Genomic DNA, 72,089 nt, shown 5'->3' on the forward strand with positions numbered 1-72,089 from the left:
CTTGGTTCTTTACTGCATTGTCCTCTTAGTTTTGACTCATATTTGTATGACCATTCTTTTGTGTTTGTCCTGTTTTTGTCCCTGTGTTTTCAACAGTGGCACGAAGGGTACATCAACCAATTATCAGCTACCATCTAGGTTAGGATCGGCACATAGGTAGGAGCTGCTGGGTGGCTCTAGCCTTAGAGCTCACTTTTGGTGTTTGTCCATTCCTTTTTCATCTTATTGTCCCAAACAGCAGTTTTACGCACACATTTTCCATTTTTCTTTGTCTGCTTTGCTGTGTAGACTGGGACAAATTCTGCACCTTCACCAAGTCTCCACCAGAAAACCCTTTGTCACCGTAATAAAATCCAATTCCCTTCACCCTGTATATGCATTGCTCCTCTTATTCTGGTGTAGTAATTTTTTCTCTAGGGGTCCTTCGTCGTAGGATCATCCACAAGAGAAATTACACTTTCTTTTTGTCTAGAGGCCCAAGAAAAGGACAATGGTGAGGGACCCAATCAGCATCAGAGCAGGAGTGGTGTGGTATTGGTAAAGTTAATATTGCGTTTTATGATGCTTGGCTCGTACTCCAGAGAGAACAAATACAAAAACACTCAATCTTTCTAAAAATATTCTCAACTATAACCTAAGAATTCTGTAACCCAAAATACAATCTGGAACATGTGATACACTGGTGTCTTCTTATGAGGTGGCAAAGCTATTGGGCCCCCGTAAACCCCCAAGGCTGTGGTGACGTGCTATAGATCTTCCTCGGAAGGGCCTCCAAACTTTCCACAGTTTCGTTTCTTATTTCCATTGAATTATTCTTCGGCTCCATGTAATAATTTTGCAAATTTTTTGGCAACTATCGGAACAACCATGCAGCATCCATAAAATTCTATGATCCCACAATTGTTATTCTATTGAATCTGGCACAAAAGGAGATGAAGAACAGGAATTAATCAAGAGAAAGCAATTTCAGGAAATTGAGAACAGTAAAAAAAAGTTGCAGATTTTTGACTGGGCTCCTCGTCATTCGGAAACAAGTTCCTTTTTTAATTTAGTTTTGCAACTGAACGGATGATTCATGTGACTGGATTATTAAATACGCTTTGCTTTTGTGCTCATTGACAGACTTGGAGGATGCTGAGAAAATTCTGGGAATATTCTTCTTGGCAACGCTGTAATTGATCTAATATTCTGAGCGTAAGGATTAAACCAAGGCAGAGTCAAATGACCTACAGGAGAACCGGCCAAGACCTAAAACCTGCTGGATCTATCTCTGGACCCATCAAGTATAGATAAAATATTATGTGAGAATGAATTTACTGATAGGAAGAACAAAAGAAGATAATACAGGACATCCAGTCATTGGAGGTTCCCCTCCAAATATCTACTTATTTGGGCTCTCCCAGTCTATGGCACGGGATCAATGGACTATAGTAAATAGGAACTTGGTGGAGATGATGAACAACCACCCATTGTGTCATCATCCTGCTCGCCTCCACACCCATCCAGCAATACTAGTCATGTATTATTTGGCCTTTACCATTGGCAACATTATAAGAAACATTACAATTTTTTGAGGAATTGGTAAAAATTGCAGCAAGCAATAGGAGGGTGGGATGGATTATATCATGAGGCCTCCTTTCTTGAGACTTGGGTCGGTGGAGGGTTTATAATGTCAATCTTGGGAGAGAATCTTAAGGGGTTTGCAACTGGGCATTCACATTCAATCTAATTCATCTCCCATACACATGCATTACAACATTTGGATATTATTTTAGAAAAATTTACCTGTGTGAAGAGAATTTACCATAAATGCACCATATGGTCCCTTAGAAATGAAGGACAGGTGTCCTTGGATATGACCACCCGTGCTGAAGTGATTGCACAAAGCAACAACTACTTTTCTCATATGACGTGACCCAGAGTTACTGTATATGTACTACGAATGCCCTGTGGTAATGAGCATTGAATCCAGGTAGTCCGGTGCCTCAATACCACATCTCTGGCTAACGCTTCCAAATGCATGGGTGGTTGTATCCAAGGACTGTTATCTTGGGGGGCATGAGAGTAGGGTCATGAGTGGGGCATGAAAGTAGTGGCATGAGTGGGGCTTAAGAGTAGGGGCATGAGTGAGACATAAGAGTAGGAGCATGCGAGTAGGGGCATGAGAGCATGGGCATGTGAGTAGGGGCATGAGAGCAGAGGCATGAGTGGGACATAATCGTAGGGGCATGAGTGGGACATAAGAGTAGGGGCATGAGTGGGACATAATAGTAGGGGCATGAGTGGGACATAAGAGTAGGGGCATGAGTGGGACATAAGAGTAGGGGCATGAGTGGGACATAAGAGTAGGGGCATGAGTGGGACATAAGAGTAGGGGCATGAGTGGGACATAAGAGTAGGGGCATGAGTGAGACATAAGAGTAGGGGCATGAGTGGGACATAAGAGTAGGGGCATGAGTGGGACATAAGAGTAGGGGTATGAGTGAGACATAAGAGTAGGGGCATGAGTGGGACATAAGAGTAGGGGCATGAGTGAGACATAAGAGTAGGGGCATGAGTGGGACATAAGAGTAGGGGCATGAGTGGGACATAAGAGTAGGGGCATGAGTGAGACATAAGAGTAGGGGCATGAGTGGGACATAAGAGTAGGGGCATGAGTGGGACATAAGAGTAGGGGCATGAGTGGGACATAAGTGTAGGGGCATGAGTGGGACATAAGAGTAGGGGCATGAGTGGGACATAAGTGTAGGGGCATGAGTGGGACATAAGTGTAGGGGCATGAGTGGGACATAAGAGTAGGGGCATGAGTGGGACATAAGTGTAGGGGCATAAGTGGGACATATGAGTAGGGGCATGAGTGGGACATAAGTGTAGGGGCATGAGTGGGACATAAGAGTAGGGGCATGAGTGGGACATAAGTGTAGGGGCATGAGTGGGACATAAGTGTAGGGGCATGAGTGGGACATAAGAGTAGGGGCATGAGTGGGACATAAGTGTAGGGGCATAAGTGGGACATATGAGTAGGGGCATGAGTGGGACATAAGAGTAGGGGAATGAGTGGGACATAAGAGTAGGGACATGAGTCGGACATAGGAGTAGGGGCATGAGTGCGGCATAAGAGCCAGGAGAGCCAAGAGGCACTCCGATAACATAGGCTAAAAGATGAGTGATCTCCAAAAGCCTTGACAAGATGACACATCTGAATATCCTTCAAGAACTAGAACCTCAAGTGGATCTCATTCTAGAATAATTTTGACAAATCTGTTGCTGAATTATATACAAAAATATCCACGATGGGGAATAAAATTTTTTGCCCATTATATAAAAATGGGGGTTGTTGAAATTGGTAAAATGAGCCACCGGTGAAATCACCAGTATCCTCACTGTCTGGGAATTATAGAGGAGGCCATATAGAGCTGAGTGATAACAAACACGTAAGTGGATGGCGGGGAGCCGCGGCCGCTGACAGGCCTGGCGCTGTGAATATGAGCCTCCTGTGTGCAGGACTCTGTCTACCACGTCTGATGGTTATATTAACATTAAGAGGCCCATTTACATCCTGGGAAAAATAGACTGAATAATCTCTTTGTGTTATTAACTTTCAGAGTTTGTAGTCATCAGTGTAGGAGGGAGATTACCAAGATTTATATACAGGAGCTCACAATCTTCTAATAGACCTCCATTGTGTAGCCGCCTTTATATAGAAGTGCATTAAAGGGTTTCCCACGTTTATCACAGAATTGGTGGTCTCTGCTTACAGGGACCCTCAGAGCTGGGACCCCCATGATCATTAGAACAGCACTCTGCACCCTGTTACTCCTCACGACTTGAGAGTGACAGTCGGGAAAGTCCTGTGCTGCTGCATTCAAAGACTTTGGGACTGAATGAGAAAGTTGAGTAGTTCTGCAATTACTCTACATAAAGCTATAAACCACAAATGGAAAATAGTAGACCACAAGAGATTGTACAAAGAAAAAAAAAATATGTTATAAGTTATTCAGTAAGAAACTTTTTGGACCAAGACAAATGACCAAAAACACTTACCATAAGGCTACATTCACACGACGTAGAATTTAGGAATTTTTTTTCCAGTGGCTAGCACGTGGCCTCATTCATTTCTACAGGCTCATGCACATGGTCATACATTCCACGCCCCAATGTATGAGATGACTGTCCAAGACCCGAAGGACAGATCGGGTCCTAATTCTGCCGTGGTGGCATCTGGGGCAGTTATTTTCAATTGTCATCGACGTGTGAGCAGAGCTCAACCACGGAAGATACACACAGGGGACATGTTTGCATCCCGTTGTGTGCAGGTAGTCGAATAGTTTCCAACCTTTGGGCAAGGGTTAGTTCACTGACTCAACCCAGGAGTTTCGTCATACAGATACTAGAATCATTCGCTGAAAGAAGGTAAGTACTCCAGGGGGTTTTCTGAGCTTTCCCTTTTCTTCACAATCAGATCAGGCCCCTGATGAGTATAGTACTAGTACTACTCTTTTGATGCCCTCCCTCCACTTCTACCATTTCCTCTGCCCTCTATGCTCCAGTTTCTGCCCAAAGGGTTTGTTCCTGACCTTCTGCCATTTTAGATGGATCTTCTTATGCTTCTCTCTGATCACTGGGCTGTGACCTTGGCTCTTTTTATCTGGGTGTGAACCTGATCCACCTAATCTTACCCCGTAACCATAACCGTACCCTGTATATTGGATTCCATAAATGTTGCCTGTCTTCCCCTTGGATTGTCCATTTACCACTTCTCACCAAAAACCTTTGGTATCAAATAACTATGTCTCTAAAGCCACCAGGGTCAGCTGTTACATAATGGAGACTATTTCATGAGGTAGCTACCCGATGGGTTTCCTGCAACAAAGTACAGATTAATGTAATGGAGTTGAATGGTGAATAGTAAGCATGGAAGTATGCAAAGGACATAGGGAAGAGTATCAAAATAGAAACTGGATCAGTACCAGAGTACACCTGACTAGAAGATACTAGGAAAGATAAACTTAATTTGTCACACTATTAGGCCTCCTGCACATGACTGTGTGTAGTCCGTGGAAAACGGGGCATCTGCCGGCTCGGACCAGTAAACTGTAACCGTTAATACAGTTCTGGTGCCACGGTCTTGCCGGCAGTCAATAACTTCTTGCATTTGATATCATCCAAGGACCTCCGTCCTCTGCACAATGTGCAGTCCATGGGGCCGGACCAGCACATGGCCCATTTTCTACGGACTGCGTGCAGGAGTCCTCAGAGTGTGTAGCCTAACTTTACATCTCTTATGAGTTGCCTTAGTTCTACCCCTGAAAATTCTGCCCCAAATTTTGTGCCACAAATAAGCAATGGCAACTATGTTAACAACACAACTATTACAAAACAAAAAGGTGTTAAAAAAGGTCTAAAAATTGTCTAAAACAATTGATTAATGTGAATCGAGTCATGTAGAGCGAGTTTTTGGCTACATGTTTTACCATTATTATAGCGCATTTCGATTAACCTTTCTCCTATATTGTATTGTTTCTGCAAACTTTACAAAGACTAGACTATTCCTGTTACTTAGCAAATTTTCGAAGACACTTTCAGTATTAACCCTTCAGAGACTGTGCATCGCATTGACATTCTTACATATCAATGGAAGGATCCCAAATATCACAATTCTATTGTTTTTCTAACCCTAGTGGGGGGTTGTCTGCATAAAACACCATAAATAGAGAATTTAAAAATCTGGCACAAAATTCCTAATTTATATTGTGTCTCTTTGTGGGTTGTTACACAATAATTGGCAGCTCCGGCTTGGATATTATATTGTAAACATACATTTTCGCATTTGATTGTAATTATCATCGTCACATGCTGCAGAGGAAGTGAAACAATTGCTGCGATGTTAGAATTCACTTCCTATTTTGATGGTGAATCAGACACTTCCAGTATTTTCACCCTGACAATCCACTGCTGAGCATTTCCTTCTGAACTCTATGACGGATGATATTTGTGACACTTACGATCTGGTACGTCTTATTGTATGATCTCTATAGCAACAAAAATAACCCAGAAATTTTAGTAATAGAAACATCAAAAACGCAACACAGACAAAAAATGCAAGAATTAGCAATAACATTAACGTACTATTATGTCGTGATGTCAGTTAAGGGTGATGCCACACGTCGCGTTTTAAGCATGTGTTTTCAGTCCGTTTAAAAACGCATCCGTTTTTGACCGTTTTTCCCAATAATCTTAATAGAGAAACAGGTTGTGCGCAGCCAAACGCATGGTAAACGGTCAAAACCAGTCAAAAAATGGATTTAATAAATGCATCGTTTTTGGGCGGACTGAAAACGCATGCTTAAAAACAGGCCAAAAAATGTGACCAAGGGTTATGCCACACGTCCTGTTTTCAGTCCGTTAAAAAAAGCACGAGTCTTGAGAACGCATGCGTTTTTAAAACGTACCCGTTTTTGACCGTTTACCGTGCGTTTTGCTGCTTAGAACCTGATTAGCAATTAAGATAAACAGGTTCTAAGCAGCCAAACACATGATAAATGGTCAAAAAACTGATGAGTTTTAAAAACGGACTGAAAAAGCATACGTTAAAATGGACTGAAAACGGAGCGTGTGGCATTTTGAATGCGTTTTTGGCCCGTTTTTAAGCAGTCCGTCAAAAAACGCATGAGCTTTTGACCAGTTTTTCCTCCTTTCCCCCTGCGCTCCAGCGGTCATATCACCGCATCTCGTCTCCAGTTCTACTTATACCTTGCAATCCGTGCCTGACGAAGGTCTGATTTTACAAGACCGAAACGTTGCAAAATAATAATTTTTGTTGGATTGCTATACTGTCTATTCTGGATTAAATACATTCTCCTCAATTTTTGACCTATAAGGAGTGCCAAGTTATCTTATCTCTGTATATATGGCGTAGTTACCTACTTGTGCACCCATATACTCCAAAACATCGAGTGACGTGTATTTTTTCCCAATATTGGCTGGGTATTTTAGCATGACTATGACCCAAAACACAGAGCTAGGGCAACTAAGGAGTGGATCTGTTAGGCCCCTTCTCCACTGGCGTTTTTCACGCGCGAGTTCTGCGCGTGCATTTGACGCTCAGAACTCGCATTGCACTCTGTCCCATTGTATTCAATGGGTCTTTCTCCATTTGCGTGGTTTTCAACGCGCGTGCTTGCGTTCGTTTGCACGCGCGTCAAAATCGCAGCATGCTCTATTTTTGCGATTCACGCGCATTTTTCACGCCCCATTCAAGTCTATGGGGACGTATCAAAAACGCATTGCACTCGCAAACATTGCAAGTGCAATGCGAGTGCAATGCGTTTTAAACGTAAGGGTTGCTAGGTGACCAGTATAACAGTATTTCCCCTGCTCGCGAACGATCAAATAATTAAAAAAACACAATGAAGAACAGTGAAGAATAGAATAAAAACTGTGAACACAGGATCATTTAAGATAAAAACACAGTGCAGAACACAGTGCAGAATAGATTACACATGTTCGGCACATCTGCTTACTTGTCGGGAGATACACGCGGAACGGTGCAAACAAAATAGCATGTGAAGAACAATATATATGTGTGAAGAAGACATTGCAGATGTATGGAAAGTCTTGGGGTTCAGGCGTCTGGGGCCACATGACCAAGCTAAGTACCAGAACCAAGCTAAGTACAGGAACACAGCAACTGAACCATGCTCTGTTTATAAATACAGCACCAGAATTGAGCTCAACACAGAAATACAACTCAAAAACTGAGATCGGTATAAAAATGTAGCACCGGGACCGTATTCTGTATGTAAATACAACACCAGAACCAAGCTTTGTATGTAAATACAGAACCAGAGCCAGGCTATACAGAAATAAAGTAGCAGAACCTAGTCTAGTACATACACAATTTCCAAAATGAGTTTATAGTGCCCTCCCCACTTATTTTACATATATATTCAACCTCCTGGCCAGATCCTGCTGAGGACACAGGTAACTCGATGACCTCATTAAGTTGCCAGTGTCACATAGTCAATGGTCTTAAATGAAACCCATCACCAGTTTTTATCCCATGACACTACCTTTCTCTTAATTTAGGGTATAAAATGTCCTTTCTAGAATTTCCCCTTTATCAGAAATTTTGCCCTTTTACCTAAGAAAAACCTCCTAATTCATGTTAAAATGTGTAGAGATCAGTCAAATTTTGCCAGAGATAAGTCAGATTTAGAGGCTTCTGGGGAAGGATCACTGCAGATGCCCCTATATTCACTTCTATAGCACCTACAAACATGCTTTTGGTGACATATTAAAGCTAAGAATCTCAGGTTTGGAGCTTTGTGAGCTACAGAATCAGAGATCCATATGTAATCTAATAGATAAGATTCTTATTCTTAGTATGACACCAGCATGTTCCTAGGTGCTATGGAACTGGAGAAAAGGGGCGTCTGATGTGACATTTCTGAATCCGTCGGGTTTTTTACGGCCATGCCCCCCGATTTCCATCGCGTGCATGCTGGTGCCGATGCTCCACAATCCGATCGCATGCGCCAAAATCCCGGGGCAATACAGGGAAAATCGGCTCAAAACTGAAAAATTTGGATAACCCGTCGCAAAAAACGCGAATCGGGCCCTTAGTAAATGACCCCCAATATGTTATCCATAACACAATTGTCATTGTTGTCGGCCATGGCTGCCAATCACAGAGCAGCTCTCCGTAACAGAACAAGCGGCGAACGTTACGTTGTGATTCCTTTCGGGCACAAAGACGAGTTTCATAGAGAGTTTTATCCATTTTTCTGATTAGGTCAGAATAAATAAGTGAACCCATGTGTAGGAGTAAGTAGTGAGGTCGTAGATATGTATAACAGGATTTACACATAACATAATCTCCTATACATATATATATAATATCTCTTACATCATGGCGTCTTCCGTTTCCCCCGTAATAACTTCTCGTTTATCTTGGCGATCGGCCATAGATTTTGACGCACAACACAAACCAGTGGAGACTGGAGGTAGAGCCGATCACTGCTGGGGAGAGCCATTTATCATCCCCGTGATATATAACCGCTGGGCGACAGTCCTGGACACCTAGGATTATATTAACCCCTCCAGTGCCCCCGACGCAATAGTCACTTCTCCGCATTAAAGTAACTAAAGAAAATCAGAATTATTATATCGAGTTTCCATAGTCCCCCTGTCGCTGGCTACATCTCCAGAAGAGGAGATTCCACCATTGTAGAATATCATCATTTGGATTTCCTATACCATAGAGCAGTGATGGCGAACCTTTTAGAGACGGAGTGCCCAAACTACAACCAAAATCCACTTATTTTCCCGTGAAGAGCCAACATGGCATTTTAAGCAGTAACTTATTGCTACCTGTTCTTCCACATCTTTCAATTGTATCGTCCCCCTGAGGCAACAAATACGTTTGAAAGAAGGAAAGCAAATTCAGACTCTCGTTGTAGCTTCTCTCCAGTGTCTTTCTGTAGAGGAAAAATGGTTGGTCCAGCAGGATGACCTTCAAAGACAAAGTTGCCTGGGACTTGGTGGATTTGGTCCTATTTGGTGAACTCTGTCCTGGGGTGATGGTCTGAGTGCCCACAGAAATGGCTCCGAGTGCCACCTCTGGCACCCGTGCCATAGGTTTGCCACCACTGCCATAGAGAGTCAATGGGCCCAAGAATTAGAGAGGATCCTCCTACTATACCTCCCCCTGGTGGTAGATTGTAGATCTATAGGTTTCACTTCCACCAAACGAGGTTAAAGAAAGTTAAAATGTAAGTGAACATATGATATAAATATTTAATACATAGGTCATTAGTTTCAGATTGTTGCCTGAATTCCAGTGCTGCTCCCACTTAATAATAGGGGGAGGCGGGAGAAAGAGGACAAGGAGAAGGCGCTGATAGTGAAGTATTATATGAAGTAGGACAGAATGGTGGCTTAGTGGTTAGCATTACAGCCTTGAAGTGCTGGGGACCTGGGTTCAAGTTCCAGGGTCAACATCTGCAAAGAGTTTGTATGTTCTCTCCGTGTTTCCTCCCACACTCCAAACATACTGGTAGGTTGATTGGATTGTGAGCCCCATTGAGGACAGGGACTGATTCGGCAAGCTTTGTGCAGCGCTGCGTAATCTGTGTGCGCTATATAAGTAAAGGTATTATTATTAAGCTGGAAGGTAAAAATGTGCTCCGCGTCTTGGGATGTGCTAGATATGGTGCTTCCTTCAGACAGAAGAGATGGTCTGTAGTCAGTGGTGGCACTGGATAGGATCTTAGTGGTAGAGTTTCAAGGCTGGGTCTATGCAAATGGCGCTTTTACTCTAAATGGAGAAGCATAGTGAAGAGTTAATGGATTTAATTCAGATTGGTTCTTAAAAACCCAATGGGGCACATTTACTAAGGGTCCGCAGACCGCAATTCTGTTGGGTTTCCCAAATATTTCCTTTTTGCGCCTAATTGCCCTGGGTTTTTGGTGCACGCGATCGGATTGCGTCGCATCGGCTTGCATGTGACAGAAAACGGGGGCGTGGCCGTTGGACAACCCGGCTGATTCGGACAAACCGCGGAATTTAAAAACGAAATTGTGTCCCAAGATCAGCACTTACATGCACAAGGAAGAAGAAGGTGAACTCCAGTGGACCTAAGCGGGGAAGCAACACATGAAGGAAATTGGACACAGGACCTTAGTGAATCGCGGCAGACCCGAATCCTCATCGGACAACCCGGGGTTTGCGACAGGACCGGGTAAGTAAATCTGCCCCAATGCGTTACGGGGTGTTGTCTGCTAGGACCGTGTCTACCCATCAGTTACTGCAGGTCAACTATAAGTCATTTACTTCATGGGACAGATTTATCAGGGGGTTTTTGGCATACAAGCCCTGAAATAATCCCAATTGCTTGAGAGTAACACCAGTAATTGTGTTTATTTCACCCTTTACACCACCTCCTTGCCAAGGGGTACATCCATCCACCCAATTCCTGCCCTCGCAAATGTGCATTAGCTACAGCCTGCGCCCGTTCAGGCCGGTTAAATATCCCCCACTGGCCCACGTTTATCAAAAACAGTGCAGTCTGTACTAAATGCAGTTACCTGTGTAGTGTGCAGGGGGCGCCAGATTCAGGATTTCTGGTGCACGTTCTTCATAAATCTTTTTTTTGGTGCACCTTTAACATGGGACGTGCAACATATTTCTGTCGGACTCTGCATGATGAATGTGGCGCACGGTCCAACTAAGCATCGGAACGCCCCCTTCAGTGCAGAAATTTTTGTTGTGTCAGATATAGTGTAGGCGCAACACAAATGTGGCGCAGACACTTTATAAATACATGTACAAGCAGTTTGCACCGAAAAGAACGTGCAAAAAAGTCTGACAAAAAACTTGCGCAGCCTTTAATAAATCTGTGTCATCTGTCTTTCCATCTTATTTTTTACTATCTAATTCTTTCTGTTTCTATCTTGATAACTTTGTATTATAAAATCAACAATTTGACAATTTTTAAGGAATATTTGGGGCTTATTTCCTAAGGGTCCACGGATCGCACTTTTGTTGGACTTTCCAAACTTTTGGGGTTTTGTGCGGCTGGGATTGTGCCGCACGTGATCAGATTTTGGCGCGGCTGCGCCGGCTTTCATGCGACTGAAATCTGGGGGCAGGCTGTCGGGCGATCCGACTGATTCGGACTGAGCGCAGGATTTAAGATTCAAATTGTGTCGCAAGATCAAGCACTTACATGCACCAGGAAGAAGAAGGTGAACTCCGGGGACCTGAGCGGGGAAGTGACACATGCAGGATATCGGGCGCATGATCTTAGTGCATCGCGGCACAGGGCATTACACACGGACAATGCACTTTGGGTGAACTCCTCCGGACCGGTAAGTAAATGAGCCCCATAGTTTCCAGTATATAACCCAGTAAATCATATTGTCCTCAGCTGCGAGAACACATCCTCCGTCATTCTATAATATTCAGACCAGTCTCTAATAACCGTCCTGTCATTTACTAAATGTAATTAGCATTATTAATACCTATAAACTAAACCCAATAAAAGATCTGCTGATACAAAACACAACGCAGGTTACAACCTCCCCGGAGACACGAGGTTCCCGCAGAGCCGCTCTGTTTAGCATTAGTTTCTATAGATACGTGAATCTCTTTCGTAACATATGAAATGTTATTAGTTCTGCTCTTAATAATACAAAGGAAAAAGTTGCTGACCCAATTTTGTGATTAAAAAAATAATAATAATTAGAACCATTCGTGTTATTAGCAGTTACTGTTAGTCATTTTAAAGTTAAATAATTAAATTCCTTAATTTTTTAAATGTAAGAACATTTTAAAAAAAAATTAGAAAAAAAAACTGATGATGATAAAATACAAAAAGATTTTAATATGTTCTTTATCATGTAAATCTAATCTAAATTACAGATTTAGACTGAATCTATTTATTTATATATTATTATTGAATCTATTTATTTATATATTATTATTGAAGCTATTTATTTGGTCAGGCTAATGAATTTAATGTTACTTAGGTTACTGACGTGTTTAGTTATGAAATAAAATTAATTACTTAATTAATAATTATATACAAGTAATCCCCTACTTAAGGACACCCGACTTACAGACGACCCCTAGTTACAGACGGACCTCTCTGCCCCCTGTGAGATCTGGTGAAGCTCTTTGGGTGCTTTACTTTAGTCCCAGAGTGCAGTGATCAGCTGTAAAGTGTCTGCAATAAAGTTTTACTGATAATGCTTGTTCATTAGAGCAAAAAATTTTACAAATCCAATTGTCAGTGGGACAAAAAAATTTTCTTAAAAATACCTGTTCTAACTCACAAACAAATTCGACTTAAAGAAAATTGATCATTTCAAAAACACCGGGATCACCTAGAAAAGAAACAAATAATTAGCAGCACGTAGCACGGGATTAAGATGTCCTAGACTCCGGGTGGCTAATTATGCACGCCCCCGCACCTCCCTCTCCCATGCTGGGAGCATGGGAAATCGAGATAACCTCACACGAGACGCATGAATACACACCTCTTGTGAGATGTGCACTGCTCCTATTCCCTTGATACCCCCCCCCCCCCAATACCCCTGGCACTGCCACTATGCAATAGACACAGCCTTCTGCTCCCAGATCCATCCATCTAGATTCCTGATCCCAGTGGCAAACCGTCACAGTTCATCATTGTGGAGTCTCAGTGTCAGACCCTCCACAATTACATACCTGGGGACAGGTCATTAGTATGAAAAATGCATTGAGTTTGGGGTGCTGGAGCACCCCTTTAATGTATATGGAGGTAATTTTCTTTATATGAGAAACATGGCGGTGGCCTGATGCCGGACTGAGAAGGACGTGCGCCGCGGAGCTCCCGGGACCCGACACCCCATCTCCCTCCTAAGGCAGCCATCCCTCACTTGTGCCCGTTCCCCTCCGCCCCGGGGTGCCCCACACACCTGCCACTGTCCTCCGGTGCCGTTTTGGAGGCGGCTACGGACACCGCGCCGCTCCTCCGTGCTCCCCCGCGGCCGACCACGTGACCCGCGCGGCGGCCCGCTCCTAGCCGCCCGGTGCAGCGGTAAACCGATCGCCGGGGACATTTTCCTGCACCTTGCCGCCTGGACATCGCTCCCACCGCCGAGGGCACTGTGACAGCGCTCCAGCCAGCCCTTTATCCTGCTGGAGGCGCCATCCTGTGGACTCCCCTGCGCTGCCTGAGGCCTAGGCGCGCAGGGTTAACCCTGTCACTGCTGGACTGATCCAGGACCAGGTAGGGAAGTAATTCCCCTGCTGCTGCCCACCTCTGCCCTGGGGACCCCAAGCTATACAGCCCAGCACTGAGTCCTCCATATTCCCAGAGATCCCCTGTTCCTGGGTTCTGTTTTATATTAACCCTTGCAGTCCTGCTGCAATACTCCACGTGGGTTTGGACTGTATCTCTGCTAACTACTGGACGCTAGGCTTCCTGATTGTTTATCACTGGCCCCCCCTGCCCAGACGCCATGGGTAATCGGAGGAAGACGGCTAAAATGCTCAAAGCAGCGTCCGGGGTGTCTGCACCTCCTTCGGATGATGAATCCGTCCATGGGGATCCTCCATTCCAGTCCCTGGAACCCCTGGATGCGCAGGAATGCTCCACATCACAAGCCGTTCTGGAGCAGATACAGTCAAACGCTGCCAAAAAGTTAGGGAGATTCTCCCGCACACAGCCTTGCTCTCCTCAGGGGTCCCCAAACTCCTCTCCCTCCCTCTTTGAAGGCTCCCAGAGCCCGCCACAGCTTGTAAGCTATGAAGAGGGTGCTGATCCGTCTGACGCGGCCACGGAGTTGGATCGGAAATTTGCAGAGGTGCTGGCGGCCATTAACGGATGCCAATCCAAACTGGTCACCAAGGTGGATGAGCTGCGACAGGACTTTGTTCTATTACGACATGATGTCCACAAAGCCAAAGAGCGAATCACCGAAACTGAACGCAGAATATCTGAGGTGGAGGATGTCCAGAGGCCTATGCCGACACAGATCAGAGAGCTTCAGCGCCAAATGTCTGCATCCATCGACAGAGCTGATGACCTCGAAAACCGCCTGCGACGGAACAACGTCAGAGTGGTTGGTCTCCCCGAAAAAGTGGAAGGGTCTGACCCTGTATCCTTTTTTGAAAATTGGCTCAAAAATATGCTTCCTGCAGATACCTTCTCCCCGTTCTTCACAGTGGAAAGGGCCCATCGCGTGCCATCCCGCCCTGGCCCCCCAGGGGGCAATCCGAGACCCTTCCTGGCCCGGCTGCTGCACTTTAGGGACAGGGACTCTATCCTCAGGGCTGTCCGTACCAAGGGAGAAATTCTCTATGCCAACAGCAGAGTGTCCTTCTACCCTGATTTCTCTGCATCCGTCAGGAAACAGCGAGCACAATTCACCGAGGTCCGTGCCCGTCTCCGTGACAAGGGGTATAAATACTCCATGATGTACCCTTCCAAGCTCCGAATTGTGGACGGCCAGAAGACTCGTTTCTTCACCTGCCCAACCGAAGCACTTCACTGGGCTGACGCAGCCCCTCGGGCTCCTGCTGGAAGGCCCGCACCTCCTGAGTGACTGGACTCACATATCCTTTTATCTAATGTGCTATGACAATGCTGGACTTAGTCCTGAATAGTTATCTAGGGGTCCCAAATCACTGTTACAGTTTTCTAATATTTGTTTACACATTACGTGCCTCACAAATGTACCCTGTGATTGTTTTATGTTCTCTGTTTGGTCATATCGACCAGTGCGCCACATATGGCACTTCATTCTTTCCCTATTCCCCCCCCCTCCTCCTCTCCCCTCCCCCTTCCCCCTCCCCTCCCCCTTCCCCCATCCCCTATCTCCTCTTTGGTTTTCTCTAAATATGGCTGCCTAATAACCTCCTGATCATATATACATTAAGGGTTGAAGGTCCCGGGACAAATGGTGTAGGTTTGTCTTGAGTTAGGGACCACTGTTCTACTCTTTGATTGTTATTGGGTATAGGTCTACACTACTGCTGTTAGGGTGTTAGACAGGGGGTTTGTATTCTTGGGATTGTTAGTTCAGTTCTGTTATATTTGTTATGCTCACTGTTGTCTGTCTGTCTATGTCTTTGTGGTATGAAAGGATGAATGCTTGGTTGCTCACGTCTCCTTCCCCACACCCCTTTCCCTTCCGCTAAGATGTCTTCACTTAAGGTAATGAGCTGGAATGTGAGGGGACTTAATTCTAAATTCAAGAGGGCTCTGATGTTAGATGTCATTAAGCGTCAAGCCCCTCACATTGTATGTATCCAAGAGACACACCTTACGGGTCAGAAGGTCCTCTCCCTGAAGCGGGCCTGGGTGGCTAGAGGGTATCATTCCTCCTACTCTGTCTACGCTAGGGGAGTATCCATACTCATATCCAAAGCGCTTCCCATAGAGGTCATACAGGTAGCGCCGGATCACTTTGGCCGTTATGTGATCGTACATTGTGCCTTGTGGGGCTTTACCTTTACTATAGCGTCTATTTATGTCCCCCCTCCCTTTGATCCAGCTGTATTGCACCTAATATCCAGTAAGCTGGCTGTTATGCCTCCCAGTCCGATACTCTGCATTGGTGACTTCAATGCAGTCCCTAATCCCTCCTTAGATCGTACAAGTGGTCTGGACACAGGCTCGGTCCGTCTGAACGAGTGGCTCACTTCTCTAGACCTCGCCGATGTTTGGCGTAGTAAACACCCTCAAGAGAGAGAATATTCATTCTATTCCTCTGTGCACAGGAGCTTCTCTCGGATTGATCTGGCCTTTGTCTCCCCTGATATGTTGCCGCACGTTGACCAGGTATCCTATTGCCCACGCAGTGCATCAGACCACTCCGCCTTGCTCATTAGTCTCCTTATAGGCCCCCCCAGCGACTCCCGCGTATGGCGCCTGCACCCGGCCTGGCTCCAATCCCCAGCGGTCCTGAGTACTGTCAGGGCTGCGCACAGCGAGTTCTGGGATGTACACTCAACCCATCCTGATCCTCTCCTAGTCTGGGACTCGTACAAGTCCTCGGTGCGGGGAGCATTCATGTCAGGTGTAGCTGGCCATAGAAAGTCTCTAAACGCGCAGGAGGAGAGGCTGACCGCTGCACTGGTAAATGCAGAAAAGGAGTATCTAGAGAAACCTACTCCGGGGAATAAAAAGACTTGGGCTCAGGCGCAGAGGAACCATCTAGCTGTAGTGAAGGAGCGCACCAGTAAGCGCCTGCTAGCCAGGGAAGCGTCCATCTTTGAATTCGGAGATAAAAATGGGAAGCTGCTTGCGTATTTATCGCGGGCTGAACGTCCTTGTGCTTCCGTTCCCTCTATCCTTAACAGTAGTGGAACCCTGATCACAGAACCCCGGGCCATAAACATGGTATTTCATGAATTCTATTCCTCTCTTTACAGCTCCAGATTGTCCGCCTCTTCCGTCGAGATTTCCAGATTCCTTGACAGTCTTCCACTTTGGAGACTCACATCGGCACAGTCATCGGAGCTTGATGCTCCGCTCTCGGCGGAGGAGGTGGAACTGGCCATCCAATCGTTGCCCCTCGGTAAGACACCTGGACTTGATGGGCTGGGAGGTGAGTGGTATAGGGATAACTGTGAGACCCTGGTCCCTCATCTACTTAGCCTGTACTCCGATGCGCTCGACAGTGGTTCCCTCCCTGACTCCATGCGAGAGGCCCTTATTGTAGTTCTTCCTAAGCCTGGCAAGGATCCCCTGCTTCCCGACTCGTACCGCCCAATTTCCCTCCTAAACTCAGATGTTAAAATCCTAGCAAAAATTCTGGCAACAAGGCTTAATAAAGTGATATTATCCTTGGTTCACCCGGACCAGACAGGCTTTATGCCTGGGAGGGGAACTGACATAAATATACAAAGACTACACCTGAATATAGCAGAGGCAGAGCGGTCTCCAGACCCTGGGTTTATCTTATCCTTAGACAATTGTAAGGCGTTTGACTCTGTGGAATGGGCATATCTGTGGACCCTTTTGCCTAGAATGGGTCTTGGCCCTCGATTTACAGCATTAGTTAAACTACTGTATAATGATCCCAAGGCTAGGGTACGGACCAACCTTAACATCTCACCTACTCTCCCTATGGCCAGGGGCACTAGGCAGGGCTGCCCGCTATCTCCCCTCCTCTTCGCACTTGCCATTGAGCCCCTTGCTGTGGCGATCCGTCACTCTGATAGCATTAAGGGTATTACTAGAGGTCCTATCATTGAAAAGGTATCTCTCTACGCTGATGATACACTTGTATACCTTGGAGACGTGGGCCCCTCTCTGGAATCCCTTCTGTCCCTGATAGAACGCTACGGGGGGTTCTCAGGTCTCCGGGTTAACTGGGACAAATCGGTCCTTTTCCCCTTATCTGATGTAGGGGTACACTCCCTCCCCGTCCCAGTCCAGGTGGTGTCCACCTTTAAATATCTGGGAGTTCAGGTGTCACGCAGGGTCCAGGCATATACGGAGTTAAACATTACACCCTTGATAACTGCAACGGAATCACGCCTAAAAGCCTGGTCCACTCTCCCCCTGTCTTTGTACGGGCGTATTAACATATTTAAAATGATTTTTCTCCCAAAATTTCTATACCTTTTCCATGCCTGTCCTATACTCCTTCCTAAGAGTTTGTTTAAACGCTTAGACGGCATTCTCAGGTCCTTTTACTGGCAGAGTAGTGCCCCGCGGTTCAGTTTAGCGCTGCTTCAGGCTCCCAAGTCTAGGGGTGGACTGGCTGCCCCGGATCTGTATCTTTATTACCTGGCTTCCCAGCTTGTATATGCCCAGTGGTGGATAGATATAGACATGGGTAATGCAGCTACTGCACTGGCTGGTGCCCTGGTAGGTTCCTACGAGGCCCTTACAAACCTGCTGTACAGGTATAAGTCCCCATCTGATACCCCACTTCCCCTACGTACGGTAGCGGTGTGCTGGCGTAGGGCACAATCCCTGGTAGAACCGAGCAGCTCTCCCCCTCTCTCGCCTAGGACTCCATTGTGGCTCAATCCATGGCTCTCTCACTTCCTCTCCCTCCCAGGCTGGACAATGTGGGGGGCAGCAGGGGTGAAATTTGTAGGCCAGCTCTTATCCCCGGTAGCAGAGTTACTCAGCTTTAACGAGATAAGGGAGAGACATACTGTACCCAATACGGCTAGCTTCCATTACACGCAACTGCGGCACGCATTCAAAGCCCAATTCGGCTCCTTCAGCCTGACAGTGAAATTCTCCAAACTAGAGACTCTGATGAGTACCCCGGACCTCCCTAAGCCACTCACTCAGTGCTATGCTCTCCTACAAGAGCAAAAGTCCAGACCGTTTGATAGAGCCTGTGAACGCTGGAGACAGGATATCCCTGACCTGTCAGATGATGACTGGAGGGAGGTCGAACTGTCCTACTTCACATCTGTAGTGAGTGCGAGGGACTTCCTGATCCAATCTAAATTCCTCCATCGAGTATACTTCACCCCTGCTAGACTATTCCGCATGGGAGCAATGCCCAATGATCTTTGCTTTCGCTGTCAGGCTGAAGTCGGATCCTTCCTGCATTGTGTCTGGTCCTGCCCTAGGGTCCATGTCTTCTGGTCCGAAGTGCTGGAATTCCTAAATATACACTTTGATTTCCCACGCTTGATGTCTCCCTCTGTGTGTCTCCTCGGCATCATAAATGAAGTTGTCAATGGCCACTATGACAAAATTTTCTTTAGGTTTGTCTTATACTACGCCCGAAAAGTGGTGGTGATGACCTGGAAGGACCAGGAGCCCCCTCCATTAAAAAGATGGATACTACTTATTAACAGCGTCATTCCCCACTACCGGTCCCTGTATACCAACAGGAAGTGTCCCCAGAAGTTTGATCGCATCTGGTCCAGATGGTGCGCGACTCCCCATACAGCCTTATAATCACATGTGACATATACTCCTCTCCATGATGAAGGAGACTGAGCGTGCTGGTGTGTGTGTGTGTGTGTGACTGATTGTCTATGTGTCAATAGTTGTTTGTGTTGTATCAAGATGTCTGGCTGCAGTATCCTGCTGTTATCTATTGTGTAATATCCCTCAGGTAGTTTTGTAACACAGCAAGAACCTGATTGTTACCATGGCTGTTGTATAATAATCCTGTAATGGGGGGAAGGAAATATGTGGCAGACAATCTTGTTTTCTGGTTTTGTTTATTGTAATTGTATAAAATTTCAAAAATTGCAAAAATAAATACTTTTAAAAAAATATGAGAAACATGGCTGTCTTCATTTTAAATGGACATCCTGCAATTCTTCATTCCCCCTCTGGGTGTGCTGTAGAGTCATTTAAAAAAAAAACGTAATAATGGATTCCACATCGAATCATAACTTCTCTACGGGGCGCTAGACTTACATTGGGGAACCCTTTAACCCATAAGGGATGACTCATAGTAAACCATCAAGCTGTTTTCTATAAAATACGATGCGTTGAAATCTAGGTTTACAGACTTCACATCAAACGCCTGTGCGCTCTCATATCACACCACAGTATATATTTATTTCCCTGTATTTGCAGCTGCTGTATATTGCTGTTTTCAGCGCTGCCGCGCGCCCTGTGACACGTATTCCTTCTGCTGATTATTTGTATTAGTGCATTTAAGGATTACTTTGATTCTTCACGGAGCGGTTACTTGAAGTGATGACAGGAGCTCAGAGCCGGAGTCTTATCATGAGCTCATTCTATATTAATTGGCTAAATATTTAGACATGACAGAAACAATAAACCCCATTATACGGTGCGGAGACTGGAAATTTATACAAAATAGCATTGTTTTGGTCATTTAAAGGGGAAGTATCATATAAGACTGTACTTGACATCATAGCTATAGGGTAAAGATGACCATAGACATTTGACCGTGGTAACGTGCCCCAGCTAAATCCAAGCATTGTGAAGGGGGTGAAGACTTATTTTTACTTAAGTTATTTTTATATGAAGTTCTTTTAATAATTTACTTCGTCCAAAATGCCTTTTCTTTTTGTTTGGCGCTTTCAGTCATGCACAAAAACTAGATTTACTAAGAGTCCACTGTCTTCTGGAGACCAACATCTCATGCGTTCTGGACACAAATCTTGCTACTCTCAAAAAAAACCCAATATTTCACTAAGTTCTTTCTGGAAGTCAGTGCCTCACAACCTTGTGGAGATCAACATTTTACTACCTTCTGAAGGACAACTTCTTAGTACTTTCTGGAAGCCAGTACCTCAGAACCTTATGGAGACCAACATCTCACTACCATCTGAAGGACTACATCTCAGTACTCTCTGGAAGCCAGTACCTCAGAACCTCATGGAGACCAACATCTCACTACCATCTGAAGGACAACATTGTATTACTTTCTAGAAGCCAGTATCTCACAACCTTCTTAAGGACAATATTTCAGTACTCTTTGGAAGCCAGTATCTCACAACCTTATGGAGACCAACATCTCACTACCATCTGAAGGACAACTTCTTAGTACTTTCTGGAAGCCAGTATCTCACAACCTTATGGAGACCAACATCTCACTACCATCTGAAGGACAACTTCTTAGTACTTTCTGGAAGCCAGTATCTCACAACCTTATGGAGACCAACATCTCACTACCATCTGAAGGACAACTTCTTAGTACTTTCTGGAAGCCAGTATCTCACAACCTTATGGAGACCAACATCTCACTACCATCTGAAGGACAACTTCTTAGTACTTTCTGGAAGCCAGTATCTCACAACCTTATGGAGACCAACATCTCACTACCATCTGAAGGACAACATCTTATTACTTTCTGGAAGCCAGTATCTCACAACCTTATGGAGACCAACATCTCACTACTTCCTAAAGGCCAGCATCTCAGGACTAGCCTTTTTCAAGAGACGGTGGGGCACATTTATCATACCCTGTGGCGCTCATGCCCCAATGTATGATAGCCCCGCTGCTGCATATTCGCAGCGGCATACATCAAGAGGCAGAAGCATATGAAAAGTTGCCGGCAGCAGCGAGTGTGCCAGCGCGGGGACAGTAATGCCCCGTGCCAGCCCACTTGTGGCCGGCTGCGCCCTCCACTCGGCCGGCCGCGCCCCCCACTCGGCCGGCCGCGCCCCCTTCCACACCCCTTCACGCCCCACTGCCGTGAAGGTGGCGGATTGGGGCAAATAATCACAAGTGCTAGCAATAAGCTGGCATTTGCAATTATTTGTGGTCCTGAAAAATATGCCCCAGTATCTCAAAACCTTCTGAAGGCAATCATGTAGAAGCCAATATCTCACTAGCTTCTGGACGCTAACATCTCATCATCTTCCGAAGGCTAACATCTCAGTACCTTCTGGCCTTCTGGAGACAAACTTTGTATTAGTTTATGGAAGCCTAATGTACACTTATATGTTCCTACTGGCTAACATCACAAATGGGTTATGGTCTTAAGTGGCCTGGTTGTGGGCTTACCTTAGGTTACCTTATAACATTTGTTTATATTGGTTTCTGATGCTACGTTTTTTGCGACCACCATCTGTGACTTGAATTTGAGTATTTTAACACTGGTACCTTATTTACCAACATTAGTCTGCTTTTAGGGGTCATCAGTTTGGCCAAATCCAGGCAACAATGACACCTCCTGATCAACATCAAGGATGAAGAACCTTGTTCTACATTTAGTTAAACCGACTAAAAGTATTCATTAAATGTCACCCATTAAGTTGTATAAGATACATGAAGTCACACGTAACTCAATAAGCAATAATCCAATGTCATATGAGGGCTGAAAATCATGTTAAGAAAATTTTATTTACCGCTTAGAAGATCATATTTAATCTACATGTGATCATGCTTAGTTCTAGAGGACCAGCCAGGCTTCTACTCATGTATTGCTCCCAGTTTTCACTCGTTCATTCACCCGCGAGTTCGGAAAGGAAAATGTTGACCAATAATGAAGAAGCTGAATGGGCAAAGTCAAAGATTTCTGTTTAGTATTTTCTTGGAGCCAAGCATCTATGTGTTCTCACTTAAGAGAGGAGTAAGTCTATTCCAGGACCCTCTGATGGTGGCTTATGGTCCTTGAGAATAAAGATGTTGGGTGTAAACATTCAACAAGACCAATTGTTCCTTCTCCCAAAATCATCCTCAGGGAACATTTAGCAGGTCACTGAAGATCTACTATAGCTAAATGGTCCATAAAGGTTTGGCCAACTTGAGGGCCGGCAGAATGAGTGGACCCTTGCTCTTCGGTTACAGCCGGTGGTATCGGAGACAAATTTGGAGGGCTACTATACAGAGGGTAAAGGAAGTAGCTTTGGTGTAAAAGGCCAAATATCTTAAATTGACCTTTGGGTCCATTATCAAAACCCCCATATCTCTGTGTCCAGTCACGTTGATAATGTCACATTCATTTTGACATTTGACAAGTTGACATATGAGCCTATTGTTGGGTCCAATGGTCACATGAGCGCTAAGACCAAGGATTGGTTCAGCCATCACCACTTCATCATTTGATAACCTGAGGGCTGCAGCTTAGACATTGAAAGCAAAGACCACTGTAGAGTCAACCTTTTGGGTGGTAGCCCAGAGCCCAAGCCTACTATGGGGCTTATGGCCACCCAAACCACCCACCAAATTTTATACTCTTCACCCATAAAATCCTCTTAAATCTGTTCTTGTTCTTAATGCACATGTACACAAGAGCCATTTCAGGACTTTAGAAGGTTCTCCGAAGGTCCTGAAACCACCGATTGAAGGCGGGAAGAAGGGACACATCCTCCATTCTCTAAGAAGCCGATTCGAGCACCAGATGTAGGAAGTGACTCCAGACTTATAGGGGCCATAATATTCATACAGCCCAGGATCTATGGGCTGAGGTTTATGGCAATGCCGGAGGAGACACGTCCATCTTGTATTTTTGTCTTCTGAGCCGCGCTAAAGATTACAATACACAATCCAGCAGAGTTTTACATGGAAACATCATTTTTAATCTACCATATAACATCAATAAGATTTTTCCTCACATTCCTGCTGGTTTCAGGACCTCACATGCTGAGTCACGACCCGGGTTTATTTTTCTAAGAAAATATTATGTGCAGCAACTCTAAAATCGGAGACTTCCAGGAACAGGAATCATCGGATGATTATATTAGGCCGTAAAGATTTCAAGGTTGGAAACTCAAGGCAGGTTCAACGTCGTTCTCCGGACCCTCGGTTTGGATTTTACACAGAAAATTGTTAAAAGGCTGCCTCAAAAATTCCCAAATTTTCTGCTCTGTTTGAAAGGGGTCATAAGACCTCAATCTGGTCTTCTAAAAATATTGGGGGGCATTAATCATCGTGGGTCTCAGCTTCGCCTATTTCTGCGCCTGGTTTGTTCCTTTTGTTTGGCTTGTGATCTATGATGGATCTAGTTCTGCCTTGGTAAATTCAGTTTTGGAATTGTTGCATGTCCGATTCATTTGCGCCTAAATTTGCACCAAATTTGTCTCAAATTTTTACCCTACAAAGTAAATCTCATTTGTGACTAATAATGGAACAAGATTGAAAAAATGTGACAGAACGTTCAGGGCTTCATCTCTGCACATAAAGGGCCACATTTATCACTTTTGTGCGCCTAAGTGTAGTAGTTGCGCCTAAATTCGGGCGCACTGTTTTGCCAGAATTATCACAAGCTACAACCATCTGTGATAAGTATATTTTCTGCCTCTTATTAATCACTTTACTTTAACACAGTTTAGGCGCAGTTTAGGCGCAGTTTAGGTGCAATGTTAGATTCGGGCACTTACATGTGATCCTGATACAAGCTCCTCTCTGCTTCTCCCACAGCCCAGAATGAAGATAACACCCACAGCAGCACCCAGGTGTGTGACACCCAGCACCCAGTGACCTCCTCAGCAGGGGCTTCTCCTGGAGGGGATCCCCCAGTGCTGGTCTCCTGCTGCACCCCTGTAATTCTGCACAATATCCCCCTCAGACACTGTGCAGAATTACATGGGGGACACTTGTATGTAGTATCTGCAACATTCTGCAAGCTTCAGCAAACTTGTGCAAACTTCTCTTGCTCTTGCTGTGAGCTCAGCGTTTTGCAGAATATTTTGTAAATAGAAGGTGATGAACTGTAAATAGAGTCTGCAGCTCCTGTCTGTAATGTATCTAATGTATCTATTATATGTTCCAGTGTCTGTAATGTATCTAATGTATCTATTATATGTTCCAGTGTCTGGTTGAGCTTTGCTGCTAGAAATGAGCTCTTCTGCAAAGGGGCTCAGTGCTTTCTTCTCAGATAACGTCGGGCTGGAGTGTTTTTGCGCCCGTTTTTGCGCCTAAATGCAAAAGTCGCACGTGGTGAATATCATTAGGCGCAGCAAAACATCTGGAATTGAATGATAGATGAGGGAAAGGTGGTTATTTTAGCTGCGCGGCTAATTTGACGTTTAATCGCAAAACGGGCGCAAAAACGGTGCGCCTAAACGAAAAGGCGCAAAAACAACAGAAAAAACAAGTGATAAATGTGGCCCAATGTCTCAGCTTGTACAATGTCCGGACTAGAATGGAAGACTATTAAGTGAAAGAAGGTTTTTATTTAAATAATTTTTCGGACAACGCGTTTCGAGGATGTAACGTCCTCTTCATCAGGTCCAGATAAGGCGCAGGGACTCAAAACCACTAAGTGCCGGTCTTTGCGTGCACCAAACTAACCAAATTTTTTGTGCAAAAAAACGTCAAAAGAACTATGATTAATGTCCCCCATTGAGTCTGAGGGGTTGTCCACCTTAAGAAAATTGCAGCAAATTATTGATATTGTTTATATAATGAAGAATTATGCAATTTTCCAATATACTTTCTGTATCACTTGTTCATAGTTTACTAGATGTGTGACATAACATTACCAGGGATATAAAGAGCCGTGCACCTGTGTGACATCACATGACCGGGGATATAACGAGCCGTGCACCTGTGTGACATAACATTACCAGGGATATAACGAGCCGTGCACCTGTGTGACATCACATGACCGGGGATATAACGAGCCATGCACCTGTGTGACATCACATGATCAGGGATATAACGAGCAATGCACTTGTGTGACATCACATGACCAGGTATATAACGAGCCGTGCACCTGTGTGTCATCACATGACCAGGGATATAACGAGCCATGCACCTGTGTGACATCATATGACCAGGGATATAATGAGCCGTGCACCTGTGTGACATCACATGACCAGGTATATAACCAGCCGCGCACCTGTATGACATCACATGACCAGGGATAAATAACGAGCCATGCACCTGTGTGACATCACATGACCATGGATATAATGAGCCGTGCACCTGTGTGACATCACATGACCAGGTATATAACAAGCTGTGCACCTGTGTGACATCACATGACCAGGGATATAATGAGCCTGTGCATCTGTGTGACATCACATGACCAGGGATATAATGAACCTGTGCACCTGTGTGACATCACATGACCACGGATATAACGAGCCATGCACCTGTGTGACATCATATGACCAGGGATATAATGAGCCGTGCACCTGTGTGACATCACATGACCAGGTATATAACAAGCTGTGCACCTGTGTGACATCACATGACCAGGGATATAATGAGCCGTGCACCTGTGTGACATCACATGACCAGGGATATAATGAACCTGTGCACCTGTGTGGTATCACATGACCAGGGATGTAACATTATGCGAGCCCTAAAGCCAGTGATGACAAGATCATTTCCTCTTTGACATGGACTGTAGGTCCAGGATGAAACCAGGGGATTGGTGGAGAGATCAGCTGATTTATTTTTTAAAGTTTTTTAGCCATAAGCTGCCAAATTTTAAGAATTTTCTTCTTATTTAGGAAATCATTTTAACGTTAGTTTCTAAATCATTCAGCACGACCTCTGTGCCTGTCAGCAGCACCCGTGCGCACCTCATATATATTACATACGTGATCCATGATGTCAGAAACATGTGACAAGATAATTTTCCATATGACAGGAAAGGTCACAGACTATTGAGAAGGTTCTGCAACATCTCAAGGCGGCCGCAAGGAACGGGAGATCCTACTTCTTCTGTGCGAAGTCAGAGATGATTCTACTGCGGAATCTCAGGATGTCAGATCCCAGGAATATCCTGCGCTAATAACTGCGCTTATACATGATATCACATCCACACCCTACACACTGGGGAATATACTGAGGGAAGAACATATGGGTTCTAGGAAGTTATTACACATGTGGTATCAGGCGCAGGAAGTTAGATGACATTAGGACCAAACATTTCCTATCTATTTCATATCTATCTATCTATCTATCTATCTATCTATCTATCCATCTATCTATCTATCTATCTATCTATCTATCTATCTATCTATCTCATACCTATCTATCTATCTATCTATCTCCTATCTATCTATCTATCTATCTATCTATCTCCTATCTATCTCATATCTATCTATCTATCTATCTATCTGCAACATCCCCCACCGGGGCCTAGCCTTAAAGGGGAGGCCTGGAGACAGCCGGGGCCCGCGGTACCGGAGTGGCTGGCGGTGGCGGCCTAAGCACGCTATTGTCACGGTGCTTGGTACGGGGGAACCGGAGGGCTGTCCTACAGCCTGGCAGGTCTCCAGCAGGGTGGTGTTGGCAAGAAATGATGAGGGAGAGGCTGCTATAGCGGATCTCCCTGGGGCAACCCCTTAGTGTCCCGAGTGTGAGTCTCTGGGTGATGGACAGGGTGCCGGTGATGAAGGCAGCCGTATTAGCAGGGACCAGACGGAGACAGAAGTTGAAGAAAACAACTTACAGTTCTTTATTTGAACCGCAGCAAACGTGCCTTTAACAGGTAGGTAGGGTGCCGAGATGTGAGTTGGAGGGAGCCTCAGGAGATAGTTCACCAGCCTGGAAGTAGAGGGCAGGCTGGGAGGCAGCTGTGTCCTGGTAGGAAGCTTCAGCTTGTCCTGTAGGGCTTCAGGTATCACCTTCAAAGGTAAGATGATACCCCTTTTCCTCACTACACTAACTCTAGTCTAATGCTCCACTCTTCAGAGGCAGGGGCTAAGCTCTTCCTGCTCTGGTATGGGCTAGACAGAGATTACTCACTCACTCACTGATTCTCCTAGGATTCCACACTAGAATAATCATCCAGAACATTCCTGGCCAGAGGTTTTATTACCTCCCTTTGGTCAGGTGGTGGCTGCTCCTCCAATCACATCTCAGCTTACAGAGCACAGGATGTCACACATATCATTGGATAACAGCATCTGGCATTATACAAAATACTTAACCTCTGCCTTGCCAGGCAGGATTAACCACTGCAATATCCCTATGTCCTATCAGAACCATGTTGTGTAATGGGATTACATGCAGGTGGGACGTATTCGCAAACCCTACCTCGCCATTGCATCGGCGAGGGTGTTGCATACCCCGGGGGCAATTGAAAGAGCCGCCCTCGGCTCGACTACAGATGTTTTGGGGCACAGAGGGGGCTAAAGGCACTTCTAGGAAGTGCAGGCTATGTGAGGTGTAGGGACAAACCGCCCATGGTCCTGGAGACAGGCACCTGGGTTGGTGTCGGACTAAGACAAAAATATGTAAGAACTGTATGACAGTTGGTCGCTGACGCCATTAAACCGAACTGTACAGTAGGAAAGGTGTGGTGTCATGTCCTGTAATCCACTCCTTGCACCAAGGCCTGTATATTTGTTTTATCAACACTTCTTCCCTGGCGGCAATTATATAGTGTATATATGCATACATTGGCATATGTGACACAATAAAACATTGTACTACATAGAGACGGTCCGACACAGCCACCCTACAACCTGAAAAGCCTATGAAAGGGTTAATGCAGACTACTGGCATATATGACAGTGTGCAAACAGGTTAAGATCACATTGGCTTAGGAGCCCAATGGGTACACATCTTGAACGTTACAAACGTTACAGAGGTGGATAGGCTACTCAGGGTAGCCCGGTAGCAAATGTCTCTTTTCCTGCAAAGGAAAGGCATAAAAAGTGCAAACAGAATGTCCGTACCTAAAAGGAAGGCATTAAGTGCAAAATAGTAGTCAATGGCCACTTTTCCCTTGTAGTATCTGGCAAAAGTCTCTCAGAAGGTCTCTAATGACAAAGTCCATCTTCTGGGTACAGCCCTTGATGTGGGGGAAAAGTGCAATGAAGAAGCAAAGGGTCTCCTCTTTTTTTTTTTTTTTGAGAGGGACAGAGTCCTTTGAAGAAATCTCTGCTGTGGCAGAGGAAGAGGTGCTATCATAGTACATGACAATAATCAGTTCAAGGTATGTCTCTTGACTGAGATAAATAGGGGTGAGAGTCTCAGGAAAGTCTCTGGCTCTTTGGGGTAAGGACAGAAATATACAATATGTACATAGTACAGTACCTGAAGCGGGCTACAGCCCTTCAGGGGTTACTCTGCATCTTCTTCGGTGGTAAGTACTTCGGTGTCAGAAAAACGTACCTGCCTCCTGCTTCTGCGTGTCACCAGCTGGTACTCCTGCAGGTACGCAGGAGCTTTACCTTTTGTTTCCCTTTGAGACCTTCGAAGTTCCGGCCTGGAGAAGATAACAACCTCCTCATCGTCCTCCTCTGAGTCAAGCGCTGGAGTCGGAGTCTCAGCTGCCTCTGATGCTTCAGGGGTTGCAGACACTGGAGCCGGATCATCCTCCACAGGCAGCAGTATTGGAGACTGCGGTGGGGATGATGGTCTCTCTGAGGTACCTCTTACTGGAGTGGAAACAAAACAGAATTGAGGCACAGTCACAAGTTCCAAGAAACTGGGGGTAGGCGAACACAAGGAGGTCTGTAAGTCGGGGGTCGAGGTGAGAGGTGTAGACATAGGGGCAAAGGACGAAGACATCTCTTCAGCCGGTTCCTATGTACCCGGAGTGGTGGACGGTCTCCTCTTGAAATCTCGTAGACTTCAGGGGAGAGACTGTCCCTAACTAGGTATGGCTCACGCTCCCAACGCCCATCTAGCTTACTGGTGGGATGGTTGTTGCGCAGCCACACTCGATCTCCTGGGGCAAAAGGCTCAGCACAGGCATTACGATCAAAGTCCCTTTTTTGTTTCTCCCGGGCCTCTTCTAACCGCAGATCCACAACTTCTCTGGCATCCGCCAGGCGCCTCTGGTGTTCGTGAACCCAGTCAGTCTGGGGGAGTAAAGACTGGGAATCAGGGGACTCCATGTCCCAGGTCATATCCGCAGGGAGATGTCCGTGTCTCCCGAACATCAGATAGTACGGGGTGTACCCTGTGGAGCAATGATTGGTATTGTTGTACAGGTACACTAATTCGGGCAACAGTTTTGGCCAGTCAGCCTTTTTTGCAGGGGTCAGAGTCCTCAACATATTGATTAGAGTCTGGTTCATCTTTTCACAAAGCCCGTTGCCTTGGGGATGATAAGCTGTGGTCCTCAGCTTTTTGCAGCCATATAGAGTGCACAGCTCCTGGAAGACTTGGGACTCAAATGCTTTTCCTTGGTCTGTAAGGATCTGGTCCGGACAGCCATAGGGGAGGATGAAGCTCTTCCACAGGGCCGCTGCGGTGGTCCTTGCAGACAGGTCTCTGACAGGTACTGCAACCACAAATTTGGTATAGTGGTCGATGATAGTAAGGGCATAACTGTGACCGGATCTGCTGGGCTCCAACTTCACGTGGTCCAATGCCAGGATCTCCAAGGGCCGTTGGCTCACAATGGGACGTAGAGGGGCCCTTTGATTGTGTCGCTCTCCTCGAGCGATGGCGCAGGCTGGGCATTCTCGACACCAGGCTTCAATGTCGGACTTCATGTTGACCCAGTAGAATCGCCTTCGGAGGGTGGCTTCAGTCTTTTGAGCGCCAAAGTGTCCGGACTGGTCATGGTACATTTCCAGTACTATCTTGGCGTCCCTCCTGGGAATCACAATCTGGTATAGCCGGTCATAAGTGATAGGGTCCAGAGTTCTTCTCTTTAGCAGACCCTGGTGCATGCTCAGAGTCTTTCTCTGGCGCCACAATTGAGACAGTTCTCCATCAGCTCTTCGGCGCCGGATTCTTTCCGGCACTCGCCCACTAGAGAGATAGTCCATTACTTCTCCTATGGCACGGCTGTCAGCCTGAAGACTCATCCAGAGGTCCTTTTCCGCAGGGGGCTCTGACTCTTCTTGAGGAGTAGCTGGCTCTGCCTCTGTCGGTAGGGAGTAAACTCTCTGGGCATCTTGACGCACAAACCGGGCATAGAACGCTGGCATTTCCACATCTTCCCACTGAGCATCCGTGGAGGGTCCCTCCCACTGGTCAGGGAGACGGGACAGAGCGTCGGCGTTGTCATTGGTCTTACCAGCCCGGTACTTGATGGTAAAGCTGAAATTGGCAAGTCTGGAGGCCCACCGTTGTTCCAGTGCTCCAAGACGTGCGGTGTTCAGATGCGCCAACGGATTATTGTCTGTGAAGACAGTGAAAGATGATGCAGCTAGGTAGTCCTTGAACTTTTCGGTCACAGCCCAGACTAACGCCAGAAACTCCAACTTGAAGGAACTGTAGTTCTGATCGTTTTGCTCTGGTTCTCGGAGGGAACGGCTGGCGTAGGCTATGACCCTTTCAGTTCCGTTTTGGAGCTGGGATAATACCGCCCCTAGACCTTGCTTGCTGGCATCAGTGTATAGGGTGAAAGGCAGACTATAGTCTGGATATCCCAACACCGGGGGCTCAGTCAACCGTTGCTTGAGCATCTGGAAGGCAGCTTCTCGTTCGGCCGTCCACTCAATGGCTACTCGGGAACGTTGGCTCTCTTTTGACAGGCCCCTTAGAAGCTCTTGCAGGGGAGCCGCCAGCTGGGCAAACTTCGGGATGAAACGCCTGTAATAACTGGCAAATCCCAGGAAGCTTTTGATGTCCCGTACGGTTGATGGGGTAGGCCAGTCGTGAACAGCTGCAATCTTCTCTGGATCTGGCTCAATTCCATGAGCGCTCACCACATGTCCCAGGTACTTGACGCTAGGCTGTAGCAGGTGGCACTTGGATGGCTTGACCTTCAACCCATGTTGGGTCAGGATTTGGAAGACTTCAGCCAGATGGTGGAGGTGATCTTCATAAGTCTTGGAGTAGATGATGATGTCGTCCAAATATAGCAGGACGGTCTCGAAGTTGCGATGACCCAAACATCTCTCCATCAGCCGTTGAAATGTGCCTGGGGCGTTGCATAGCCCGAACGGCATGTTGTTGAACTCGAACAGGCCCATTGGGGTGGTGAAAGCCGTCTTCTCTCTGTCTTCCGGCGCCATGGCTACTTGCCAGTAGCCACTGGTCAGGTCCAGGGTAGAGAAGTAGGCAGCTGACCCTAGGGCTGCGAGGGATTCCTCGATTCGAGGCAGAGGATAGGCGTCCTTGTGGGTGATATTGTTGATCTTCCTATAGTCAACACAGAATCGAAGGGTTCCATCCTTCTTCTTCACAAGGACCAGCGGGGCAGCCCATGGGCTGTGACTCTCCCGGATAACGTTGGCTGTCTTCATCTCTTGTACCAGCTTCTTCACCTCTTGGTAGCGGGCTGCAGGGATGGGCCGGTACCGTTCCTTGATAGGAGGATGAGAGCCAGTAGGGATGGTGTGTTGGATCAGAGTAGTCTGCCCAAAATCCAGTGGGTGTTTGCTGAAGGCCTGGTGGTGCTTCATAACGACATCCAGGACACCTTGTACTTGGTCTGCAGGAGTAAAATCGTCGTCTCCAATATTGAGCTCAAGCCACCAGGATTGCTCGGCAGGCTCACCTTCAGCACTTTGCTTCACTTCCAACTGTTGGGAGGCAGACAGAGCGGTTTCCACCAAGTCTTCAGGATGCACGCTGAAGAGAGTGGCTACGGCTTGGTACTTTCTCAGATCCACTGGGGAGTCTCCCACATTTAGTAGTCGAATGGGTACTTGTCCTCGGGATACAGTGACTAGGCTCCTGGCGGCTAGAATGGGCAGGTCTTCATCAGCTGGTAGAGGTTCTACTATCGCCTGGTAGTCTTGACCTTGGACGCCCATGCAGGCTCGACACCATACTAACGTCTCAGTCCCAGGTTGAAGGCGGACAGGTTGGGGATCCTTGATCCGGGCTCTGCAGATTTCTCCATTAGGGCCAGCAAACTTCTGTTGCGCCGCTAGAACCTGCATAGTCTCCTGAATTACCTTCCGGGAACCGTTGGGCACTGTTGGCAGGGAGTCGTGGAGAGCCTTCAGCACTTCAGGGTAGCAGTTGCGGAGGACATTGGTACCCAGTACCAGGGAGAAGTTACCGTTTTCGGGCACACGTGTCACCACTACGCCCTGTCTGGTTAACTCAGTGTCTCCCATGGTTAGCGTGGGCTCCCAGTAGCCGCGGATGGGTACGGGTTTTCCGTTCGTAGCAATGATATTCAAGTAAGCCTTTGGAGGCTGGACTAAGGATGCTCTTCCTCGGCATTTCTCGAAGGCAGCACTCCGGAGGGTGGTCACTTGAGAGCCGGTATCAATTAAGGCCGGTAGGGTAACTCCGTTGATGGTTACATGAACCATGGGGCGAGTCCCCACGAACCTGGGCATCCAGTTAGCATCTCGGGGACTTACAAGTTCTTCCCTTGGAGGTCGTCCCTTAGCTCCAAGGGTTTGTCGTTTAACTGACGACAATCATTCTCTTCATGCCCATATTTATGGCAGTAGCTGCACCGCTGGCGGGGTTTCTTCTGACTCCAGGTGCTTAACGACTTCGCTTCTTTTGGGCGCTGTTTAGTCGGAGATTCACGAGGAGTAGCTGACCGTACCGGGTTCTCTGGAGGTTTCCTCCTCATAGCGGAGACAGTTACTTCCAACTGGGTCAACCGATCGAGGATTTTATGCAGGGTGTCCGCCAGATTAGAGACCTGTCCTGCTAAGTCAGCAACTTCCGTAGCCACAGGAGTAGGTGATGTCGACTGCATTGGATAGCAAGCTAGAGCAGATTCCTCCATTTCCACGGATTCAGGCTCTTTCTGCGGTCCAGTAGGCGGTCGGTCCCCTAATATGTCAATAGCAATTTCCTTAAACTCAAGGAAGGAGGCCTGGGCATGTTGAGAAGAGATGATCTTTAGTTGACACCTTTGATTTCTATCAACAAGTCCATTAATAAATTGTTCCCTTAAGGTTTGATCAGAGGTTTCAGCGTCTTTGGGCTCAAGGCAGGTGATGGCCTTCCATGTCTCCTGTAGGGAGAGGGCAAAGTCTCGGAGGGACTCTTGGGGCTTCTGTCTTTTCCCGAAGAATTTCTGCTTCAACTCGGAGACAGTACACTTGTCAAAGGTGTTGCGTAGCCTATCAAGAATCCAGACCACGTTCTGACACTGTTCTCGGGGCCAAGACTTGACTTCCCGGAGAGCGGGTCCTTTCAACTGCCCGATGAGGATGCCCACTTTCTGTTCCTCTGTGAATGGGAGCAAGGCGAAGGTTGCTAACAACTTGTCCCTGAATTCAGGGAGAGTATGTGATTCTCCCTCGTAGTAGGGTAACCAGGGGGCCCCCAGATAGTAGGGCATAGTCAGAGGCATCATGGTGGGAGTCCCAGGGACACTAGCTGCAGCAGGGCTGAAGGGACTCTCTGGAGGACTTAACATGCTCCGGTACCCTGAGGAGGGACCAGGGGACGGGACTTGCGCCAGTCCCGTATCTTCGTCCTGGGCGGACATGACTGGCCTAGTTGAGGGAAGTCTGTAGGGTTACACAATGTCCGTTGCTATGGGCGATGGCTAGAATGGGACGTGGGCACTTTAAGACACAGTCACTATTCCCTGGGAGGTGAGCCAATAACCTAGCATCGGAAACAATCTCTACCCCCCTTTAACTTCCCCAGCGGTACTCACTCAGGATCAGCCGCAGTGACAGGACAGCTCCGGTACACGAAGGTCTCCGTTCCCGATGTCCGGCAGGCAGCAGGGTTCAGTGATGCTCCGCGGTGTTCTCCAGTCGCAGGACACGTGCGCCGGAACTCCGGATGAGGCGCACACTGCTGGCAGGCTTCAGGCGCGGCCTGCGCCGAAATCCAAGATGGCCGATTAACCCTCTTCGTTGCCGGCCGCACACGCTCCAGCTCCTCCTCCACGGTGCTTCGCGCCACTCGCGCAGGGGGCGGGGCCTAATGACGCCTCTGGAGTTCCCGCCAGTGAAGATTTGGCGGGCTTGAAATACTTGCTGCGCCACACGCCTCTGAGGTAAATGCTTCAGGCGCAGCAGCGCCGGATGTAGCAGAGCTGACACAGTCCTTGCAGGAATTAACCTCTTGAGTGCTGGAGCGGCGCTCGACAGCACATGGCAGCAGTATAAAGTTCAATGTAGAAACACACAAATACTTGGGCCTAAACCCGGGTGGCAGCAGGGTTAGGCAGCACAGTCTTTTTCTTAATAAAGTACAGTCTTTAGTGCCAGGATAAGGCACAGAAGTATATATCCTGTTCGTGACGCCACTTGCAACATCCCCCACCGGGGCCTAGCCTTAAAGGGGAGGCCTGGAGACAGCCGGGGCCCGCTGTACTGGAGTGGCTGGCGGTTGCGGCCTAAGCACGCTATTGTCACGGTGCTTGGTACGGGGGAACCGGAGGGCTGTCCTACAGCCTGGCAGGTCTCCAGCAGGGTGGTGTTGGCAAGAAATGATGAGGGAGAGGCTGCTATAGCGGATCTCCCTGGGGCAACCCCTTAGTGTCCCGAGTGTGAGTCTCTGGGTGATGGACAGGGTGCCGGTGATGAAGGCAGCCGTATTAGCAGGGACCAGATGGAGACAGAAGTTGAAGAAAACAACTTACAGTTCTTTATTTGAACCGCAGCAAACGTGCCTTTAACAGGTAGGTAGGGTGCCGAGATGTGAGTTGGAGGGAGCCTCAGGAGATAGTTCACCAGCCTGGAAGTAGAGGGCAGGCTGGGAGGCAGCTGTGTCCTGGTAGGAAGCTTCAGCTTGTCCTGTAGGGCTTCAGGTATCACCTTCAAAGGTAAGATGATACCCCTTTTCCTCACTACACTAACTCTAGTCTAATGCTCCACTCTTCAGAGGCAGGGGCTAAGCTCTTCCTGCTCTGGTATGGGCTAGACAGAGATTACTCACTCACTCACTGATTCTCCTAGGATTCCACACTAGAATAATCATCCAGAACATTCCTGGCCAGAGGTTTTATTACCTCCCTTTGGTCAGGTGGTGGCTGCTCCTCCAATCACATCTCAGCTTACAGAGCACAGGATGTCACACATATCATTGGATAACAGCATCTGGCATTATACAAAATACTTAACCTCTGCCTTGCCAGGCAGGATTAACCACTGCAATATCCCTATGTCCTATCAGAACCATGTTGTGTAATGGGATTACATGCAGGTGGGACGTATTCGCAAACCCTACCTCGCCATTGCATCGGCGAGGGTGTTGCATATCTATCTATCTATCTATCTATCTATCTATCTATCTATCTATCTATCTATATATCTATCTCATATCTATCTATCTATCTATCTATCTATCTCATATCTATCTATCTATCTATCTATCTCATATCTATCTATCTATCTATCTATCTCATATCTATCTATCTCATATCTATCTATCTATCTATCTCATATCTATCTATCTCATATCTATCTATCTATCTCCTATCTATCTATCTATCTATCTATCCATCTATCTATCTATCTATCTATCTCATATCTATCTATCTATCTATCTATCTCATATCTATCTATCTCATATCTATCTATCTATCTCATATCTATCTATCTGTCTATCTATCTATCTCATATCTATCTATCTATCTATCTATCTATCTATCTATCTATCTCCTATCTATCTATCTATCTCATACCTATCTATCTATCTATCTATCTATCTATCTGTCTATCTATCTATCTCATATCTATCTATCTATCTATCTATCTCATATCTATCTATCTATCTATCTATCTATCTATCTATCTATCTATCTATCTATCTCATATCTATCTATCTATCTATCTATCTCATATCTATATATCTCATATCTATCTATCTCATATCCATCTATCTATCTATCTAGGTAAACGAAAGCAGGCAGCACTCCAAATCGTATGGTGAAAAAAATCTTTCTTTTTATTCCATGCTCAAAAGTACATCATAGTGCAGCAACGTTTCAGCTCCAAGGAGCCTTTTTCAAGCTCGAAAAAGGCTCCTTGGAGCTGAAACGTTGCTGCACTATGATGTACTTTTGAGCATGGAATAAAAAGAAAGATTTTTTTCACCATACGATTTGGAGTGCTGCCTGCTTTCGTTTACCTACCTTGGAGGACTTGAGGCCTAGTCCTAGTGAGCCTGCACCCACTACAAATTACTTTTTTCGTGTGCTGTTTGGACTTTCTTTACGTATCTATCTATCTATCTATCTATCTCATATCTATCTATCTATAATCTATCTATCTCATATCTATCTCATATCTATCTATCTATCTATCTATCTATCTATCTATCTATCTCATATCTATCTATCTCAAATCTATCTATCTATCTCATAGATACATATGTTACAGAACTGTAGACAGGTTTTAGGTAGGTGAGTGATAAATGCTACAAAGTTAAAATGTTTTTAAAATTCTAAATGTTAACAGATCAAACTCAAAATCCTGTGTGGAGGTTTATTCATCCCATATCTATGTATCTATATATTATGGGGCAGATTTATCTTAGTCTGGGGGTCGCTAGAGTTCTCCGTGTAGCAGTTTCCTGGTTTGCGCCTAATTTGTCTTTGTACTTCTCCTGCTTCCAGATGTTTGCGCCTTAATTTAACATTGATTTGTGTCTGACCATGCTTAGGAACGGCAATGATGTGATTTGCACAACAAAATTGCCTTTTTTAAAAATTTGTGCCTAATAAGTCTCAAAAAAACCCTGCATTTAATAAAGAGACAAAACAACAAAGACAAATGAGGTGCAAAAAATAGACGCAAAAGGAGCTCAGAGAAAGGGGAAATAACATAAATGACCCCCATTGTATCTATCTCTGTCTCTTTCTAAATAAACTTCCCTTTCTTCTTTCCTTCTTTTGCTCTTGCTTATAGATAATTATATCTAATTTATAATTCTTATAATAATTATTTATTTATATAGTGCCTACAGATTACGCAGCACTGCACAAAGCTTCCCAAATCGGTGCCTGTCCGCAATGGGTCTCACAATCTAAACAACATAACAGTATGTTTTTGGAGTGTGGGAGGAAACTGGAGTACCCGGAGGAAACCCACACAAACTCGGAGAGAACATATAAACTGGGTGGGATTCGAACCCAGGACCCCAGCGCTACAAGTCAGAAGTGCTACTCACTCAGTCACCATGCCTCCCTTTTATCCATCTCTGGATACAGGTCTGTCCTGGTTATAGATCATCTTGTATTGTACACATAGTAAGCGGGGGGGGGGGGGTGACATTGACCCTCGGTACATCCATATGTATATGTCCCATACACGACCAATGGTCATCAAGCATCGGACCAAATCCCTCTAATCCACTTTTTAGATTTTCATTTATTTCCCCCTTGATCCCTCTGAAATGGACGTCTGATTCCCATAAAGGGAGTGGCCCCTTCTATACGTCTTGTCATTACAGCTGTTCCGGCTTTAAGCAATATCTTCCAGGTTTTCCTTCTTGCACAATACCCGGAGCTGTCTAGTCATCGGAGGAGACTCCCTTCTGGTGGATGATGTCAGGGGACCATCACCTCTACAAGTCTTTCCCGGCTTGAGGTCTCGGATGGTACAGACCACTTGACACTAGACAGACTAATGATATGTAATTGGAGTTTCTCCAACAACATAAATGGGAGAATTTGGGAAAATGACTGCAGGAGGTGATGATACCATGACGTGTGGCGTTACCTTTACTGATTTCCCAATATTTAGAGGAAAAAGTTGCAGAGATAAATTACATACATTACGTTAAGGAAAGACGAGTTAAATTAACCCGATTGGGTTTCCTGCCTTTGGCAATGTCGGAGTGCAGCGCCTTGGGTTCGGTCAGTATCCAGGTTCCTGGCCTCCTGGTTTTTTGCTCATGGTCCTCTCATGGGGTCCTGTCAGTATCCTGCTGTCTATCACTCTCTGTTATGGGGTCCTGTCAGTATTCTGCTGTCTATCACTCTCTGTTATGGGGTCCTGTCAGTATTCTGCTGTCTATCACTCTGTGTTATGGGGTCCTGTCAGTATCCTGCTGTCTATCACTCTCTGTTATGGGGTCCTGTCAGTATCCCGCTCTCTATCACTCTCTGTTATGGGGTCCTGTCAGTATCCCGCTGTCTATCACTCTCTGTTATGGGGTCCTGTCAGTATCCCGCTGTTTATCACTCTCTGTTATGGGGTCCTGTCAGTATCCCGCTGTCTATCACTCTCTGTTATGGGGTCCTGTCAGTATCCCGCTGTCTATCACTCTCTGTTATGGGGTCCTGTCAGTATCCCGCTGTCTATCACTCTCTGTTATGGGGTCCTGTCAGTATCCCGCTGTCTATCACTGTCTGTTATGGGGTCCTGTCAGTATCCCCCTGTCTATCACTCTCTGTTATGGGGTCCTGTCAGTATCCCCCTGTCTATCACTCTCTGTTATGGGGTCCTGTCAGTATCCTGCTGTCTATCACTCTCTGTTATGGGGTCCTGTCAGTATCCTGCTGTCTATCACTCTCTGTTATGGGGTCCTGTCAGTATCTCCCTGTCTATCACTCTCTGTTATGGGGTCCTGTCAGTATCCTGCTGTCTATCACTCTCTGTTATGGGGTCCTGTCAGTATCCTGCTGTCTATCACTCTCTGTTATGGGGTCCTGTCAGTATCCTGCTGTCTATCACTCTCTGTTATAGGGTCCTGTCAGTATCTCGCTGTCTATCACTGTCTGTTATGGGGTCCTGTCAGTATCTCTCTGTCTATCACTCTCTGTTATGGGGTCCTGTCAGTATCCTGCTGTCTATCACTCTCTGTTATGGGGTCCTGTCAGTATCCCGCTGTCTATCACTCTCTGTTATGGGGTCCTGTCAGTATCCCGCTGTCTATCACTCTCTGTTATGGGGTCCTGTCAGTATCCTGCTGTCTATCACTCTCTGTTATGGGGTCCTGTCAGTATCCCGCTGTCTATCACTTTCTGTTATGGGGTCCTGTCAGTACCCTGCTGTCTATCACTCTCTGTTATGGGGTTCTGTCAGTATCCCGCTGTCTATCACTCTCTGTTATGGGGTCCTGTCAGTATCCCGCTGTCTATCACTTTCTGTTATGGGGTCCTGTCAGTATTCTGCTGTCTATCACTCTCTGTTATGGGGTCCTGTCAGTATCCTGCTGTCTATCACTCTCTGTTATGGGGTCCTGTCAGTATTCTGCTGTCTATCACTCTGTGTTATGGGGTCCTGTCAGTATCCTGCTGTCTATCACTCTCTGTTATGGGGTCCTGTCAGTATCCCGCTGTCTATCACTCTCTGTTATGGGGTCCTGTCAGTATCCCGCTGTCTATCACTTTCTGTTATGGGGTCCTGTCAGTATCCCGCTGTCTATCACTCTCTGTTATGGGGTCCTGTCAGTATTCTGCTGTCTATCACTCTCTGTTATGGGGTCCTGTCAGTATTCTGCTGTCTATCACTCTCTGTTATGGGGTCCTGTCAGTATCCCGCTGTCTATCACTTTCTGTTATGGGGTCCTGTCAGTATTCTGCTGTCTATCACTCTCTGTTATGGGGTCCTGTCAGTATCCTGCTGTCTATCACTCTCTGTTATGGGGTCCTGTCAGTATCCTGCTGTCTATCACTCTCTGTTATGGGGTCCTGTCAGTATCCCGCTGTCTATCACTTTCTGTTATGGGGTCCTGTCAGTATCCCGCTGTCTATCACTCTCTGTTATGGGGTCCTGTCAGTATCCCCCTGTCTATCACTCTCTGTTATGGGGTCCTGTCAGTATGTTGCTGTCTATCACTCTCTGTTATGGGGTCCTGTCAGTATCCTGCTGTCTATCACTCTCTGTTATGGGGTCCTGTCACTATCCCGCTGTCTATCACTCTCTGTTATGGGGTCCTGTCAGTATCCTGCTGTCTATCACTCTCTGTTATGGGGTCCTGTCAGTATCCTGCTGTCTATCACTGTCTGTTATGGGGTCCTGTCAGTATCTCGCTGTCTATCACTCTCTGTTATGGGGTCCTGTCAGTATCCCGCTGACTATCACTCTCTGTTATGTGGTCCTGTCAGTATCCTGCTGTCTATCACTCTCTGTTATGGGGTCCTGTCAGTATCCCGCTGTCTATCACTCTCTGTTATGAGGTCCTGTCAGTATCCCGCTGTCTATCACTCTCTGTTATGGGGTCCTGTCAGTATCCCACTGTCTATCACTCTCTGTTATGCGGTCCTGTCAGTATCCTGCTGTCTATCACTCTCTGTTATGGGGTCCTGTCAGTATCCTGCTGTCTATCACTCTCTGTTATGAGGTCCTGTCAGTATCCCCCTGTCTATCACTCTCTGTTATGGGGTCCTGTCAGTATCCTGCTGTCTATCACTCTCTGTTATGGGGTCCTGTCAGTATCCTGCTGTCTATCACTCTCTGTTATGGGGTCCTGTCAGTATCCCGCTGTCTATCACTCTCTGTTATGGGGTCCTGTCAGTATCTCCCTGTCTATCACTCTCTGTTATGGGGTCCTGTCAGTATCCCGCTGTCTATCACTCTCTGTTATGGGGTCCTGTCAGTATCTCTCTGTCTATCACTCTCTGTTATGGGGTCCTGTCAGTATCCTGCTGTCTATCACTCTCTGTTATGCGGTCCTGTCAGTATCCTGGTGTCTATCACTCTCTGTTATGGGGTCCTGTCAGTATCCTGCTGTCTATCACTCTCTGTTATGGGGTCCTGTCAGTATCCTGGTGTCTATCACTCTCTGTTATGGGGTCCTGTCAGTATCCTGCTGTCTATCACTCTCTGTTATGGAGTCCTGTCAGTATCCTGCTGTCTATCACTCTCTGTTATGGGGTCCTGTCAGTATCCCGCTGTCTATCACTCTCTGTTATGGGGTCCTGTCAGTATCCTGCTGTCTATCACTCTCTGTTATGGGGTCCTGTCAGTATCCTGCTGTCTATCACTCTCTGTTATGGAGTCCTGTCAGTATCCTGCTGTCTATCACTCTCTGTTATGGGGTCCTGTCAGTATCCTGCTGCCTATCACTCTCTGTTATGGGGTCCTGTCAGTATCCTGCTGTCTATCACTCTCTGTTATGGGGTCCTGTCAGGATCCCGCTGTCTATCACTCTCTGTTATGGGGTCCTGTCAGTATCTCCCTGTCTATCACTCTCTGTTATGGGGTCCTGTCAGTATTCTGCTGTCTATCACTCTCTGTTATGGGGTCCTGTCAGTATCCCGCTGTCTATCACTCTCTGTTATGGGGTCCTGTCAGTATCCTGCTGTCTATCACTCTCTGTTATGGGGTCCTGTCAGTATCCTGCTGTCTATCACTCTCTGTTATGGGGTCCTGTCAGTATCCCCCTGTCTATCACTCTCTGTTATGGGGTCCTGTCAGTATCTCGCTGTCTATCACTGTCTGTTATGGGGTCCTGTCAGTATCCCCCTGTCTATCACTCTCTGTTATGGGGTCCTGTCAGTATCCTGCTGTCTATCACTCTCTGTTATGGGGTCCTGTCAGTATCCTGCTGTCTATCACTCTCTGTTATGGGGTCCTGTCAGTATCCCGCTGTCTATCACTCTCTGTTATGGGGTCCTGTCAGTATCCCCCTGTCTATCACTCTCTGTTATGGGGTCCTGTCAGTATCCTGCTGTCTATCACTCTCTGTTATGGGGTCCTGTCAGTATCCCGCTGTCTATCACTCTCTGTTATGGGGTCCTGTCAGTATCCTGCTGTCTATCACTCTCTGTTATGGGGTCCTGTCAGTATCCTGCTGTCTATCACTCTCTGTTATGGGGTCCTGTCAGTATCCTGCTGTCTATCACTCTCTGTTATGGGGTCCTGTCAGTATCCTGCTGTCTATCACTCTCTGTTATGGGGTCCTGTCAGTATCCTGCTGTCTATCACTCTCTGTTATGGGGTCCTGTCAGTATCCTGCTGTCTATCACTCTCTGTTATGAGGTCCTGTCAGTATCCTGCTGTCTATCACTCTCTGTTACGGGGTCCTGTCAGTATCCCGCTGTCTATCACTCTCTGTTATGGGGTCCTGTCAGTATCCTGCTATCACTCTCTGTTATGAGGTCCTGTCAGTATCCTGCTGTCTATCACTCTCTGTTATGGGGTCCTGTCAGTATCCTGCTGTCCATCACTGTCTCTTATGGGGTCCTGTCAGTATCCTGCTGTCTATCACTCTCTGTTATGGGGTCCTGTCAGTATCCTGCTGTCTATCACTCTCTGTTATGGGGTCCTGTCAGTATCCTGCTGTCTATCACTCTCTGTTATGGGGTCCTGTCAGTATCCTGCTGTCTATCACTGTCTGTTATGGGGTCCTGTCAGTATCCTGCTGTCCATCACTGTCTCTTATGGGGTCCTGTCAGTATCCTGCTGTCTATCACTCTCTGTTATGGGGTCCTGTCAGTATCCTGCTGTCTATCACTCTCTGTTATGGGGTCCTGTCAGTATCCTGCTGTCTATCACTGTCTGTTATGGGGTCCTGTCAGTATCCTGCTGTCCATCACTGTCTCTTATGGGGTCCTGTCAGTATCCTGCTGTCTATCACTCTCTGTTATGGGGTCCTGTCAGTATCCTGCTGTCTATCACTCTCTGTTATGGGGTCCTGTCAGTATCCTGCTGTCCATCACTGTCTCTTATGGGGTCCTGTCAGTACCCTGCTGTCTATCACTCTCTGTTATGGGGTCCTGTCAGTATCCCACTGTCTATTACTCTCTGTTGCGGGGTCCTGTCAGTATCCCGCTGTCTATCACTCTCTGTTATGGGGTCCTGTCAGTATCCTGCTGCCTATCACTCTCTGTTATGGGGTCCTGTCAGTATCCCCCTGTCTATCACTCTCTGTTATGGGGTCCTGTCAGTATCCTGCTGTCTATCACTCTCTGTTATGGGGTCCTGTCAGTATCCCGCTGTCTATCACTCTCTGTTATGGGGTCCTGTCAGTATCCTGCTGTCCATCACTGTCTCTTATGGGGTCCTGTCAGTATCCCGCTGTCTATCACTCTCTGTTATGGGGTCCTGTCAGTATCCTGCTGTCTATCACTCTCTGTTATGGGGTCCTGTCAGTATCCTGCTGTCTATCACTCTCTGTTATGGGGTCCTGTCAGTATCCTGCTGTCCATCACTGTCTCTTATGGGGTCCTGTCAGTATCCTGCTGTCTATCACTCTCTGTTATGGGGTCCTGTCAGTATCCTGCTGTCTATCACTCTCTGTTATGGGGTCCTGTCAGTATCCTGCTGTCTATCACTGTCTGTTATGGGGTCCTGTCAGTATCCTGCTGTCCATCACTGTCTCTTATGGGGTCCTGTCAGTATCCTGCTGTCTATCACTCTCTGTTATGGGGTCCTGTCAGTATCCCACTGTCTATTACTCTCTGTTGCGGGGTCCTGTCAGTATCCCGCTGTCTATCACTCTCTGTTATGGGGTCCTGTCAGTATCCTGCTGCCTATCACTCTCTGTTATGGGGTCCTGTCAGTATCCCCCTGTCTATCACTCTCTGTTATGGGGTCCTGTCAGTATCCTGCTGTCTATCACTCTCTGTTATGGGGTCCTGTCAGTATCCCGCTGTCTATCACTCTCTGTTATGGGGTCCTGTCAGTATCCCCCTGTCTATCACTCTCTGTTATGGGGTCCTGTCAGTATCCTGCTGTCTATCACTCTCTGTTATGGGGTCCTGTCAGTATCCTGCTGTCTATCACTCTCTGTTATGGGGTCCTGTCAGTATCCTGCTGTCTATCACTCTCTGTTATGGGGTCCTGTCAGTATCCTGCTGTCTATCACTCTCTGTTATGGGGTCCTGTCAGTATCCCGCTGTCTATCACTCTCTGTTATGTGGTCCTGTCAGTATCCTGCTGTCTATCACTCTCTGTTATGGGGTCCTGTCAGTATCCTGCTGTCTATCACTCTCTGTTATGTGGTCCTGTCAGTATCCTGCTGTCTATCACTCTCTGTTATGGGGTCCTGTCAGTATCCTGCTGTCTATCACTCCCTGTTATGGGGTCCTGTCAGTATCCTGCTGTCTATCACTCCCTGTTATGGGGTCCTGTCAGTATCCTGCTATCTATCACTCTCTGTTATGGGGTCCTGTCAGTATCCTGCTGTCTATCACTCTCTGGTATGGGGTCCTGTCAGTATCCCGCTGTCTATCACTCTCTGTTATGGGGTCCTGTCAGTATCCTGCTGTCTATCACTCTCTGTTTTGGGGTCCTGTCAGTATCCTGCTGTCTATCACTCTCTGCCATGAGGTCCTGTCAGTATCCTGCTGTCTATCACTCTCTGTTATGGGGTCCTGTCAGTATCCCGCTGTCTATCACTCTCTGTTATGGGGTCCAGTCAGTATCCTGCTGTCTATCACTCTCTTTTATGGGGTCCTGTCAGTATCCTGCTGTCTATCACTCTCTTTTATGGGGTCCTGTCAGTATCCCGCTGTCTATCACTCTCTGTTATGGGGTCCTGTCAGTATCCTGCTGTCTATCACTCTCTGTTATGGGATCCTGTCAGTATCCCGCTGTCTATCACTCTCTGTTATGGGGTCCTGTCAGTATCCCGCTGTCTATCACTCTCTGTTATGGGGTCCTGTCAGTATCCTGCTGTCTATCACTCTCTGTTATTGGGTCCTGTCAGTATCCTGCTGTCTATCACTCTCTGTTATGGGGTCCTGTCAGTATCCTGCTGTCTATCACTCTCTGTTATGAGGTCCTGTCAGTATCCTGCTGTCTATCACTCTCTGTTATGGGGTCCTGTCAGTATCCTGGTGTCTATCACTCTCTGTTATGGGGTCCTGTCAGTATCCCGCTGTCTATCACTCTCTGTTATGGGGTCCTGTCAGTATCCCGCTGTCTATCACTCTCTGTTATGGGGCCCTGTCAGTATCCTGGTGTCTATCACTCTCTGTTATGGGGTCCTGTCAGTATCCTGCTGTCTATCACTCTCTGTTATGGGGTCCTGTCAGTATCCTGCTGTCTATCACTCTCTGTTATGAGGTCCTGTCAGTATCCTGCTGTCTATCACTCTCTGTTATAGGGTCCTGTCAGTATCCTGCTGTCTATCACTCTCTGTTATGAGGTCCTGTCAGTATCCTGGTGTCTATCACTCTCTGTTATGAGGTCCTGTCAGTATCCTGCTGTCTATCACTCTCTGTTATGGGGTCCTGTCAGTATCCCGCTGTCTATCACTCTCTGTTATGGGGTCCTGTCAGTATCCTGGTGTCTATCACTCTCTGTTATGGGGTCCTGTCAGTATCCTGCTGTCTATCACTCTCTGTTATGTGGTCCTGTCAGTATCCTGCTGTCTATCACTCTCTGTTATGGGGTCCTGTCAGTATCCTGCTGTCTATCACTCCCTGTTATGGGGTCCTGTCAGTATCCTGCTGTCTATCACTCCCTGTTATGGGGTCCTGTCAGTATCCTGCTATCTATCACTCTCTGTTATGGGGTCCTGTCAGTATCCTGCTGTCTATCACTCTCTGTTATGGGGTCCTGTCAGTATCCCGCTGTCTATCACTCTCTGTTATGGGGTCCTGTCAGTATCCTGCTGTCTATCACTCTCTGTTTTGGGGTCCTGTCAGTATCCTGCTGTCTATCACTCTCTGCCATGAGGTCCTGTCAGTATCCTGCTGTCTATCACTCTCTGTTATGGGGTCCTGTCAGTATCCCGCTGTCTATCACTCTCTGTTATGGGGTCCAGTCAGTATCCTGCTGTCTATCACTCTCTTTTATGGGGTCCTGTCAGTATCCTGCTGTCTATCACTCTCTTTTATGGGGTCCTGTCAGTATCCCGCTGTCTATCACTCTCTGTTATGGGGTCCTGTCAGTATCCTGCTGTCTATCACTCTCTGTTATGGGGTCCTGTCAGTATCCCGCTGTCTATCACTCTCTGTTATGGGGTCCTGTCAGTATCCTGCTGTCTATCACTCTCTGTTATTGGGGGTCCTGTCAGTATCCCGCTGTCTATCACTCTCTGTTATGGGGTCCTGTCAGTATCCTGCTGTCTATCACTCTCTGTTATGAGGTCCTGTCAGTATCCTGCTGTCTATCACTCTCTGTTATGGGGTCCTGTCAGTATCCTGGTGTCTATCACTCTCTGTTATGGGGTCCTGTCAGTATCCCGCTGTCTATCACTCTCTGTTATGGGGTCCTGTCAGTATCCCGCTGTCTATCACTCTCTGTTATGGGGCCCTGTCAGTATCCTGGTGTCTATCACTCTCTGTTATGGGGTCCTGTCAGTATCCTGCTGTCTATCACTCTCTGTTATGGGGTCCTGTCAGTATCCTGCTGTCTATCACTCTCTGTTATGGGGTCCTGTCAGTATCCTGGTGTCTATCACTCTCTGTTATGGGGTCCTGTCAGTATCCCGCTGTCTATCACTCTCTGTTATGGGGTCCTGTCAGTATCCCGCTGTCTATCACTCTCTGTTATGGGGCCCTGTCAGTATCCTGGTGTCTATCACTCTCTGTTATGGGGTCCTGTCAGTATCCTGCTGTCTATCACTCTCTGTTATGGGGTCCTGTCAGTATCCTGGTGTCTATCACTCTCTGTTATGGGGTCCTGTCAGCATAGCTCCCAACCGTCCCGATTTTGACAGGACTTTCCCGTTTTTCGTACCTCTGCCCCGCGTCACGGGCAGCTATGATATTGTCACGGATTCTCCCCCCAGGTCCCGCTGTGTCCCGCTGCTGTGTCCGCATAGTAAATACTTTGAAAGTCTGAACTCACAGTACAGAATGGCTTCTACAGACATTGGGAGGGAATCCTTTTCAGAGAAGTGTCGGGCTTAGCGCAGAGCAGGGACCACGTCATCAGGTCAGATCACCATCTGTCCATATATGGTCACTGCATCTCCTAGGGTTCCCCAGAGCAGACATGGGGCAGGGAATCCTTTTCAGAGAAGTGTCGGCTTAGGAGAGAGCAGGGACCACGTCATCAGGTCAGATCAGCATCTGTCCATATATGGTCTCCAGGGCTTCCCCAGACACAAGCTCTTTATATAATTAAATTAAATAAAGTTTTGGCCAGGCTGAGATTCGAACCTGGGACCCTCTGCACCATAGACAGGAGCTTAACTAACTGAGCTATAAGCCCAGTGATAGAGAGCTAAGGATTTCTGGTAACTAAGACATGTTATCTGCCAGTGTTACATTGTGACACAGACTAATGCACTGATATATAGGGAGGGATCTTCTCAGAGATTATTATTGTAATTATTGAGACTATTATTATTATTATAAATTTTATTATTTTTATTATTATGGAGACGATTATTAATAATAGAAAAAATAATAATAATCTCCATAATAATAATAATAATAATAATAATAATAATAGTCTCAATTATTACAATAATAATCTCTGAGAAGATCCCTCCCTATATACCAAGGCAGTATATAGTTCTTAGTTACCAAAATTCTCCACTTGTTAATCACAGAGGTTATAGCTCAGTGGGTTGAGGCGCTGTGTTATTATTGTACATGGACACTGCAGGTTCTGGGTTCAAATCCTAATGAGGATAGTTTTTTTTTTTTTTTTTTATTAAGATGATTTTTATTATTATAATATGGCTAAAATTTGGGGCGTGGCCAGGGAGTGATTGGGGGTGTGGCTTAGGGGGACTACGCGTGCCGCCATTTTGTCCCTCTTTCCCTTTCACAAATGTTGGGAGGTATGCTGTCAGTATCCTGCTGTCTATCACTCTCTGTTATGGGGTCCTGTCAGTATCCCGCTGTCTATCACTCTCTGTTATGGGATCCTGTCAGCAGAGCCGGATTATAGGCGGGGCTCCCGGGGCTCAAGCCCCGGGGCCCCCACCATCTTGCTCCCACAGGGGCCCCCACAAGGTGACAAAGACTGACACTGTCAGTCAGATATTTGTATACTTTAAGCGCGCCGTGCGCTGTTAGTGATATGGGAGAGTGGGGCGGTGCCGCGGCACATCGTTCTGAGGGCGTAGGGAGGGGCTTGCGTGAGCTCCCTGTGTGCTCAGCGCTGGCCGCTCTGCTGAAAGCCCTATACAGATACAGTCAGCTGTAAGCTGACTCTCTGTGGCTGGAGCAATGGTCAGCAGCGCTGCTGCAGGGCATTGCTCCACCTCAGAGAGTCAGCGCAAAGGCAACACACGGGACACAGATGTCTCCTCCGGTAACTTTATCCTCCCTCCTCCGGGGTCTGAAGTGTAGAGCATGTGATCACGTGATGTCACGGGAGGGGGCGGAGCCTCGCGCGAAAAGCAGGAAGTAGCAGGAACAAGCTGCCATGTGTGACTACAGGAGAAGAGAAACTTCTAATGAACTGTGTCATCCATGTGTATGGAGGTGAGGGCCTGACAGGACAGGAACAAGACTTGTATGTCTATAGCTGGTGAAGACTCTGGTGTATAGGACTGTGTGTCTTGGGGTGAGTGAAGTGTATATTACATGGGACTGCGTGTCTGGGGGTGAATGAGGTGTATATTGCATTGGACTGCGTGTCTGGGGGTGAATGAGGTGTATATTGCATTGGACTGCGTGTCTGGGGGTGAGTGAAGTGTATATTACATGGGACTGCGTGTCTGGGGGTGAATGAGGTGTATATTGCATTGGACTGCGTGTCTGGGGGTGAATGAGGTGTATATTGCATTGGACTGCGTGTCTGGGGGTGAGTGAAGTGTATATTACATGGGACTGCGTGTCTGGGGGTGAATGAGGTGTATATTACATGGGGCTGTGTGTCTGGGGGTAAATGAGGTGTATATTGCATGGGACTGCGTGTCTGGGGGTGAATTAGGTTTATATTGCATGGGACTGTGTGTCTGGGGGTGAATGAGGTATATTACATGGGACTGCATGTCTGGGGGTAAATGAGGTGTATGTTACATGGGGCTGTGTGTCTGGGGGTAAATGAGGTGTATGTTACATGGGGCTGTGTGTCTGGGGGTGAATGAGGTGTATATTACATGGGACTGCGTGTCTGGGGGTGAATGAGGTGTATATTACATGGGACTGCGTGTCTGAGGGTGAGTGAGGTGTATATTACATGGGGCTGCGTGTATGGGGGTGAATGAGGTGTATGTTACATGGGGCTGCGTGTATGGGGGTGAATGAGGTGTATGTTACATGGGGCTGCGTGTATGGGGGTGAATGAGGTGTATGTTACATGGGGCTGCGTGTATGGGGGTGAATGAGGTGTATGTTACATGGGGCTGCGTGTCTGGGGGTGAATGAGGTGTATGTTACATGGGACTGCGTGTCTGGGGGTGAATGAGGTGTATGTTACATGGGGGTGAGTGAGGTGTATGTTACATGGGACTGCGTGTCTGGGGGTGAATGAGGTGTATGTTACATGGGGCTGCGTGTCTGGGGGTGAATGAGGTGTATGTTACATGGGGCTGCGTGTCTGGGGGTGAATGAGGTGTATGTTACATGGGGCTGCGTGTCTGGGGGTGAATGAGGTGTATGTTACATGGGGCTGCGTGTCTGGGGGTGAATGAGGTGTATGTTACATGGGGCTGCGTGTCTGGGGGTGAATGAGGTGTATGTTACATGGGGCTGCGTGTCTGGGGGTGAATGAGGTGTATGTTACATGGGGCTGCGTGTCTGGGGGTGAATGAGGTGTATGTTACATGGGGCTGCGTGTCTGGGGGTGAATGAGGTGTATGTTACATGGGGCTGCGTGTCTGGGGGTGAATGAGGTGTATGTTACATGGGGCTGCGTGTCTGGGGGTGAATGAGGTGTATGTTACATGGGGCTGCGTGTTTTGAGCGGACTGAAGTGTATGGAGATGTGGTACTCGGGGGCTCGGCGGCTGTATGTGGATATGGCACTGGGGATAGTCAATAATGAGCAAGAGGATGTGTATGTTACATTAAGTGGGGGCCTCCACCAGACTTTGCGCCCAGGGGCCCCCACCAAGCTTAATCCGGCCCTGCCTGTCAGTATCCCGCTGTCTATCACTCTCTGTTATGGGGTCCTGTCAGTATCCCGCTGTCTATCACTCTCTGTTATGGGGCCCTGTCAGTATCCTGGTGTCTATCACTCTCTGTTATGGGGTCCTGTCAGTATCCTGCTGTCTATCACTCTCTGTTATGGGGTCCTGTCAGTATCCTGCTGTCTATCACTCTCTGTTATGAGGTCCTGTCAGTATCCCGCTGTCTATCACTCTCTGTTATGGGGTCCTGTCAGTATCCCGCTGTCTATCACTCTCTGTTATGGGGTCCTGTCAGTATCCCGCTGTCTATCACTCTCTGTTATGGGGTCCTGTCAGTATCCTGCTGTCTATCACTCTCTGCCATGAGGTCCTGTCAGTATCCTGCTGTCTATCACTCTCTGTCATGAGGTCCTGTCAGTATCCTGCTGTCTATCACTCTCTGTTATGGGGTCCTGTCAGTATCCCCCTGTCTATCACTCTCTGTTATGGGGTCCTGTCAGTATCCTGCTGTCTATCACTCTCTGTTATGGGGTCCTGTCAGTATCCTGCTGTCTATCACTCTCTGCCATGAGGTCCTGTCAGTATCCTGCTGTCTATCACTCTCTGCCATGAGGTCCTGTCAGTGGTCTGCTGCCTGGACCTTCACTCTCTGGAGCCTACATGTAAGATTTGAGCACCTGATCATAAGGTGGGACCAGATCATGACTGATGGGAGTCTTTGTGGAAACACTTTAACAAGCTTTTGGAAAGAAAACCAAAAATATTTACCAACTCTCAATTTTGCGTCTTCCATTGCCTAAGGTGACATGCAGGGCATCCCCGCAGTTGCTATGTATAGTCTTATGTTTGTGAGTATATGAGACATGACTAAAATAATTTGGTGAATTCAGACATATTACCACATTCTGGAGACCTTCCTTAGTCACGTAGAAGCTACATGGGCATTTATTACTTCTAGAGTCATCAGATCCAAGATGATTCACCTTATTACTCCAAGGTCATTAGATCAGCGGGTGCAACATTCAGTCCGGGATCTGGTGTAACTAATAGGACTATGGGAGAGGTCACCAATGTCTGATGGGGGGATGAGCTTTCATACCCCAATAATCCTTGACCAGGGCTTGTCAGGTCAGGACCTTTATGCCATGACCCCTGCAAAAAGATCTCGGTTTATGTTTTAATTTTTTTTTTTCATTTACTTCTAACATTTCTGTTTCTGCCATAGCCCAAAGAAAGTCTGAAAAACTTTGTATAAATAAAAAAAATCACTGTAATATCAGTATCTGACATATTATACATATTAGTATTTATTTATTATGAATTCTATTTTTTTAAAATACATCACTTATGCCAAGTTAACAAATTTTCAAAACTGCACTTATATAGACATTATTTATAATAAAAAAAATATATATTTATTTGACAGGATTTCTATAGGAAATTGTGAGTTCCTGCCCACACACAGTGATTGGTAGTGAGAGCCCTTATTACGCCCCCCACACACAGTGAGAGCCCATATTACTCTGCCCACACAGTGACTGACAATGAGAATCCTGATTATTCCGCCCACACACACAGTAATTGACAGTGAGAGTCCTGATTACTCTGCCCATACACAGTGATTGATAAGGAGAGTCCTGATTACTCCACCCACACACAGTGATTGATAAGGAGAGTCCTGATTACTCCCCCCACGCACAGTGATTGATAAGGAGAGTCCTGATTACTCCGCTCACACACAGCGATTGACAGTGAGAGTCCTGATTACTCCGCCCACACACAGCGATTGACAGTGAGAGTCCTGATTACTCCACCCACACACAGTGATTGATAAGGAGAGTCCTGATTACTCCACCCACACACAGTGATTGATAAGGAGAGTCCTGATTACTCCACCCACACACAGCGATTGACAGTGAGTCCTGATTACTCCACCCACACACAGCGATTGACAGTGAGAGTCCTGATTACTCCACCCACACACAGTGATTGATAAGGAGAGTCCTGATTACTCCACCCACACACAGTGATTGATAAGGAGAGTCCTGATTACCCCGCCCACACACAGCGATTGACAGTGAGAGTCCTGATTACTCCGCCCACACACAGTGATTGGCAGTGAGAACCCTTATTACTCCCCCCACACACAGTGAGAGCCCATATTACTCTGCCCACACAGTGACTGACAATGAGAATCCTGATTATTCCGCCCACACACACAGTAATTGACAGTGAGAGTCCTGATTACTCTGCCCATACACAGTGATTGATAAGGAGAGTCCTGATTACGCCACCCACACACAGTGATTGATAAGGAGAGTCCTGATTACTCCGCCCACACACAGTGATTAACAGTGAGAGTCCTGATTACTCCACCAACACACAGTGATTGACAGTGAGAGTCCTGATTGCCATGACCACACACAGTGATTGATAAAGAGAGTCCTGATTACTCCACCCACACACAGTGATTGATAAGGAGAGTCCTGATTACTCTGCCCACACACAGCGATTGACAGTGAGAGTCCTGATTACTCTGCCCATACACACAGTAATTGACAGTGAGAGTCCTGATTACTCTGCCCATACACAGTGATTGATAAGGAGAGTCCTGATTACTCCACCCACACACAGTGATTGATAAGGAGAGTCCTTATTACTCCGCCCACACACAGCGATTGACAGTGAGAGTCCTGATTACTCCGCCCACACACAGCGATTGACAGTGAGAGTCCTGATTACTCCACCCACACACAGTGATTGATAAGGGGAGTCCTGATTACTCCACCCACACACAGTGATTGATAAGGAGAGTCCTGATTACTCTGCCCACACACAGTGATTGACAGTGAGAGTCCTGATTACTCTGCCCACACACAGTGATTGACAGTGAGAGTCCTGATTGCCATGCCCACACACAGTGATTGATAAGGAGAGTCCTGATTACTTCACACACACACAGTGACTGACAGGGAGAGGCCTGATTACTCCACCCACACACAGTAATTGACAGTAAGAGTCCTGATTAATCCACCCACACACAGTGATTGATAAGGAGAGTCCTGATTACTCTGCCCACACACAGTGATTGACAGTGAGAGTCCTGATTACTCCGCCCACACACAGTGGTTGACAGTAAGAGTCCTGATTAATCCACCCACACACAGTGATTCATAAGGAGAGTCCTGATTACTCCACCAACACACAGTGATTGACAGTGGGAGTCCTGATTGCCATGCCCATACACAGTGATTGATAAGGAGAGTCCTGATTAGTCCACCCACACACAGTGATTGACAGTGAGAATCCTGATTAATCCACCCACACACATTGATTGATAAGGAGAGTCCTGATTACTCTGCCCACACACAGTGATTGACTGTGGGAGTCCTGATTACTCCGCCCACACACAGTGATTGACAGTGAGAGTCCTGATTGCCATGCCCACACACAGTGATTGATAAGGAGAGTCCTGATTACTCTGCCCACACACAGTGGAGTTTTGATTACTCCACCCACACACAGTGATTGATACGGAGAGTCCTGATTACTCCGCCCACACACAGTGATTGACAGTGAGAGTCCTGATTACTTCCCACACACACAGTGATTGACAGTGAGAGTCCTGATTAATCCACTCACACACAGTGATTGATAAGGAGAGTCTTGATTACTCTGCCCACACACAGTGATTAACAGTGAGAGTCCTGATTACTCCACCAACACACAGTGATTGACAGTGAGAGTCCTAATTGCCATGCCCACACACAGTGATTGATAAGGAGAGTCCTGATTACTCCACCCACACACAGTGATTGACAATGAGAGTCCTGATTAATCCACCCACACACATTGATTGATAAGGAGAGTCCTGATTACTCTGTCCACACACACTGATTGACTGTGAGAGTCCTGATTACTCCGCCCACACACAGTGATTGACAGTGAGAGTCCTAATTGCCATGCCCACACACAGTGATTGATAAGGAGAGACCTGATTACTCTGCCCACACACAGTGGAGTCCTGATTACTCCACCCACACACAGTGATTGATAAGGAGAGTCCTGATTCAAATAAAACCAATTTTTAATACAAAAACACTTTGGCAGTGTATGTACTATGCTCTGTGGGGACTGGGGGAGTGCTAAAAATGGGTCTCCTGGTGACAGGTTCCCTTTAAATTAATGGGGACCCAAAATTCAACTCCCAGAAATGGATGTTAAATGGATTTAGTAAGGGGGGAGAAGACTGAAAAATGTTGGTAATAACAGGGCAGTCGCTTCCTCTCGCAGTGGTTTAAGGCACTCTTGGTGTTCAGACATAAAATTTTTTTAAAAAACTAAGAAATAATAATGAAAAAATACCAAATTAATCTAGAGAATGTTGAATTATTTTAATTGTTTAAATTTTGATGACATATTGGAAGCAGTGCAGCACGGCACAAATGTTGGTCACTACTTTGACTCGCCCATGCGTTAATTCAATATATTGCTGTCAAGTTTTTCGAACTCTCCCAAAAATTTTTGAATCCGCATAATAACCAAAAAAATGTATCTAAGGCTTAGCTTCCCTGGATTATCCACATTTTCTAAATCCTAAAAGGATTTAAGAAAGTTAATTTTCCCCCTGTGGTTGAGTCAAACATGAAAAACATTAACCATTCCTGAGATGAAACTCCATCTGAGTGCGGCTGGATGAGACACATCCTCTATCTATGACTCAGTGACGTGACATTTCATAACAACACAAACTGTAGATCAAAAGTCAATCTCCGGGTATAGAAAAAAAATATATATGTCTGCCAAATGTAAAGAGAAAAGTCGATATCACCTTAAGAGATAAAAAATTTGATTATTTGTTCCATTAATAAATAGTAGTTTTATATGAACCTTCGTGCAACTTTTACATCACACCACATTATTGCCTGACAGGTTCAATGACATAGATATAAATCTTAGGACTCAGATAGCTCTAATCTAGTCTAATGTATGCTGCAAGATATGAATCCCATGTGGTTTTCAAAAAACATTAGAATTTATAGTAATTATGGTGATAACTTCAGATGCACCATGATGCAACTTTTACTCAACACCACTTTGTTGCTTGACAAATTCAATTATATAGATGTTACTCCTAAACCTCAGATAGCTGAAATCAAGTCTAATGCATGCTGCAAGATGTGAACCTCATGTGTTTTTTTTTTTTTACGGAAATTTTAGAACCTATAGAGCTAATGGCTTTTACTTCAAATGCGTCATGAAGCAACTTTTACACAACACCGCTTTGTTCCTTGACAGGTTCAGTTACATAGATATTAATCTTAGTGCTCAGATAGCTCTAATCTAGTCTAATGTATACTGAACAATATGAACTGCATGTGGTGTTGCAGGAATTCTAAAATTTATAGTAGTTATGGTGATAACTTGCACCATGATGCAACTTTTACTCAATGTCACTTTGTTGCTGGACAAATACAATTACATAGATATTACTCTTAGGCTAAATTCACACTAACTTTCCTTACCTCTGTAAGAACGGAGGTTTAACGTATCAGTTAAAGATCCCATTGACATCAATGTAAATGTTGGGGGACATTAATCATAGTGGGTCTCAGGTTCGCCTATTTCTGCGCCTGGTTTGCTCTTCTTTTTGGCTCCTGATCTATGATGGATCTAGTTCTGCCTTAGTAAATGCACTTTGGATTTGTCGCCTGTCCGATTCATTTGCGCCAAAATTAGCGCCAAATTTGGCGCAATTGTTAGATCTCATTTGTGAGCAATAATGAAAGGAGACTGAGAAAATGTGACAGAACGTTCAGGGCTTCATCTCTGCACATAAAGTCTCAGCTTGTACAATGTCCGGAGCACATTGTGATGTAACTGCAGGGACTAAAAGTGACAGAGATGGAAAAAAAAAAATTCTTGTTGAAATGAGTCTTTTCCTTTTTTATTATAATTTACATGAAATGGAGACTGATAATATTCTCAGATCTGTACAATAAGACAATAATCACTCCCAGAGATGATCCCATAGACAATGATGAAGTCGTTACTGGAGAAATTATACATTTTAAAACTGTTCCAAAGGATTTTCCATGTTGCATAGAGGGAATTATTCATTTGGGAACCTAAAATGTCTGTTTTTAGTAATGAAAAGGGAAGTTTTTTGGACGTGCACCTGCTCAGAGGAGGTGCATTTTCTGCGCCTATTTTGTGCCTTTTTAGGCGCACTTTTGTGATAGATCCCGTGCAAACATCTGTATAGGACGCACTCACTGGGGCAGATAAGGCGCAGGGACTCAAAACCACTAAGTGCCGAACTTTGCCGTGCGCCAGAAAATGGCGCATAATTGCGCCTAATTAACGAGATGCGCCAGATTTTTGCGCTAAAAGACGCTCAAAACAGTCTAACAGACTATGATTAGTGTCCCCAGTTATGTTATCTGTTATGGTCAGTTTGGCAGGGATCTGTTATCCAAGCATTTTTTGCAGCCTTCGTCATTTTTTTCATTTCGCACATTTACTAAGAATGTATTTACTGCCTGTGTATAATGCAGATTCACTAAGATTGTGCGGCAGAAATCGTGAATCTGGCGCCTCCTTTCACTGGCCTGATAGAAGTCACCAACTTTTTCGTGGTGCACCTTTAACATAGGGCATGCAACAGACTTTGCGGGGGTCATTTACTAAGGGCCCGATTCGCGGTTTCCCGACGTGTTACCCGAATATTTCCGATTTGTGCCGCTTTTCCCTGTATTTTTGGCGCATGCGATCGGATTGTGTCGCATCAGCGCCGGCATGCACGTGACGGAAATCGGGGGGGGGGGGGGGGGGGGGGCATGGCCGAACGAAAACCCGACGGATTTGGAGAAATCGCCGCATTTAAAAAAGAAAAGTGTTGCTGGACACGCACTTACCTTCTCCAAGTATAGGCTTGTGCACTCCAACGGGCCTCGGCGTCCACCTGGCGACACCTGGTGGACGTCGGAGGAAATGCCTTAGTGAATCGGCGGAAGACCCGAATAAACAGCAGAGAAAGCGCTGCTGGATTGCGAATGGGCCGGGTAAGTAAATCTGCCCCTGCATGTTAAATACGGACCAAGTCGGACCGAGCGCTGGCACGCCCCCTAATTTGTGTCACATGGAGGCCAGTGTAGCTGTGCCACAGAAGGGTTACATGCACCACAATAGCAGCAGACACTTCTTAAATACCTGCGCAAGATGTTTTAGCCTAGAAAACTGTGCACGGTCCTACAAAAGTGAAGTGCGCGAGCCATAGTAAATGAGCCCCAATATGTCAAGAACAAAATTTACCGTTATAAACGCCACAAAATATACATAAAAAAAAACCTAAAAGGTAATTACATCAAATTAAAAATCAAAAATCCTAATTCCTGATTCCTTTCGGATGTTATAAAAAATTAAGCAGGAATATTAAGATAAATGTCAAATTAAAATGGTAATATAAAAAAATCGAGAATTATAATAATACATAATAATAATACTACTGCTAATAATAACATAAACAATAATTTGATAATTAAAAATAACAGATAATAATGAATAAATAATAGAGTAGATTAAAAAAAAATTATAGATAATAATAATTTAAAAAATATAATTGTTTTGCTAAATTTTACTTATTGTTCATCCAAAAACTAAATATGCAATAAAAAAATTTAAAAAAACGTATATTGCGGCGTATAAGACGACTTTTGAAGACAGAAAAATCTTCTGTCTAGTCTGGGGTCGTCTTATACACCGGTAATCGCGACCGCCCGCCGTGTATTCACGGCGGCGGTCGGGTCGGGTCGGGTCGCGCTCGCGGGCCGAGCCCTCTCCATAGCCGGTAAGTCTTTGCTGCATATTGCTGTATATTACTGTAGTATGGCAGTATATGATAGGATCGATCAGACAACCTAGGGTTAAAGTACCCTAGGGAGTCTGAAAAATAGTATGAATAAAAATTAAAAAAAGTTAAAAAAAAATTATAATAAAAAAACCTAAAATTTCAAATCACCCCCCTTTCCTTAGAACTGACATAAATATAAATAAACAGTGAAAATCATAAACACATCAGGTATCGACGCGTCCGAAAATGCCCGATCTATCAAAATATGATAACGGTTTTTCAATGCGTTTAACTCCGTAACGGAAAATAGCGCCCAAAGTCGAAAATGCCACTTTTTTGCCATTTTGAAAAATATAAAAAAATCTATAAAAAGTGATCAAAAGGTCGTAAAGTCCTAAAAATGATATCATTGAAAATATTATCAAATTTTGCAAAAAATTACACCACCCACAGCTCCGTACAACAAAGTATAAAAAAGTTATTAGCGCCAGAAGTTGGCAAAATCAAAAAAATAATTTTTGTACAGGAGGTTTTAATTTTTGTAAATGTATGAAAACATTATAAAACCTATACAAATTTGTTATCCCCTTAATCGTACCGACCCAAAGAATGAAGTAGACATGTCATTTGGGGCGCTCAGTGAAAGACGTAATATCTAAGCCCACAAGAAAATGGCGCAAATGCGTTTTTTCACCATTTTCATTGCATTTGGAATTTTTTTTCCAGCTTCTGAGTACATGGCATGGAATATTTAATAAAATAAAAATGTAAGGTACAGTATGGTAACATTTACAGTAAAATGGACGATGGTAATGTTGTTGTTGTATGCCTTATGACAGTTTTCCTGCTATATTCCTGCATGTCATAAGAATTTACATTAAAAAAAGGACCATGTTAAATTCAAATCTGTTTTTTTTTAAATTTTTACCGGTGTTTTGTATGCGTTGGAAAAGGGGTAGTCTTATACGGCGAATATATCTTAAACTCTATATTTTAAACAGGAAAGTAGGGGGGTCGTCTTATACACCAGGTCGTCTTATATGCCGGAATATCAAAATTCAAAAAATGAAATTGTTTGTTGTTTTTTTTTTTTTTTTTTGCTTTTTCTTTTATCAAGAATATATGACACTCCAGAATTGACTAGGTAATTACAATTTTTTAATTTAAAGATTTTTTTACGGAATATTTAAATAGCTGAAAATCTATCATTACTGTTAACTATTTGCACATAAACTAGGGGGTTTTTTTTAAAACTTTTTTTTCTCTCTTTTTTTCCCACCAACACAGCCAGCTCCCGGCCCACCAATGTATATTCCACCCATTAAAGATGTATATCACCGCACCTTAAATAATAATGTTTTTTTTAACCCATGGCTGCCGCATGTAAATGTTACACACCCGGGAAGATTGTGCTAATTACTAGCTGTAATTGCTGGCATTGTGCTCCTACTGTGGAAGCAAAAGGTAATCAACATACACCAGGACATAATCTCATTAACCCGGAACTTTCCAAAGACGTACCCCGAGGGCGCAAATTCTCACACGTGCAACAATGCATTTCATTATAGGACAGGAAGAACGTCAGACTCTTACAATAGATAAAGTCCAATTAACCCAACCCATGTGTAACCCAACCTAAGTATTTGTAAAAATTTTTTTTAAAAAATCACAATTTACTTTTTTTTTTAAAATTTTGAATTAAAAAAATAACAAAATTCACCAAATTTTTTTAAAATGAAAATTAAGATCAAAAGAATTAAAAAATAAACAGTAACACTTAAATGTATATTCACAAGATTTACACCTAGTCATAGGGCAGGTGATAAGGGACTAATCATTAGGGGTCCCTCTGGTTGGAGCCCCCTGATCATGAGAAGGTGGTCATGTATCCTACTATTGAATGGAGTGGGGGGGGGGGGGGGTCACACGAGAGCTGTCGCTTTATAGAACAAATGATATTGATTAGAAGGCAGAGCTATAAATATAGTACATATGTATCTTAGGACATGCCCTTTAAGAATGTTTTTTAAAATTTTTGTCAGAAATTGTGGCTTAAAAATGATTAATATAGAATAATACAGGCAGTCCCCGGGTTACTTACAAGATAGGTTCCTTGGGTTTGTACTTGTATGTAAGTCGAAACTGTATATTTTATAATTGTAGATACAGACAAATTTTTTTTTTTTTTTCCCCAGTGATATTTGGAGTTTCAAAATTTTTTGCTGTAATTGGACCAAGGATTATCAATAAAGCTTCATTACAGACACCTCACAGCTGATCATTGCAGGCTGGGACTATAGTAACATCCAGAGAGGTCACCAGAGGTCACAGGGGCAGAGGGGTTCGTCGTTAACTAGGGGCCATCTTTTAGTCGGGTGTCCTTAAGTAGGGGACCGCCGTTAGAAGCACTGCCCTGGGCTGTCTATGAGGTCTATGAAGATGGCAACCAATGTGCAAACACTTTTAACCCCACATATTAGCAGCCCCCTCGGGTAGGGTATGAAAAGTCCTTTCTTGAATTCCTTCTTTTATGTGAAATCTAACCTGTTTACCTATAAAAAAATATTCTCCCAAAGTCAGGCAAATATCTTTATCTACTTCATTATTATATCAGCACTTTGGCCATTATATTATTTGTAGCCTGAACAGCAGTATTTTTGGGGGAGTAAATGTTGTAGAGTAGACAACATTATTTGGACCCTATAGTAGTACTATATACAGGTGGTCCCCTACTTAAGGACACCCGACTTACAGAAGACCCCTAGTTACAGACGGAATCCTCTGCCCCCTGTGACCTCTGGTGACCTCTCTGGATGTTACTATAGTCCCAGGTTGCAATGATCAGCTGTAAGGTGTCTGTAATGAAGCTTTATTCATAATCCTTGGTCCCATTACACCAAAAAATTTTGAAACTCCAATTGTCACTGGGGCAAAAAAAAATATCTTGTACATAACCCAGGGACTGCCTGTATGTTATATAAAGTACTATACTATAGACATTGTAATGTATATTATATAGTAGTATGGAAACTATTGGGGAGAATTATCAGAAGTGTCTGAGAGCAGAACTGTTCTAGTTGTCCATGTCAACCAATCAGAGTTCAGCTTTCATTTTCCCACAGCTGTTTATAAAATGAAAACTGAGCTCTGGTTGGCTAGACCAGTTTTACCTCAGACACTTCTCCCCCTGTATCTCCATTTTATGACATGTATAGTAGTATTATTTTGCCACAGCTTGGCAGTATTATGTGAGCATTGGCAATCTGCACAGTTTAGGATAAATCCACCCGCACTTTATCTTCTCCCCTCTTTGTCATGTCCCTCCTATACCAACAATGTCACCTCCGTGATGCTAAAATCTTAAAGTGAGTGGCGTTAACCCATTATCAGCTACAAATGAGGGGAAAGCAATGGATCGGAGATAAGGAGGGAAATGATCAGCAGATTATCACTAACAATGTGTGAATGACCTCTATTTTAAAGGCCGACCCCTGAGTGACCACCGCAGATCATCTCATGTGTCCCATTATAGCGATTCATTAACATCATCCCCCCCATCAAAGGTCATCAGATTTCTTGTGACTACTTTAGAGTACCAGAATATTCTGTCTATCCCCTTCAATGGATTCAAAAATCAAAAATTTCCAAAAAGTTACTCGTCTTCTGCCAATTTGTTAAAATGTCTGTTAAATAATTTATTTATATCTTTAGTTTTTTCATGATGCTGGAGCCAGGGGGCGCCCTGCGCCATTCAGCCTATGGGTCTGACTATAGGGCAATGCCAGGATTGGGTAAAAGTGATGTCATGGTGCCCAGCCAAGTAATGAATATCTGTTAGTATTACGCTATTGCTACATAACTCCCTCCACATCATAGATTTTTTTTTTTTTTATAAAAAGCTCTTATCTCCTTTTGCTCATTATTTGGTTTACAAAACAAATAATGAACCCCTAACACTAAGATACTAACCCTAATGAAAAAAATGTGTATACAAAGAAACCAAATGAAATAGAACCTTCTTAGATATATACCGATTCGTGTTTTCCCGACGGGTTACCCGAATATTTCCGATTTGCGCCGATTTTCCCTGAATTGCCCCGGGATTGGGGGGGCGTGGCCGAACGAAAACCCGACGGATTCGGAAAAACCGCTGCATTTAAAAAAAAAAAAGTGTCGCTCGACTCGCGCTTACCTTCACCTAGGATAGCTTGGTGAACTTCAGTGCATTCCAATGGACTTCAGCGCAGCAGCGCCACCTGATGGACGTCGGAGGAACTGCCTTAGTGAAACCCGGCCGGACCCGAATCCAGCGCAGAGAACGCGCCGATGGATTGCGAATGGACCGGGTAAGTAAATCTGCCCCATTATGTATGACAGTGGAACACAAGGCAATCATTAGCAATACAAACAGGGTTGTAACTACAGGGCTAGCAGCTGCTATGGGGCCCGCGGTGTCAGGGTGCCCTGTCATCTGGGTTATTCTGTGTGTATATGCTGGATTTGTGTGTATATGTCTGTACATGGTGATGTGTACATGCTCCCTATGTGTGGGCATATGTGATGTGTATGCTGTATGTCTGAGTATATGGTGCATCGGTGTATATGGTACTGTTTGTATGTGTGTGTATACAGGGGCATAAGTAGGAGAGGCAGGGCCCAAAGCATATATCTAAATTGGACTCCCCTTCCCTCTTAAAAAATTCTACATATTATACACTCATATAAAACATATTAATATACTTGTATATACAGTATATAGAAATACAGCATAAACATACATACAGTTTCCACATACCACATATACATACATACAGCATATACACACATACATACAGTACCATATACCCCCATGCAGCATATACACATAACATATACACACATATACATTACATACACACCACACACACATAAAGCATACATCCAATACTCCAGATGCCGGGGCCCCCTCACACTGTGGGCCCCATAGCAGATGCTATGGCTGCTACCACTGTATTTACACCTCTGTGTGTATGCTTTATTTATGTATGGGGGTATATACTGTATATATGTTTATGCTGTATGTTGTGTATATGTCGTATGTATATAAGTATATAAGTGTATAAATGTGTTTGAATGTAACTCACATGTGTGAGTATACAAATATGTATATTTTTTAAGTTGGTAAGGGGGCCCATTCAGAAGGGGCCCTACCTCTGCTAGTTACACCCCTGGTAATAGTCATTTCGTGTTATCTGAACTGAACATGTGAGTTCTGCTCAGCTGAGTTGAATTCGGATTGGATCGGATTCGGATCAAATTCAATATTATTTTTCTCTGGAGCCCTGAACAAACGGACCAATCCTTGAGCGAGTCAGTCCCGATATTATGTCCCTCTGTGAGTGGATTCGTAGCCTCAGCAGAAGAGATGTGAGTAGTAACGTGAGAGGAGAGGCAGGACGGCTCCGCGTGCTCCGGCCGCCCATGTTATATACTGGAATATGATTAGTCGGGATGCGTCAGGCCTTGGCTCTTCTCGTATCGTCTGCTGTCTGTCTGCAGGCCCTGATTCACTGATACAAGAGATTTCCTTTTCATTTGGCAGGAAAAGTCTCATAACTTATTCAACGCTGCAAGATACCGGGAGACGCTCAAGATTATATCAAAGAAAACAGAGAAATATGAAAATGGGGAAAGTTATATGCAAGAAAGATGCATTAGTGTTACTGTTTGTATTATTACACAGCCACATACAGAGAGTATACAGCATGAAAACAAATATATATACACATGGATACACACATACCTCACCACCAGTATATACACATATCTATACACATGTATACACAAATACTTAACCACCAGTATATATACATACATATATACACACGGGGTTATTTATCATGTACCGGTACTTGTGCTCTGGCGTAGCCGGATACATCAAGAGGCTCCTCACGTATGAATATTTGCCACTGGCGTGGTAAGGTGCCCTGATAAATACCCCCCAATATACTGTATATATAATATAATAGTACATACATAGTACAAAACTGGACCAGAACCAGCAGCACAGCACCAGAACTGAGCTCCGTACACTAATACAGAAGTTAGTACAAAGATACAGCGCCAATCTCCATAAAGAAATACAGGACCAGAACCAGGCTGTTCAGAAATACTGCACCACGATGAGGTCTGTGCAGACACACTGCACCAGAACCAAGGTCCGTACAGAAATGCAGCCGGAGAACCAAGTTCTCTACAGAAATACAGCCCCAGGACTGAGATCCCAACGGAAACACAACTCCAGAACCGAGCTCTGTACACGAATACAGCACCAGAACTAAGGTCTTTAAATTGATATATACAGTATCCCCAATGATTTCAAATATTTTTATATTGATACATTGTCCCATATAATGAATGAATACAGTGCAACCTGTAATCATTATATACTCTGCACCCTGTATTAATAATAATAAAATAATAATTGTATATACACCCACTTTTACCTGCGCTCCCACAACATCCAGATCCCATTGCTTCTACCTCCTGGCCAACTCCTAGAGTGGACATAAGTAGCGCTGGACTGTTACCCTCCATGGTGCAGTGTATGGGAGACATCATACAGCCTGTCTCCTGCCAGGAATAGTGTCAGGTTCACATCCGCACATGTTACCTCCTCCTGTGCACTGATCTTCCAGGATAGGAGATGGTCTTACAGACTGGTTTATCTTTCTGGATTATGATGGGGTCCTATGTGGGGGAATTCTGCCCCCTATAATGACCGTATGGGCAGATTTACAGCGTTTGCCCTGATTTGTTGTGGTATTGCTTTCACATTACTCTAGCTAAGCTGCAGTACCATACTTTACCTGTAATCTGTAGGGGCGCTGTTTTTGTAAGTGAGCAGCGATAGAGAGCTTTAAAATGACAGTGGATCTCAGTGCTAACAACACAACCATGTCAGACCTATAAGATTTACATACAAAAGGGATTAATATCATCATATATTGTCCGGCAACTGCGGAAAAAAAACTGTATTAGCACAGAGCAGCCTAGTATAGGGCTCCAGCTAAATAGGGTTATGGTGACCTAAAGACTCTCATGCACTCTGTGTATCTATCTCTGTATCAATCTATATCTATTTATGTATCCACAATATCCATCCCCACTTCTCCATCTATTCTCTCCCAGCTCTATGGCTGCTTTCTAGGAATCCTGGATCAGACGGGATTTGCTCCAGTCCTGGGTCTAATGATCTATAAGTGACACTCATCTTATTTATCAATTGAGAGAAGAGAAGAACATATCAGCTCCTTGTCACCGTCCCTTTCCATTCATTCCATATTCTTAACCCTTTACATACAAGATACATATATAAAGATCTTGCATCTTAAATAAATAAATAAATAAAATAGAAACAATAAAATGTTCCGTGTTCTAATTACTCATCTGTTCATGAACCTGAAATTGATGCCAGTAATCACCTCCTGCCATAGTGCAGCCCCCCTCCTGCCATCCACTATAGTGCAGCCCCCTCCTGCCATCCACTATAGTGCAGCCCCCCTCCTGCCATCCACTATAGTGCAGCCCCCTCCTGCCATCCACTATAGTGCAGCCCCCTCCTGCCATCCACTATAGTGCAGCCCCCTCCTGCCATCCACTATAGTGCAGCCCCCTCCTGCCATCCACTATAGTGCAGCCCCCTCCTGCCATCCACTATAGTGCAGCCCCCTCCTGCTATCCACTATAGTGCAGCCCCCCTCCTGCCATTCACTATAGTGCAGCCCCCCTCCTGCCATCCACTATAGTGCAGCCCCCCTCCTGCCATCCACTATAGTGCAGCCCCCTCCTGCCATCCATTATAGTGCAGCCCTCCTCCTGCCATCCACTATAGTGCAGCCCCCTCCTGCCATCCACTATAGTGCAGCCCCCCTCCTGCCATCCACTATAGTGCAGCCCCCTCCTGCCATCCACTATAGTGCAGCCCCCTCCTGCCATCCACTATAGTGCAGCCTCCTCCTGCCATCCACTATAGTGCAGCCCCCCTCCTGCCATCCACTATAGTGCAGCCTCCTCCTGCCATCCACTATAGTGCAGCCCCCCTCCTGCCATCCACTATAGTGCAGCCCCCTCCTGCCATCCACTATAGTGCAGCCCCCCTCCTGCCATCCACTATAGTGCAGCCCCCTCCTGCCATCCACTATAGTGCAGCCCCCTCCTGCTATCCACTATAGTGCAGCCCCCCTCCTGCCATTCACTATAGTGCAGCCCCCCTCCTGCCATCCACTATAGTGCAGCCCCCCTCCTGCCATCCACTATAGTGCAGCCCCCTCCTGCCATCCATTATAGTGCAGCCCTCCTCCTGCCATCCACTATAGTGCAGCCCCCTCCTGCCATCCACTATAGTGCAGCCCCCCTCCTGCCATCCACTATAGTGCAGCCCCCTCCTGCCATCCACTATAGTGCAGCCCCCTCCTGCCATCCACTATAGTGCAGCCCCCTCCTGCCATCCACTATAGTGCAGCCCCCTCCTGCCATCCACTATAGTGCAGCCCCCTCCTGCCATCCACTATAGTGCAGCCCCCTCCTGCCATCCACTATAGTGCAGCCCCCCTCCTGCCATTCACTATAGTGCAGCCCCCTCCTGCCATCCACTATAGTGCAGCCCCCTCCTGCCATCCACTATAGTGCAGCCCCCTCCTGCCATCCACTATAGTGCAGCCCCCCTCCTGCCATCCACTATAGTGCAGCCCCCTCCTGCCATCCACTATAGTGCAGCCCCCTCCTGCCATCCACTATAGTGCAGCCCCCCTCCTGCCATCCACTATAGTGCAGCCCCCCTCCTGCCATCCACTATAGTGCAGCCCCTTCCTGCCATCCACTATAGTGCAGCCCCCTCCTGCCATCCACTATAGTGCAGCCCCCTCCTGCCATCCACTATAGTGCAGCCCCCTCCTGCCATCCACTATAGTGCAGCCCCCTCCTGCCATCCACTATAGTGCAGCCCCCTCCTGCCATCCACTATAGTGCAGCCCCCCTCCTGCCATTCACTATAGTGCAGCCCCCTCCTGCCATCCACTATAGTGCAGCCCCCTCCTGCCATCCACTATAGTGCAGCCCCCTCCTGCCATCCACTATAGTGCAGCCCCCTCCTGCCATCCACTATAGTGCAGCCCCCTCCTGCCATCCACTATAGTGCAGCCCCCTCCTGCCATCCACTATAGTGCAGCCCCCCTCCTGCCATCCACTATAGTGCAGCCCCCTCCTGCCATCCACTATAGTGCAGCCCCCTCCTGCCATCCACTATAGTGCAGCCCCCTCCTGCCATCCACTATAGTGCAGCCCCCCTCCTGCCATCCACTATAGTGCAGCCCCCTCCTGCCATCCACTATAGTGCAGCCCCCCTCCTGCCATCCACTATAGTGCAGCCCCTTCCTGCCATCCACTATAGTGCAGCCCCCTCCTGCCATCCACTATAGTGCAGCCCCCTCCTGCCATCCACTATAGTGCAGCCCCCTCCTGCCATCCACTATAGTGCAGCCCCCTCCTGCCATCCACTATAGTGCAGCCCCCTCCTGCCATCCACTATAGTGCCATCCACTATAGTGCAGCCCCCTCCTGCCATCCACTATAGTGCAGCCCCCTCGTGCCATCCACTATAGTGCAGCCCCCCTCCTGCCATCCACTATAATGCAGCCCCCTCCTGCCATCCACTATAGTGCAGCCCCCTCCTGCCATCCACTATAGTGCAGCCCCCCTCCTGCCATTCACTATAGTGCAGCCCCCTCCTGCCATCCACTATAGTGCAGCCCCCTCCTGCCATCCACTATAGTGCAGCCCCCTCCTGCCATCCACTATAGTGCAGCCCCCTCCTGCCATCCACTATAGTGCAGCCCCCTCCTGCCATCCAATACAGTGCATCCCCCTCCTGCCATCCAATACAGTGCATCCCCCTCCTGACATCCACTATAGTGCAGCCCCCCTCCTGCCATCCACTATAGTGCAGCCCCTTCCTGCCATCCACTATAGTGCAGCCCCCTCCTGCCATCCACTATAGTGCAGCCCCCTCCTGCCATCCACTATAGTGCAGCCCCCTCCTGCCATCCACTATAGTGCAGCTCCCTCCTGCCATCCACTATAGTGCCATCCACTATAGTGCAGCCCCCTCCTGCCATCCACTATAGTGCAGCCCCCTCGTGCCATCCACTATAGTGCAGCCCCCTCCTGCCATCCACTATAGTGCAGCCCCCCTCCTGCCATCCACTATAGTGCAGCCCCCCTCCTGCCTTCCACTATAATGCAGCCCCCTCCTGCCATCCACTATAGTGCAGCCCCCTCCTGCCATCCACTATAGTGCAGCCCCCCTCCTGCCATTCACTATAGTGCAGCCCCCTCCTGCCATCCACTATAGTGCAGCCCCCTCCTGCCATCCACTATAGTGCAGCCCCCTCCTGCCATCCACTATAGTGCAGCCCCCTCCTGCCATCCACTATAGTGCAGCCCCCCTCCTGCCATCCACTATAGTGCAGCCCCCCTCCTGCCATCCAATACAGTGCATCCCCCTCCTGACATCCACTATAGTGCAGCCCCCTCCTGCCATCCACTATAGTGCAGCCCCCTCCTGCCATCCACTATAGTGCAGCCCCCCTCCTGCCATCCACTATAGTGCAGCCCCCTCCTGCCATCCACTATAGTGCAGCCCCCTCCTGCCATCCACTATAGTGCAGCCCCCCTCCTGCCATCCACTATAGTGCAGCCCCCCTCCTGCCATCCACTTTAGTGCAGCCCCCCTCCTGCCATCCACTATAGTGCAGCCCCCCTCCTGCCATCCACTTTAGTGCAGTCGTATCTTCTCCTATTCACATCCCATTAACTTCTCAACACCGCCATCTAGCGGCCACTCCTCATAGCGCGGCACATAATGAATGACATTCAATCTGCGAAATTACTGCCCTCCAGGGAGGAGTTAAATCTGATTTTATAAACTTTGCCACTGTCCAGGGGGGCATTATTTCTTGGAAATCGGCAAAGAGTAAAAAAAAAAAAAAGAAAGATCACATTTTGCTGCCTCTTTACATCCCCTACAAACTTCCACTAGAAAATAAATCCCAGAAGTGTCAACTCTTGGCGGTTAACCCCTTCACATCCCAAATGCTAAATCCATAAGTGAAATATATATAATATTTTGCTACCTGTATACATCCCCTACATTCCCTTCACCTACAAAATAAACCCTTTAAATCCTGGTGTTTAACCCCTTCACATGTGGAGATGTCACAGCTGACAAGTCCAGTTATAATACTAATTAACATTACATATAGTTCTACAGAAAAGCGATTACAGAAAGTTTTTGTAAAAAAAGAAAAAAAAGTTTTGCAAACTTTTGCAGAATCTTCCCCCCTCCTGGGTAGAGGGGGGTGGGCGTGGATTACATCCTTCTATGTGTATTTGGCTGACTTGCCATTGGTTTTAATTCTGCTAATTGAGTAGAGTCAAGAAAATCTTTGAATGAGTTTTTTTCCTTCTTCTTCTTCACATCCCAAGAAGTCCCCACCTCCTTCTCCTTTGGTCCCTCCGCCCCTATTAAAGACAGGATCACCACCAGCATTTGCATTGGTTTAAAGACCCCCTTAACTTGAAGGAGAAGGAGAGAGAAAGAGAGAGAGAGGAGAGAAGGGGGAAACGTCAAAAAGCTCGTCTGGAAAAAATTAGCAGGAGACATTTACTTATAGAGGACTCCAGAGTAGAGTGCAAGCTCACACTCATGGTACAGCACATCTGGACTGCCCTCATCTATGTGCCAGCCTCACCCTCCACTGCCCTGGGCAATGACAAGGCTCCTCAGACCTGCATTTTCTACTAAATCTAGATAGAATTTTTTATTTTTTGTTAATTCAATTTGGAAGCAACTATTTTTTTACATGATTTTTTACCACTTATTTGCTTAAAGTGGTTATTACTGCCTCAACATTGCTGACCAAAGCTGATCTCCTAAGATTACCTCAGTATTGGAAACTGAAGACCACACATCAGACTGCAGCCCCCAGGATCCTGGCATTGGCAAGGTAAACTGCTGCAAAAACTTTTCTGAAGTTGTTCTAAAGATGCTCATATAGAGGGGGAGAGGCTGCTTGTAGGGATAATGGGGTGCAATGTGATGGGCTGTCAGGGCATGCTGAGATTTGTAGTACTGACTTGTATACCTGATGATGGTGTTACAAGTCAGGGGAGCTCTGCATTGGGTTCCTGGGGGGCATGCTGAGATTTGTAGTGCAGTCCGGTGTAGAACAGGATGTGTATGGTGATGACATTACAAGCCAGGGATGCTCTGTACAGGGTTGTCAGGGCATGCTGAGATTTGTAGTGCTGGACTCGTATACTTGATGATGGTGATACCAGCCAGGGATGCTACGTACAGGGCTGTCAGGGCATGCTGAGATTTGTAGTGCTGGACTCGTATACTTGATGATGGTGATACCAGCCAGGGATGCTATGTACAGGGCTGTCAGGGCATGCTGAGATTTGTAGTCCGTTGGGATAGGATATGTATGGTAGTTATGTTACCAGTCTGAGCATGCTCTGTCAGGGCATGATGAGATTTGTAGTGCAGTACTGTCAAGAATAGGATGTGAATGGTGATAGTTGTTCTGCACAGAGTTGTCAGGGCATGCTGAGATCTGTAGTGCAGTAACATGAAGTATAGTAGATGTATGGGGAAGGTGGCACATGTTTTGGGATTCAGTGTATAGGGTTGTCGGGGCATGCTGAGATCTGTAGTGCAGTAACATGAAGTATAGTAGATGTATGGGGAAGGTGACACAAGTTTTGGGATTCAGTGTATAGGGTTGTCGGGGCATGCTGAGATCTGTAGTGCAGTAACATGAAGTATAGTAGATGTATGGGGATGCAGTGCATAGAGTTGTCAGGACATGCTGTGATTTGTAGTGCAGCATGAAGGGTAGGATGAACATGGTGATGCTTGAGTTACAATGTATCCAGTGTATTAGTAAATATAAACCTTCTGTATAGGAAATGATACATTGGATGGGGGGATGGTGCATATACTGTACATACACGGTGATAGAATCCATCCATTCATTGTACTCCATGTCTTCCGTTATAACTGGGAAGTTGAAGAAGAAGAGGAGGAGGAGGAGGAGGAGGCTGAGGGAGCCACTTATTGCCTGCAGGAATACTGGAGTACGTGCCAGGGTCTTGTCTAAGTATGGGGGGGGGGGGGGGGGTGTCAAGTCCAACCTAGGCAGTGACAAAAGGGTTTAGGATGATGTGACCCAGACACCTTGATTCTACTGAATTGCAAATGCAGGGTGGGCTTTTGTGGTTGGGGGTATATGTATTGGCAGCAGAGTCTTCACACCTCAGCAGCTCAGCATTTCAATGAAATAAGTGAGGGATGTGGATCTGAGATTAGGGATATACATTGTATCAAGACTTCTCCAGGATCTGGATGTAAGAATCACATGATGTGAATTACCTGCAAGGATACATTGTATGGCATATACATGAACCACTAGACACACTGCTAGTTGTATCGCATGTAAAATGTATGAGTTACTAGATACATGTAAGATATAGTATAACAAGCATGTACTGTATGGGTTGTAGGATGCATCCCTTGTATATATGGCATGACACATCTGTATGCTAGGCTGTAGGATCTGTGCATTGAATCTTAGTATGTAATGTATTATGCATGTATGAATACAGAATAC

The 72,089-nt window shown here is 46.0% G+C and overlaps 1 protein-coding gene across 1 annotated transcript in view; it reads left to right on the forward strand.

Annotated features, from left to right (window-relative positions):
- Nucleotides 1-69,989: 69,989 nt before the first annotated feature.
- The window catches only part of HAS2 (hyaluronan synthase 2), a 22,081-nt gene continuing 19,981 nt past the window's right edge, over nucleotides 69,990-72,089 (forward strand). The window contains exon 1 of the mRNA XM_072151243.1: nucleotides 69,990-70,421. The gene's annotated coding sequence lies outside the window, so the exon portion shown is untranslated. The remainder of the gene's footprint in view (nucleotides 70,422-72,089) is intronic.

Source organism: Engystomops pustulosus, chromosome 5 (assembly GCF_040894005.1).
Source record: "Engystomops pustulosus chromosome 5, aEngPut4.maternal, whole genome shotgun sequence".
Lineage (NCBI taxonomy): Eukaryota > Metazoa > Chordata > Amphibia > Anura > Leptodactylidae > Engystomops > Engystomops pustulosus.